Genomic DNA, 70,751 nt, shown 5'->3' on the forward strand with positions numbered 1-70,751 from the left:
CATAAAAATAATAGTTCCTGGATTTCATTTACTTAATCCTCCCACCTATCCTTTCGCCCCATAGAGTTAACATGGTTCCTCTTCATGCACTGAATCTGCTCCAGTACTTTCTCCTGTTGATTGTTTTCAGGGCTCTTCCTCACTGGTCTGAACAGTTCAACGGTAGAAACTTGGGTCCATCCTTTTATTTCCAGACTTTCATGGTGCCTAGCGTGTAGTAAGCAGTCAATAATTATTTGCTGTATGAATTGCAGCACTTGTAAGGGAATTCAAATAATTCAGCTCCAGAGGACACTGAGGCTGAAAGAACTCTCAGATCATGGTATCCGATTTCATTTCATAAGAGGGATACTGGCCCACAGCGCTGCCTTTGATTTACTCAAAGCCACCCAGGGGGTACGGTCAGATCTGTAGTGGCCCCCAGGATTCTCCACCCTCCACCGCAGCGTTTCTGTGCCACCGCTTTCTCCCTAGTGTGGATTCTTGCATCCTTTTCACTTCTTCCCTTCCCACCTTTTGGTTCTTCCACTGCTTAATTAGCAAGCTCTCTCCAAGGACGGGGATGAGAGTTAATAGGGAAATGGACAAAATCAAATCGTTTGCTGTGTTTCTCACAGGAAACACAGTATTTTGTGGGATTTTGTCCCTTTTTTGTTGCTGATGACAGTTTTTTTTAGCGTTGGTATTGTTGGTTTTTTAATTCAAGTGAAGAAGATGAGATAAAGCCAATGACCAATGGGTTTCTGTTAACATTCATTTTTCCTCCATTACCACAATTGGTTTGACTGGAGGTAGAAACAATGCTATCATGAACAACTCTGGGAAGGAGTAGAAATGGTCACACACAGACACACACAGATGCACACACTTGCCATTTTTATTGAGCTGGAAAGAAAGACAGCAAAGCTGTCCTGTAGCCCAGATAGTCAGTGACTTTTGGCTCCACGTGATGGCCCCTGGACTATGACTTCTGTAAATGCAGGTGCAAAGTGTGGTGGTTTGTTTGGCACAGGGCACACTTCTGTTTCCCATGCACCTACGTGGTAGCCATGTGCAGATCACAAACTGCAGCTGGGTGTAATGAAAACTGATGTAAGAATCCGAGTTAAAACTTCTCCTGCAAACGTTGTGAGGATTTAATAAGATGGTGTGCAAGAGAGGCCATGTTTCACCTATTGCTTTTCCCTTAGTCCGTTCAGAAATACAGTCCTACTCTCAGGGGCAAAGTCATTCTTTCAAGGTCAGGCCTTGGCTTACTCTTGCCTCAGGGGACCAGCTGGCCAAATGCCAGTCTTCCATGACTGGCTGAGTTCTGGCCCGCGGGGTCTCCCGCCGTCCACCCTCCACCAACAGGTTGCTCGGGGAGTGGCAGTGTTGCTGAAAGTAACTTAGCAATCCCCATGTCCTGCTGCCTGGCTCCAGGACGCTCCGGGGGAGGGGACAGAAAGACCCGCCCCTGACTGTCGCCCTCCCTGTAGCCTTCTGTGAAATATGAGCGCTCGTGTGTCAAACATGGGTGAATAGACACTGGAGCTGTGCCCAGGGTAGTCTGCTGTGGCCATTCCTGCAGACCACGCAGAAGACCAGCCTTGGAAACTGCAGCACTTTATAAAGTGACGCAAGGATTTCTTTGGTATATAAATCATTCTTCTGAAGTATTTTAGGTGGGAGTCAAACATGTACCAGGGATGTGGAGTCTCCCTAAAGACTGGGGATGGGCAAGTGTGTGCGTATGTGGAGAAAGAGAGAAGAGGGGCTGAAGACTCTTATCTTGCCCCAGCCATACTCTCCCCCCCCCGCCCCCGCCCCGCCGCCAAATCAGACTTTTTAACAAGTCTGATTTATCGAGGTGAAATTAACATACAGCAAATTCATCCTTGTTAGTGTGCAGTTGTATGAGTTTTAACAAACACACCAATGGTGCAACCACCACCACAATCAAGATATAGAATAGTTTCAACACTCCACAAAATTTCCTCCTCCCCCTTTGCAGTCGCCTGTTGCCCAACCCCTTGCACCAGCAACCTCTGATCTGTTTTCTGTCCCTACATGAGAATGTCATATATGTAAGTTCATTTAGAATTTGGAGTCTGGCCTCTTTCATGCAGTCCTAGTGCATTTGAGCTTCATTCATGTTGTTGGGTCTCTTTGTAGTTCTGTTGTTGTTGTTGTTGTTCCTGAGTCGTGTTTTGCTGTATAGATGCACCTCGTTTGTTTTTCCATTCTCCAGTTGAGGATCATTGGTGTGGTTCACAGTTTGGGACCATTATGAATAAAATGTCAGGGTTTGAAGGCACCAGCAATCCTCCCTTATAGATTAAAGCACAACTTATGTTTAGCCTTTCCTATCCTGAGGCATATTGCAAATAATAAATCTGCCAAGCAGCTATGTTCATAGAGTTTGGGGTGAGAATGTCACAGTCATTGACAAAAATGGCATATGGAGAAGAGAGAGAGTATATTTAGAGATGGGGGTAGAGAGGGAAACAGAATGAGAATCCAGGGCTTTTGAAGTGGAGTAGACAACTTTCTCACATAGTGACTAAAAAATGGATCGTTCTTCACTGATAAGGCTTTGTCTTATACACTCTGCTCTGAGCTCTCCACATCGTCCCCACCCCACCCTCAGGCTCAGTGGGGACTGCTGGAGCTGGGCATCTCCAGAGACTTCCAGGGGAGCGGGCAGGTCCCGCCCCTGTGATGCGGTGGGATGTGGTGTGGGTGGAAGGACAGGATAGGCTAGCAGCCTAGAGTCCTCGGGTAAGCTCTGCGCCTGCATAAGTGAAAGCCTGCCAGCTCCCCTTTATCTAGGTGCTGATTATTCCGCCTCGTTTAGGTCCTTTGCCTCTTCGTTATTCTTCCTGGGGTTCCTTGCCCTTAGACAATTTGCTGTTCGTTAGCACCTCCACTGAAAAGGAACTGTAAAGGGACTGTGGACGAAAGCATACTTTAAACGTAGCGCATCCTCATCTTTCAGCCAGACACATATGGTGACTATGGAGAAAAGTTGAAAAGAGCCAAAAAGAAGTGTAATGCCAGGGATCTTCCAGTCTTTTTATTCACTCAGGTCAGAATATAGTACATACCCCTTTGACAGAAGTAGGTAGGTCTAGTTATCAGAAGCACCATGTCTCTCCCCTCCTCCTTCTGGTGCAAGAAACCAACTATTTCCAAACAATTAATAAATATCTTCAAGGGCCGATGGGTGTTAGGGAAAAAGCAGCCCACTCTCTGGGGCACCTGTGCAGCTGTGCTGCAACTGTAGGGTGGTGGCAAGTCAGGTGTGTTGCCGTCGGTTACGGGGAACCCTGGGCCTGTCTGGAGTGGGCGCTCACCAGCACGAAGGGCCACCACGCCTCCAGCCTCCAGCATCCTCCTCCCCGCCTCTAGCTCCTGTCTTTCCTCAGTGCCCCAGAAACGCTGTTTTCGCACTTGGGCTTCGCGCTTCCTTGACACTTTCCTGTCTCTCGCTCGGCCGCGCCAAGTCTCGGCGCCTGCCTGGGCGTCTTCTCCATCTCCGGGTCACCTCGGCTCCGTGGCCAAGGGAAGGGTGCCGGGGACGGCGGGGAGGCGGCGGCTTGTGCGGAAACGGCCTGAGCTGACGTTGGGAACACCACGTCTCCGATGGCCCCACAAGTTCCCCGCGTCGCGCGTCGGGTCTGGCGGCTGGCAGCGCTCCAGCCGCTAGTGTCCCCACCGCCATCAATGCCCTCCCCGGGAGCTGGGCGGTGGAGGGAGGGCGCCCTCAACTCCGGATTGACCTCGTCCTTGTGTGGTGTCCTCTACTCCGATCCGGCCCTGGCCTTTTACTTCCCGTTTCTCTCGCTTGCTTTCTCCGCTCTTTAGGGATCCCTATTCTCTATTTCGTGCCAGGTCTCTTGAATCCTATCTTGCTTTCTCTGTCTGGGCCTGAAATCCTGCCGCCATCCCTCTCCGCTCGTTCTGCCTGTCCGTTCCTGATCTGCTCCGCTCCGCCGTAACACCCCACCGTTTAACACTCTATATTTGACTTATTTATTGTTCATCTTCCTCTTATAGACCATCAGCTCTCTGCAGCAGACTTTTTTCTCTATTTTCCTCCATGGTGAATCTCAGCCCCTTGAAAATTCCTGACACAGAGTAGGTGTTCAATAAATACAGAGTGAATGAATAAACGAATCCGTGAGTCCTGTCCCTCTCTGGTTTTCTCAGGCCTGTCTCACTCTCAGGTGCTCCCAAGTCTTTCCTCCACCCTCCTCTCTGCCTGTCCTCCTCTGTCCCCACTTTTCTCTCCTTTCTCTTCTTTCTGTCTCTCTCCATCTCCATCCCTCCTCAGTTTTAATTGTGGTCCCGGGAGACCACGCAGCTGGCGACCTCTGTCCCTCTTTGTGGGGGGAGCTCCGCAGCCTCCCTCACCGATTTTCACTGCCTGAGTGCCAAACCGGGTTCCCTAGCTGAGCGTGACTTCCAAATCCTGTGTGCTGGGAAAGCCCTTCTTCTTGCTGACCCCAAAGCCCAGGGCTCCGGGGTCCTGTTAGGGGCAGCCAAAATTTAGGCGGGAGATTTAAAGGCTGACCAGGTGGCTGAGCCAAGCAGATAAATGATCCCTAGTGACCCACACAAGGACACTTTCTTTCTGTCGAACCCAGACCTCAGTGACCTACTTTGAGAAATGGTGATGACTCTGGGCACCTACTGTGTGCCAGGGAACACTTTTCCTTTGGAGGGGAGTGTTCCATTTTCTAACTTCCACCAACCCTGAGAGATGCTATTAGCAATACCTTTGGTAGTTTTAATCATTCAACCTACATTTATTGAGCATCTACTATGTGCCAGCCACGGTCTCTGACCTCATAAAACTTACCTTCTGGGGTGTGTGGGGGGAGAGTGTGTATAACCAACCAGAAACATGAGACCTATGAATAAAGCAAATTAACATTTTATACATTCCAAGAACATTTATCATGCTTTTTCTCTGGAATTGGTATTTTAGCACTGCAACTTCAAAAGTCCCTTGTAGGGGAGGAGGGAAGGAGGACCCACAAGTGAAATAATTGGGGCCCACGTCACCAAGAGAAATCCTGGAGATGACAGCTTCTGTCCCCAAAGCGTGGGCCCCCGATGGACATCGATCTGGTCCTGGGTGCTGGAAGCTCCTGCTTCCTGCAGTTTGTTCCAGGCCGTTGGGTGAGGACAGGGCGAGGGAGCCAGGCTGGGAGGAGTTAGAGGGGCCTGGCCACAGGATGCAGGATGCTCTTAAATCCCCCACCCGCTGGCCACAGTGTCGAGACACGCGGGTGCCCGACTCGGTCTCAGTTCTGGCCCTGGACCCTGAAGAGCACGCCCTCTCCATGTGAAAGCCTCTGCCATCCTTCCTGAACTCCACAAATATGGGGAGACTCCTTTTCACTTTTCTTTCTCTTCCTATGAGTTCATAGTTTATGAGAAATGAACGGTTTTTATTTTAAATTGGTTTTAACGTTTAAATGTCAGACGTACTCAATAAATTGAGAAATATTTGAAAGACAAAACGAGGGTTAAAAAGTGTTTTATTATGGAAATTCAATATTAAATACAATGAAAAAATGAACTAAGACTCAGGAATCCAGGTTCGAGACCTGTTGTCAAGCGTGCCTGCTTTGCCACCCCTGCCACCTTGGACAAATGTATTAACCTCTCTGGGTCTCCGAGCTGCCGTTTGTACGAAGATAGTGACACCTCCTTCCTCCAGTGCGGGGGTGTCGTCGTTTCCGCGAGAAAATGGAATCTGAGAGTGTTCTGTAATTCTTAAAATAACTATAAAGTAGGAGGGGGTGTGCCCAAAACTCTAGTCCTTAGGGCCGGAAGCGCCAGGAAGCGTTTGTGGTCTGTAAGAGCATGGCTTCACTTTGCAACACCGATTAGTATTTTTAAAAGGAAGACAGTTAAAAAGCGGCGCTGCCTTCTTTCTTCGAGGCTGCAGGCAGGAGGCTGACGATCGCTTCCGGGGATGCAGAGCTCGGTTCCTGGCGTGAGGAAGCAAGAGTCTCCCTGTCTCTCCCGCCCCCACGCAGAATTCCTATTTTCCAAGGCTTGCAGCTCAAGGAGGGAAAGGTCTCTGTAGCCTTGCAGCTTAATTCGTTCTCCAATTATCCACCAGCGGGGAGCGGCCCCGCTCCGCACTTTGACTCCCGGGGCCCCGCCTGTGGGGAGTTGAGCCGGGGCAGGCCGGCCACGACAGTGAGCCATGAGAGTGAGCACCAAGTGTTGCAGAGGAAGGGGGAATTGAGCTGGTGGCTCCCAGGCAAGGCGCGGGGACTCCAAGTCCGTGGGGACCAGGTCAAGAGCCCACATACGTTCAGTGCGGGTCACTTTGCTTGCCTGTCCTTGAGTCCGAGCTCACAAGTCCACAGAGATGCATCTATGTCTCCAAAGGAATTCGTTTCACAGGATGAGGGTTGACTTCTGTGGTCCCCTGCTCTCTCTCGGGGAGCTTCTTGTACTCTATTATAGGACTTTTAGGACCCCGTGTTTTTAAGGCTTCGTCGGTTTTTGGGTAGGGTAGGAGCCGAGACTGACTTTTGCAGGCTGCCCAATGACCTCACCAGCTGGAATTGAGATGGTGGCGCCCGAGGTGGCATTTAAAGCAAGCCGCTCAGTCCCACCAGGACACCCGGGGAGCATGACATTGGAGACCCTCGCTGGTGTCACTGCAAATTCCATCGTCCACTGTTTATTATCTTCCCCCCCAAGGGTACTAGAGTTCAGATTCCTCTGTACTTCATGTCCAGCCTGCAACCACCTCTCTGCTAGGGTACGAGCAACTCACGTCCCAGGGGCCGTAATGGAGTAAGGAAACGCGACTTTTCTTATGCCCTAAAGAGAATGCTTTTAAGCTTACAGTACATCTAAGTAATTCTCATTTGTTAAAATCTTGCACCTTGACTCTTCACTAGACTCAGACCCTTAGTAAAAAGAGGTCAAAGACTTTCACAGTATTCAAATTTCCCTGTAGGGTATGGGAAAGGAAAGCAGAAAGAGGACGTGAGGGGGGTTGGGCCACATCCCAGACCAGCAGCCTAGGAAATCTCCTTAAAAATAGCCTCTTAAGATTTCGAACCTTAGAGCACTCCCTCCCCCTCCAACGGCCTCCTGAACAGGGAGAAGCCTGGGAACCTGCCGATAAACCTCCTCCAGGCTGGCGGGCCAGCGAGGCCTTGAAATGCTCCCCGCTCCTGGCAACGCGCGGCGGCGAGGCGGCTCCCGCCTCCCAAAGGGAGGGAGGAGGCCAAGGAAGAAAGGAGGGAGGGAGCGAGGGAAAACGAAACACCCCAAAAGAGCAGGCTGCTCGCCAAACACCCTCTTGACTGTCCTTGAGCTAAGCCCTTTGGGAAGAAAATTGGGGCGCTGGAATCAGAGGAAAAAACCCACAGGAAACAAACAAATTTCTCTGTCCCAGGGCGCCTTTTTAGAACCTATGAATCTTTTTTTGCTCCCCGGCTTCAGCCGACCAGGAGAGCGCCAGCGGGAGGTGTCGGTGAAGCTCTGCCAAGGGCCTGACCAAGAGCGGGAGTGGAGGGGTGGGAGGCTTGTGAATCCGGGGTTCCTCAAAAGCAATAGTTTAGAAAAAGCAGGCTCTTTTATCAGGGGTCTCATAACCAGGCCACATATAGAAAGACCTGGTATTGGCTCCCATCACTGGTGAGAGGAGGAGGCTGAAATTTTGAGAGGCTGGGGGCGGGGTGGGGGAAGAAGGGTCGCGGGAGGCTCGCCGCAGGTCGTCCAACTGATGCGAACCGCAGCACCCGCGCTATCGCGCCCTGGTCCACCCGCACTCCTGGAAAATCTCGTGGGAGCGGCCTTTGTCCTTGGCTTGTGTGAGGACGCTCAGAGGGCTGCTCCTCCAGATGCCCAGCCCCAAGCACCTGGCTTGTTGCTTAAAAAAAAAAAAAAAAAAAAAAAAAAAAAAAAAAAATCCCTGCCTAATTCCCACTGTCAGCGCCTTCTGCCCCCTGAGGGTCTCGCACGGGAGGCAGCTCTGAGACCTTGGGCATCGCTGGAGCCACAAATCCCCACGGAGAAGTGAACGAGGCCAGGGCAGCCACCTGCCCGTCCAAGCCCAGAATTTCAGCTTTCCAGAAAGCCCCCATGAGCCCCAAACGCAGGCCTTTGGCTTCGAGCCGCTCTCGCTCACCCAATGGGGATGAGGGCCTTTTTCAGACAACGTAGGAGGCGCATACCCTTGTGCTCCGCTGAGTCTGAAAGAGCGCAGGTCGGAGTGTCCTCTAGAAACTGCCTTTACCCAGGTCCAGCCTCAAGGATCTCCAGGATCTCCTCCCTCTTTAGTCTCAGGCCTGGGATCTGCAGAGTCAAATTTTGCAGAGGCGCTGGGAGAGCTGGGAAAGGGATACTCAGCTTCTGGGGCGCGAAGGTGCCCAGGCGGACAGTGGTCCTAGGGTGCGGCGTCGGTGCGTCTGCCGGGGCGCAGACCTTCCTCCGTTCCGTCCGGAGCCCGTTTTGTCTCCGGCTTTGGGCCCCCTCTGGACCTCAGCACCTTTAGCTCAGGGAACAGAAGTCCCTGCGCAGCCGCGCTCGGTCCTTCCTCTGGGATTTTCCTAAGAATCCCCACGAGTTGGCTACAGTGCTTTTGGGGGTTTCCTTTCAAGTAACCCTCGCGTCCTAGCCTCGTCCTCTGTGCCCGGGTTACTCTCGCGCAGGCCGGGGATCCACGACCGATCACCAACTGCGGAAGCGAGTGTCACTGCAATCCTTCCTTCGGAGACGTACAGGTTTCACGTAGGGTGGTATCCCGGCCCCCTCCCGACCCCTGTAATCTGGTATGGGAAGCCTGTGATAGGGAGAAAAACGCGGCTTTAGGGGGAATGAAAATTTAACAGAAAGCGTAAGAGCCACCGGTCGGCTGTTATCTGGGGCTGAAGGCTGCGGTAATCGATGGGTTATTTTTACGCTGTAATAGGGCCCTGTGATTGCTCTATTAACCTTTAGACCTGTCTGAGGGACTCTCCGGCGCACAGCCCCGCTGCTCTGGGGCCTCTAGGCACTGACGCCAACTCGAAACCCCGGCCCGCCACCTTCCCTGCCCCCGCTAGAGGGAGGAAGCTAAGGCTGCAGGCAGAGCCCTCTCGGCCGGCCGAGAAGTCCCGCCGGATTGCGGAGCTCCGCAAGGCCCCGCCTTGTCCCTGGGATTAGAGCTGCGGCGCCGCAGGCTTCACTGAAAACAGAAAGATCTGAAAGGAGAGGCCGCGGGAGGTGGGAAGCGTCGCCAGGCAGGGGTGCACATTTTGCATAAATACATAAAATTGAGGGCTGGAGCCAGCGCCTCACTGACAACCTGGGAAGCTGCTGGGAAAGCGAAAAGAAGGTTTACGTCTCCGAGCTCTGATATGAGGGGCCAGTCCCAGGTTTGCTGTTTCTTACACATAACTAGAGTCCCGGGCCAGGAGGATCCCTACTAACCACTACCCCTCAGAGACCTGTAGCTTACCGGGCACTCCTGGTGACCCAGTACCCTACATCTGATCGGGGGTCACCTCCCTATCAGTTTCGCTTCTTGCCCACCGCTTTTTGGGCCGCCCAGAGGCGGGAGTGGGGGAAGGTGGGCAAGGCAGGGAGGAGGTTGGAGAGAAGGCTCATTAATAAAGCTGACCCTGGGCAAAACTGCAAACCAAATCGACCTCCGCGAGGCGGTGGGTGAAGCCCCGCGCCCTGGAGGCAGCACTTTGGCTTTTTCCGAGGAGATCTCTGCGCCTGGACTTTGCCTGCTAGGGGAGTTTTTTAAACAGCTCTGCAGCTGGACGCCCAGCGGAGTTGCAGCAGCCTGGCCGCACCCCCGCCCCCAGCCCTTGCACGTGACTCTGATAGGCCAGTCAGCTGCGGCGAGCGGGAGCGCAGGGGCCAGGGGACCCGGGCGGCGAGCTGGGGGACTTGGAGGCGGCTGGCACAGTGGCTGCCAGAGGCTCTGCCGCCGCCAAAGCTCCCGAGTCCAGGAGATCACACGCCGGCCCTCCTGGAAGCTCCAGATCCCGCAGGTACAGCTGTTTTCTTCCCGGTCCTTGCCCTTTCCCGCCAACCGCGACACTCCGAACTCCTCCGCGCTGTTTGCCTGGGAATAGAGAGGTAACTAGTAGGTGGAAAGAAGACATGAATCACTCCTCTTTCCCCGAAGTGGCCAAAGCCTGCTCTGCCTTTGGCTTAGCAGCTTCTTCAAAACAAAGTAAGATTGGGGGTGGGGGGAGATCGGAGAGCGGAGAACCATCTTCGAGGTTGCTTTTGGATTCTTTTGGGGCGAACTTGAACTTTTTAAATTCCGCCCCTGCGTGCAGATTCTCCTGCCCTTGTTTGCACCTCGCAGGCCAGGGCCTGGGTAGTGGTAGTGGTCAGGCGAAATCACCCTGACCAACTGATCCGGGACAGGCCACACGGCGGCTTGAATACGGAGGGGCCAAGACGGAGGAGTGTCGCCCATTGGCGACTCTGGGGACGCAGAGTGGCTGTGGGAGACAGAGGCCCCGGGGAGGCGCTCCGAAGTCGAACACGGCTGCTGAGCCCCTGGACTTACTATGCCTTTCTGACCAGCCTCCTCGCCTTCCTGATTGAGGTGCCGCAAACTAAACGCCCCCCCACGAAGCAACCCTACCCACCCACAGCAGTTCTGGGTGCTTCTAGCTGAGGGCTGGAACCGGGCGGAAAGCAGTGACGTCCCTCTGCTGGCCGCGGTTTGCTGCCCGGATCAGCACTATTATGTCGCTTGGCTTTGGGCTTTGGTGGTGGTGGGGTCACCCAGGGGAGAGGAGGATGCCCGAGTGATGAACTGCCACCACACTGATGGGATGAGGTGACTTTCGGTTGGGGGGAGAGGGTAGTGAGGCACCCAAGGCCTGGGGGGAATCGGGCAGCAAGGCCCGCACCGCTGGGAAGGTTGGGAAAGCGCATCACGGAAGTCTTTCCTGTGTTTCTCAGAGACGGAATGGACAGCTGGGAGCAGGTTTCAGGCTCTTAAATACAGACTGGTTTTAATGGGAGTGACGGAGTGATGCCCCCACGCCCCCATTTCTGAGTGCCTCCGTGTGTGACGGTTTTCTGCGCAGCAGGCCCAGAGCGAAGGCGCGACCTGAGCGGAGAGAGCAGGAGTGACTTGTAAATGGACGCGAACATTTTGGCGCTCTCAGTTCCCCAGCTCTCAGAAATAGATCGGAAAAAGGCGGTGGGCTAAATCACGAAGATAGAAAGCATTTCCTGTCTGGCCTGTGAAGTTGGGGTGAACTAGGATGAGCGATCTAGGGCAGAGGGAACACTGGGGTGCGGGCCTGGGCCGCCACGGCGAGGCCAGACCTCTGCCCCTCCCAGGAGCTCGCTGGCTTCCCTCTCGGGGAGCCTGGGCCCGGGCTCACTTACGGAAACAAGCAAGAGTAGTTTTAAGAAAATAGTTCATTTCTTGTTGGGTTTTTTTTTTTTCCGGAAAGCCATGGAAGGCTTTTTCCACCTTCTCCACCTTCTGTTGTCCAGTAATCCAACTCTGAGACAATGTATCAGTCATTTAAAAGGGCAGAGAGTGTAAGGCAAATGTTAGATTTATGACATTTTTAGCGCTTACATTTTAAAGCTTGCAAGTGAGCATTTGTGTGTATATTGGAAGTTGGATCACAAAATTATAAATCTTCCTTTCCTGAATTTATGTGAGAAAAAAACTCTCATGTTTTAGAACTGCAGAAGCTGAATGTTACAGAAAAAAAATAAACAGGTCAACTATTTAATTTAAAAATTAAATAATGAATATTTCACTAAGGTAAACCTATGTATTTACTTAGTGAAACCCAGAAATTCCTATGAGGTATTAGTTTTTTGCCCTCATTTTCAAAGGGGAAAGTTGGTGATCTGAGGTCAGTTTTCTTATCCACTCTCTAACCAAACTTCTTACTGAAATAAATGTCCACCAAACCAATAATTTATAGTATAGTTTAGAAAGCAAATAACAAATATTTAAGACTCAGAATGTGACTATAAAATACAGTGCTATTAATTTCATTATTTTTATTAGCAATGTTGCAAAAATGGTTAAAAGTATTAAAAAGATTCCATTTCCAGATTATTTTTTACAATAACAAAGATAACCATTTATTACAGTACATATCACAGATGAGGCACTTTCTTATGGTACATTAGAAATCTGTAAATAATAGCCAACAATTATATAGAACTATTTTGTACCTATTATAATAGTTTTACATAGATCTTGTTATAAGTGACTTTACATATATTGATTTATAATTCTTACCATGACTCTGTGAGATAGATATCTTTAATATTTGCATTTTTGCAAATGAAGAAACTGAGGCACCGAGAGGTTAAGTAATGTGTTTAAAGTCATTCATTCCATAAGCAGCAGAACCTGGATTGGGTAGATAGTTCATGTAATATCTTTGTCAGTCTACTATTGCAATGAAAAAGAAACCACTGTTAGAAGCAGCTGCCTCTTCTTAAGGAGAAAAGTGGGAGCCTAGTGGACAGCCTCACACCCGTTGGGCCCTACCAATGCCATTCCCCCACCCCCTGTAATTGTACTTAGATCTTCGACAAGTTTCCAAACCAGTGCTTCAGTTCCCTCTTTTATAAAATGAGGAGAGGTGCTTTTACTTAGTGGAGTTGTGGAGGAAAGGACCTGGAACAGAGCAGGTGCTTCGGAAAGTAGAGCTCTTACTTTATCAGGAAGAAGTGGCTGGCAGGAACAAAGCACGGGATCCAAAAATACAGTCAAGTCCTATAAACTGCTCTTTGCTGGTCTCATTGGTCTGATTCCAGACATGGGTGGGCCAGTGATTCTATGGGAAAAACCCATTCAATGAATTGGAATGGTCCAGTGAGTAGTTCCGTAAAGTGGCCTTGTCCATTTCTCTCACTTTTCTGGTTTTAGTATCCAATCTGTAAAATCTCTGAAATACAACTACTTGCAAGAAACATGTATCTTGTCTGATTTGGTGTCCACATGGTATATATAGAGTATGGATAAGAGATTTCACAATCCTTTTCACTGAGGTGTACCAGACACTGCTTGTTTATGTTTATAGAATTTTGATTCTACCTCTAGTTTAAAAAGAAAGAATTACAAACAAAAATTTCTTAGGTTGCCAGTTTTTATAAGTTTGTAATTGTCTTCCATGGGCAATGTAAAGTTCTTTCATGGCCAGATACACTTAGGAACGGGTCGAGGAACAGAGAAGATAGGTGAGTTTCTTGGGTCCCAGGCACTCCAGGGAAACCCCACACCCTTGGGCTGATAATATACTGTGACAATAAATATACTTTTAAAAAATAGGATAGAATAAAGTCCTGACAAGCAACACAAAAAAGTTGACCTAGATCACAACCCGTAATTCCATGTCCAATAATCGGGAAGCTCCCGCACATCGAAGGGACCCCCCGCTAAGGGTTGAGCCAGACCCCACGGCCTCCAGAAAAACAAAGACCGCGGCTTCCCTCGGAACCGCCCAGCTTCCGAAGCTGTGCCTGAGAGTGGCGACTGCGTGCGCAGTGCGGGAGAAGCAACTAAGCATAGGGAAAGCGGGCTCTGAAAGCTCAGAATGAACTGAACTCCCCTTTTGTCGTTCTTTTAGGACGGCGGCTACGCTAGGAGGAAAGGAGCCAGCCCGGCCCCCGGGCTTCGGAGCCAGCCTGCCGCGCCCTGCGCCCGAGGCCGCGGTGTCCTGAAGACTGAGCAGCGGCGGCTCCCGGCGTGACCCGAAGGCCCGTTTCCCACACCTGCGCCCACGCCCTACCCTGCATCTTCAGCCACCCCTAGGCGCTCGGGAACTCCAGGCCCTGGAGTGGATTTGGCCCCTCCTCCACCATCTCCTGGAACAACCAAAAATTTAATTTGGGATTTCCCTGAGTAAACAAGTCTTTTGTTCAATGATGGATTTAATACGTATATATCTTTGAAGGATTTTTTAAAAACACATTTGAATTTTGATCTTCGTTTTGGTGACAGTCCCTCACCTGTACATTATTATTTGTTTTTGTGATTATTTCTCTCTCTGCGCATTGCTCCTTGACTCACGAGGGAGAGGACTGAGGCTGAGAGCTCGCAGGGGCGATGTACCAGAGCCTGGCCATGGCCGCCAACCACGGCCCCCCTCCGGGGGCCTACGAAGCGGGCGGCCCGGGCGCCTTCATGCACAGCGCGGGCGCTGCATCCTCGCCCGTCTACGTGCCCACGCCGCGGGTGCCTTCCTCGGTGCTGGGCCTGTCCTACCTCCAGGGCGGAGGCGGAGGCGCTGCGTCCGGGGCCACCTCGGGCAGCAGCTCGGGTGCGGCCCCGTCGGGTGCTGGACCCGGGACCCAGCAGAGCAGCCCGGGCTGGAGCCAGGCGGGAGCCGAGGGAGCCGCCTACACCCCGCCGCCTGTGTCGCCGCGCTTCTCCTTCCCGGGCACCACAGGGTCCCTGGCAGCTGCTGCCGCCGCCGCCGCGGCCCGGGAAGCCGCGGCCTACAGCAGTGGCGGCGGGGCGGCGGGCGCGGGCCTGACCGGCCGCGAGCAGTACGGGCGTGCGGGCTTCGCCGGCTCCTACTCCAGCCCCTACCCGGCCTACATGGCCGACGTGGGCGCGTCCTGGGCCGCGGCCGCCGCTGCCTCTGCCGGTCCCTTCGACAGTCCGGTCTTGCACAGCCTGCCCGGCCGCACCAACCCCGCCGCTCGACACCCCAATCTCGGTGAGTACTGAGCGCGAGTACCCGGGCCAGATGAGGACCTGAACAGAGGCTGTCCAGAGCTCTGTCTGGGGCATTTAATTTTCACAGGGTGTGGGGAGGTGGGGTGGGAGGGGCGGGGGGTCGGTGTGCGTGAGTTTCCGAGGAAGGCAAACTGGAAGGTAGAAGCTGGCGGCGCGGGGCTGGTGGCGGCGAAGGTCACAGCCCCAAGGAGCCCAGATTCTGTTGAGTAAGGGCGGGCCTGCCCTCTAGATCCTTTTCTGAAGGAGAGAAGACTGCAGGTGGCAGGTTCGAATGCGTCCTCCGAGCAGCCCAGACGTCCGGCCTGGCTGGTCGTGCCGTGCACCCGGGCAGCGCCCATCAATGGGTGGCTGCGGGAGGCCGACGGGCTCACCGGAAAGGAGCAGCCCGGGAGCCCGCGGTGGAGGCCTTGGCGATCGCTGGGTTTCGGCCCCCATTTCCTCCCGGCCCTCTCTCAGAGTCCTCCGCAGGGAACTGATTACGTTGGCTTGGCAACCAAGATCTTCTGGGCCATTTGGCAGCCCAGTTGGAGGATCCCTCGGGGTGGCAGATGATTTTCCTGTCGGGGATTTCACACCGGGAACAAAGGAAAGACGAGCGTTGAAGATGGGTTGAACTGGGGCAGGCACCATGTGGGTGCCTTGGGGCCAGAACGTACCGTCGTGAGGCGCGGCTCTGCCGGGGCAGAAGTGCCCGGGGGTGCTTTTAACGCGGGCCCGGTCCGTGTCCTGGAACAGGGGAAGCTCAGAGGGCCTTCTTTGTAATGCCCGACTTAACGAAGACTTGGCCGCTGCATCCACGTGCTGAGCCTTCTCTTGTACCAAGGGCTGAGGTTAGAAATAATAATGGGCACAGTTTAACATTTCGTTTGAATGTCACACCTGGGAAAGATGCAAGGCCTGTGCCCCCTGCCCCGATTTACAGATGAACAAAATGAAGTCTAAAAATGGACCGGGCGCTTTGGGCTGGCAGGGAAAGGAAACTCGCAATCTCCAGTTAAAAATGCAAACGACCTCTGGTCCGGTAGAATTTCAGGAAGGACGGGATCGGGTGTGGACTGCGCTGGCTTTTGTGGGGGAGGGGAGGCCTAACCTGGAGAAACAAAGTTAACATTTATTGACTACCTACTAAGTGCTAAATCCTTTCGCATTTGTTCTCACTTTGAAGAGTAAAGCATGTCCCTCCCAGGTTTCCAGTCTTGGGCTGGCTCAGAGACCGGTCCAGACTTTGAAGAGCTTTTAAATCACTCTCTGACCCTGGGTGGCCAGGGAAGGTCCCTAGGGGGGGTTCAGCCAAATACACATCCCAGGTAAACTGATTAACCGTGGAAGTGGCGCCGGGTCTGAGCCTGTGGCTCCTAGTCTCCCCCTTCCCCTCGCGGGGGAGCCAGACAGCACACCCCAGGGGAGGAGGGGACCTCCGGAGCCTTTGGGGAGGACCCGAAGGAGATAGCGTTTGGGACATTTCCATACAATGGCAGCTCCGAGTGGGTGTGCGGGTGGAGTGGGCGCTTTGGGCCTGCGTTCTTAGAACTCTTGGGTTCTCTCTAGAACTGCTTTAAAAGAGATCCCCATAGTCCCACTTCTTTTAACTTGGGGGTGGGAAGGTTGCTTCCTAACCTCTGTAATCCTGGAGCAAGAATTTGGTGTTTGATTAGGGGAATAAAAGAGAAGGTCAAAAGCCAAAGATGGAGGATACTTCCTGGTCATTAGAGTTACAACAACTTTTTTTTTTTTTTTTTTTTTTAAGATACTGTGTGAGTACTTAGATTCTAAAATATAATCCATACCATGCAGGAGGGCGTTGAATAAGTAATATTCCCAAATTCCAGTGTCAACAGATGACAAGCTGACCTCCAAGGAGTACTTTCTGGCCGAGGATTGTGGCCTGTCTTCCCAGCACTCCGCTGTGTCCCCCTAGCTCAGGAAGTTCCACCTGAACACAGCCCTTGGGGTCTGGCCTAACAGCTGGTTTTTCTCTTCTGTGCATAGCCAAGTGTTTTAAATGGGCCAGTCTTGAAAGTTTCCATGTTATCTTTGTGAGGTTGAATTTGTTGGCATTCACATCTTCAGGTGGCACAGGAGAGCAAGTTAAGTTAAAGACAGTGCATGTAAATGTGTTTTTATATGTTCCTCCTATCACATGGACCCTCCTGAAAATGCCCGGTAGCTTTCTCGAGGACCACCCCGGCATATTTGCTGACAGTGTGTGATAAAAAGATGATGACAAAGAATTACTGATTCTATGATATTTATTGAGAGCTTGCTGTGTAGAGCTGCCGTCAGGCCCTAACATGGGAATGCGGTGCGGTGGAATACTCAGGCAAACCTAGGTTCAATTGAAGAGGCCCCCATGGTCTTGGTTGGGCAAGTTACTTCCCTCTCTCGGTCTCTTCTCTTTTTTCTTTAGAAAAGGATAATTATAACTACTTTTAGTGTTGTCTCAAATTAGAAAAATAAGGTGATGAAGTATTTGGCTTTGCCGCCCCATACTATTTTATTAAATGGTCACCTGCTGTCATATAGAGTGACCAGTTTTCCTGATTTGCTCAGGACTGATGGGGTTTTCCAGGACTTGGGAATTTTAGTGCTAAACCCAGAACAGCCCCTAATAAAGCGGAATGATTTGTCATCCTAAACAGACCTGAATATGGTTAAATGACCAAGCAGCGTGCCACAGTACTGAGCTCAGAGTGAAGGAGAGGAGACTGGTTGTTCTTCCCTTTGTCTAGGAATATGGAAGTCTTCACCTAAGTGATGCCATCTGCATTTGGCCTTGAAGGATGAGTAGAAGTTTGTCAGGAAAAGCACATGCAATTTAAAAAGAAAAAAAGAAAAAGAACAGTTACTCCTTTGTTTACCATCACATTCTGTAGTACCATGAACTAATACAACGCAGCTTGACTTTTGCTTAAATAACATTTATCACTACAGGTAAAATCACACAGACTGACTCACCCTTCACTCAAAAACTGTTTGGCATTTCAATGAGAAGAAATAAGAGAACTTCATTTTTCTATGAAGTATTAATCACCTTAGTATTAACAATAGATAATATCTTGCCAGAGTTCTTATGTTGGTGTTTTTGAGTAAGACAAAAATCAAAGTAAGAAAAGCTACTCAAGGGTGCACTGAGGTTGGAAGGCATTATTCTACCGTGGCTACAGTGTATGTGAGCTTTAATGCATTCCGAGTTCAGCATGTGCCATGACCCTAAAACAGCAGTTGAAATCGTTAATTAGGCTGCATTGATGGAATTATGTGACCTTACTGAGGGCAGGTACAGAGTCTTGCTCATATTTACGTGCCTGGCACATGTTGGGCACTTAGCAAATATTTGAGTAGAGATCCAGGAGGCAATTGCCTCACTACTCTGCCCGGGTCAAACCACGCACAATGGCTGCTTAGAAGGCCCACTGGAGAGCCACAGGGAAGAGAGGACTGGGTGGGAGAGGGTTCTGGAAACTTTGGGAAACCACTGGAACTGTTTAGATTGGAGAAGTCACAAGGTGGATAAGAGGGTGAGAGTGACTGTGTACAGGTATCTAAAAGGCAACAGTCTTTGGCCTTCTAACTTTGTGTTGCTTCAGGGAGCAGGTATGAGGTTTGAGAAGAGTGCTTTCTCATACTTGATTGTAGTTATTGAAATGGAATATGGCTTGCCTTAGTAATAGACCCCTGGGCACTGGAAGTGCTTAAGGAGAGACTTCATTGCCATCTGCCAGTGGCGCTCTGCAAAGAATTCTTACATTTCAAGAGCTCAGGCCTATGTTTGTGTTCATGTGAAACAGACATAGCAGGATAATGTATGTCTCCTTTTAAAGAATCCAATCCCAGTGGTTATGCAGGTAGAGCAATTTGTCAAAACTGATAGAAATATATTGCTAAAGCAGGAGTATTTTACTGAATGTCCATTACACTACAATAAAGTTGATTTTTGTACCAATTAATGCTTGTAAATAAGGCTGAAAAGGAGACAATGGAAATTATATGTATGGGAGAGGGGGAATAAGGAGACTAAAAGGTAATGTAAAAATATACAATAAAGATTGAATTAAAAAAAAAGGAAGTATATGTAAATATGCCTTGAAGGAAATGGCATTGTGGTGTATGTTATTGGAAAAACTATGAAAATATATTTAATTATAAAATAAGTCCTTTTGTGTAATAGAGAAATAACCAGTTATATTATTTTCAAAGGACCTGAAAACTTTTGCATCATTTTAAGGATTGGTTAAAAAAAAAAATAACAGTGAAATTCATGTGTATCACTCAGTGTTACCCAGATGGTTTCTTTAAAAGCTTTGCCTCTTTTGCAGTATTCTAAGAGTTTGTTTATGGTATAGGTAGGGGAAAATTCTGACGTGTTTTCTGGATCTTTTGGGAACTACTTACCAATGAGGCCAGTTGCTTTGAGAGCTAGTTCATTTATACAGGGAACTTTGTGAGATCAACTTTTTTTTCCCTTAAGTTCAAGTCTTAAGTAGCGTGTTTGGCTAGAGAATGATTTGTCAGTCTTTGAGAAAACCAGCACTGTTTAACTTTCCGGTTACCACCCTGAGCAGGTCAGCCAGAGAGCTGGGCTGGTCCGTGGTGCTCAGCTGTGAACCAATTAAATGGAAAAGGTGTGTGGGGGTGGCCAGGGGTGTGTCACGGCTTCTAGTGAGACCTGTCACCTGCCCAATTGTGTCCCATCAAAAGGTCAGGCCTCATTTGCTAGTCACTTTCTAAGCACTCAGGTGGAATGATGCATGCACAGGAGACAGTTTTAGATAACACTTTCTTCTGAATTCCTCCCCATTTTTTTAAAAACTTAAATTAGCTAAGAAAACAAACATACTCTGAGAGGTGGGGAAACAGGAACTCTGATACCTGAGGGTGAGGGTGTAAATTGGTACAACCTGTATGGCGAGCCCTTGGTGACAGCCGACAAGTCACAAAATAGATACTCTTGATCCAGAAATGTAACTTCTAGGAATGTATTCTACAAATAAACTGGCACATATTAGTTGCAGCACTCTTTGTAACAGCAAAATTGGAAATAACCTAAATGTACAAGTGCATTATTAGGAGCTGTTGGTATACATATGGCACATGCAAACAATAGGATATCATGAAAACATAAAAAATTAGAAGTTTATAATGCAATGGTTTGGAGTCCTCTTCAAGACATTTTAAGTTCAAGATGTGTGTGTGGCATGATAGTTGTGTAAAGAAGAAGAAGAAGAGATTATTTGAAAATAGTTAATTTATCTCTGGAAACAGTATTCACAGGGAGCTAGTAACCTGGTAAACAGGGTGGGTGAGGGATAAAGATAGAAATGGGTTTTTACCATCTATGCCTTGGAAACTTTTGATAATTTTAAACATCTTAACCATTTTAATTTTTGTGCTTCTTTATTGATTCCTTTAATAACAAGAAAATACATTTAAAATACAGGGAAGTTAAAGTTAAGTGTTTTTTGTGTTTTTTTTTTTACCCCATAAGCATTTTAAAGTGTATATAGTTCAGTAGTGTTAAGTATATTCACATTGTTGTGAAAGAATGTTTCAGAATTTTTCCCTCTTGCAAAACTGAAACTCTGTGCCCACTAAATAACTACCCATTTCTCCCTCTCCCTGGGCCCTGGCCAGCACCATTCTACTTCATGAATTTGACTTCTAGGAACCTCATGCAATTGAAATCATGCAGTATGTGCCTTTTTGGGACTGGCTTATTTCACTGAACATAATATCCTCAAGGTATGTTGTAGCACGTGTCAGAACTTCCTTTTTAATGCTGAATAATAGTTCATTGTATGTATATATCACATTTTGTGTATCCATTCATCTATCCTGGACACTTGAATTATTTCCACCTCTTGACTTATTAATAATGGTGCTGTGAACAACCTTTTGAATTTTGACCCATGTGACTATATTACCAATTTAAAAATTAAACCAATTAAATTTTTAAAGATACATACCATATTCTCGAATTAATTTCCTGAAAGTCTCTTTTTTTAGAAAAACAGGATTCTATATTTAGTTTATGGATGCATGGCAAAAGTACTTTAAAACAAATGTTTATTGAATTTAGCTTTTGATTTTTGCTTATCCAACAGATTGCTTTACTGAGAGACAAAAACCCATACCCTACTCTCAATAATGTCTGTGGGTGGCAGATCTCAGCCAGCAGTTGTCAGGTCACCCCCAGCACCGACCATGGCTCCCCTCAGGGGCAGGTGCCCAGGTGTGAGCACTTCTCTCTGGGATTATATTGGAGTGACATCCTGAAAACCACCAACCTAGGGCAGTGGTGGGATTGTGTTAGAAAACAAATTACCTTCTCTCCAGGGCCAGGTAAGTATGTTAGCCGGTTCTTTTCAGCCTGTTCTTTTAAGAAATTGAGTTGTATGCAGTTTAGAGCTGAAGCCAGTTGCAAATGTTGCTGTTTCTGTCTGCATAGGAAAGAGGCAGGATCACTGGTTTTATCCTTGCCTTGCCCTAGAAGAGGGCAATTCTTGCAGACGCAGGCATTTGCTGCGGCTGCTTAAAGAACTGGAAGGGGACTTGTTCACATCTAAAAGTATTTGTCTGCTGGTGCCTGGCCTGCACATTTTGAATAAGGTGCAGAGGGTAAAGCTCTCTCTCTCATGGTTTATATGAGTGTCCCTGTTTCATTCACCTTGGTCTCACATAACACAGTCCATGAAGAATTATTTAAGTATGTTATCGGCTATCTAGAGAGCTACTTCTTTGTCTCCTTCTAAACAAGGTAGGAAAGAGAATCTAAGTGAGATTATATTAGGAATAACCTCTGATTTGTTTTAAGTTGTACAAAATAAATGTACAAGTTTGGGTACGTTAATATTTGGAAACTAGCTAACAACTTTGTAGAGATAGTAAGTAGCCTATATCCTGCGCTACGTAAATGCTTGTATCTTGCAGTTATGTGCAATTTATATATAGGAGGTTAGATCCTTTATTAAAGATCAGTGAGGAAGTTGTTAGGGACTTTTAAGTTCTTCCTGAGAGGGAGATATTATCTTGATTTTTCAGGAGAGGACAGTGATGCTCAGAAAGAGTAAGTGCCCTGGCTGGGGAGCTCCGTTGGTTAGAGGGTTGTTCCAATAAGCCAAGGTTGCGGTTCCATCCCCAGTCTGGGCACACACAAGAGTCAAGCGATAAACCTAAAAATAAGTGGAACAACAAATTAATGTTTCTTTCTGTTTCTCAAAAAAAAAAAAAAAAAAAAAAGGAAGGAAGGAAGGGAGAGAAAGATTAAGTAATCTGCCCCAGTTCTTACCGTGAGGGCACAGCAGCTCTGGCTTAGAACCAGGTTAAGTCCAACTTCCAGGACCATGGTTTCCCCCATTTACCACACTTCCCATTTGCATTTATCCCTGCAGAAACAGAAGGTGCATAGTGGTGGAAGGACTCAATTAAACTTCAGGGTTTTCTGTTCCTTGGCTCTCCACCTGTTCCCTCTCCCCAATCCAGTTTCTCCTCTGTGTTTTCCTTCTTCCCCCACAACGTCTCTCCAGGTGCAGTGTTTCCAGAGTGACCTTCCATCTCCCTCTGATACTGCAGAACTTGTAATGTTAGGAATCCTTGTTTTGCACGAACTTCCTCTTTGGCTTCCCGATTTCTGGTGTGCAGAGAATTAAAGAGAGAGATTTCCCAGAATTCAGACCCTCCACGCTAGAGGATCCTCACTAGGGAGGGGTGGGGGGTAACGTTTGGCTGCATAAGAGCAATACCATATGGCTCTCTCTCAAATCCCTTTCTTAAAAGAAAATGAAAATCATCTCTGTATTCTCCTTTCTCTGAAGATTCAAATGTATTTGTGGGAGCAGTAGAGAAAAGAAGAGCAAAAAGCATAGCTTTTTAAAAAATTTTTTTAGTTGATTTTTAAAGAGAGGTGAAAAGACAGATTGAAAGAGAGAGAAAGAAATATTGATTTGTTGTTCCGTCTATTGATGCATGCATTGGTTGATTTTTGTATGTGTCCTGACTGGGAATCGAACCCACAACCTTGGAGTACCAGGACGATGCGCTAACCATGTAAGCTACCTGGCCATGGCCCAGTAATTATGTTTTTAAAGAAGATGAGATTAGGGGCATGGATCAAGAAACTGAATAAAACCCCAAGCTAGAAGATCCGCCATGGCGCTGGCCTGAGCTGAACACAGAAGCCATCAGTGGAAGCTTTCTTGTTTCTGGCAGGGGGCCTGTGGTTTTATCTATTACTGCTCTGTAATCAGAATTGAACTAGGATATTCAAGCCTCTTATCTGAATGAAGGGAATTTGTTTTTCTGGCCTTCAGCTTTTTGCAGAATCCCAAAAATCGACTTAATGTCTAAATATCTTCTTTTTCCCCAAAAGGAAGAATATAATCCAGGCAGGTAAGCCATTCCATATGTTCGAAGTCATTGAGAAGCCTCTGCAAGTGTAGAATGTTAGGCTGTCTTTCACGCTGTGTTGAATAATCACAGATATACTTTATTTTGGAGAATGAGAAATCAAGGAGTCACTACCAGAATTTGGTGGGAAGCTTTTGGGGATTATTAAACCAATCACAGATCCAGCTTTGCTTTTTAAAATCGAATTCAGTCCTTAAATTATTGTTTTTAATCTTCCTTTTTTTCTTCCCACTTTAAATCTTCATTTTTACTTCTAGCAATCCAGTCAAACTTTATCACCTCAATTCAGAATTGATCGATAGCAACTGGTGAGCAGGTTAATTATAATCGCAGAATAAACGCTGAAGTCTCAAAGTTCACCACTTTTGCGACGTTTCCAAACCCCTCAGCGCCCATGCCAAGAGACTCTCATTGACCCATTCAAGCAGGTGTGGGAGCTTGAACCAGGGGCAGACAATCGGATCTGATTCAAGACAACTCAACTTGGTTTCTTATCTGCAGTTTTTCCTATCTTATGATGTCTGTCATTTCAGATAAAAAAGTTCAGTCAATTGAGCTGGGAAATGGCAAGTTACATTTTCTTCTGATAAAAGTTTTCTAGTTGTTGTTTTATCAGATTGTGTTGAAATTGTATGTGTTTCTGTCAAGGTCTGCAGTGACCTTTTCAGATATTTTATCAGGTATTAGGTGGGGAAACCTTTTTTTTTCTTTTTTCTTTTCTTCTTCGACCTAGCAAAGAATGACCTGACTTCCAAGATCATAAATCAAACCAGGTAAAGAGAGGCAATAATACAAGTTACCCCTCAAAATTGAGTAGGCGGGGAAAACAAACAACAAATAAAACCTTTCCCTCGCATATGGAGAGAACTTAACTTGACCCTAAAGAAAGAATGTGGTTCTCACGGAGTGCACACTTAATAGGAAAATACTGCATATTTAAAAAAGAAAATGTTTTGCAGGTCAAAGATGGCTTAAGAAAAACATTTTTCCCCAAATTATATCAGAAAAACTGAATTATTCTTTTATTAAATTCATTGTATGTTTAATATGGAAAAATGAAAACTTCATATAAGCCAATGCACAAATATTTGGTAATCTTACCATCCAAAGATAACCACTGTTAGGTATTAATCTTTGACTCTTTAGTTAGCATCCATATACAGGCTTGTATGTATATATATTTAAGCAACCATAAAAGTTACTGTTTAGTTATTTTATCATTGAAGAAAGTTTTAATAAGATTAGTGACTAAGTCTGTCCTGAAGATGATCCCTTAAATAGAGCAAAATTGATTGAAAGAACTGCCAATAATAAATAGCCATTCGATCAGGAGAGTCATCGTAAAAATGTCGTTTTTTTCAATCTTACCGTATATTATATAGAGACAATTTAAAGCTTGAGCCTATTGATAAGTTCTCAATGGCTGCCTTCTGAAGTGAGGTGAGTGACCAGTTGCAGGGTGTGTTGATTTGTGAAGTTCCAATTTGCTGGGAAATGTGAGCGGTAGCTTCCATCTCAAGTTTTAGGGGAGATCATTAAGGTGAAGCCACATCTTGGCACCAAGGGCCCTGAGGACCATGTCCTGTGCTCTCATTTTTGTACTGGATGACTTTGGACCACTTACTATGTCTCTCTTAGCTTGAGTATCTCCATTTATGAGGTGAAGAAATCAGGCCAGGAGCAGAAATGCTAAAAATCCAGGGTCTTATTGCATCCCGCAGGATAATAGTTGATGCTGGCTATCCTTCTTCACACCAAAGCTGCCATAGTAACACAACCTTTATGAGCTTGCATCAAACTCACATTCATGCACTCCATGTAATGTAGATTTCCAAGGAAATCTCCCTGGTTTGAAGCAAGTATCTTTGAAATTTTGGGTTTGATGGTCCAGTTTTATTTTTTCTTATACATAATAAAACACTTAGCTACCAAAATGTAAAAATAACTTTGGGAAACCATGGGTTAAGTGGCTTCAGAGTAGGTCACAGTTTACTGTTCCTCTGCTTTTCTATTATTACTAAACCCACTCAATGTCTGTGGTCCTAGGAGGCAGTAGATGCATAGGGGGCAGAGCTGTTACATACACCAGTCTCAGACATATTTGTTTCATCGGTCAACCAGCCAACAGACATTTTTGCCTCCTTCCTGTGGCCAGGGCACTTGTTAGACCCTGGAGATCAAAAATGAATAAGATGGTCTCCGCTTGCAGTCTGGTGGGGAAAGGAAAAGCGAGTGTGCAGTCTCAGTGTACAGAGAGCTATAGTGGGGTCAATCTGGGCTCTTCTGGAGCCCCCAGGATTCTTAAACTGGCCTTGTAGCCAGAAGCTCAGACCAGGCTTCCTGGACGAAGGGCCTCCTGCGTTGTTGAGTCTAAAGTGATGGGTAGGAGTTTGCTGCCTGGAGGGAAGCTTATTCCAAGGTGAGGATATCTCTTGAGTCTGGCTAGTCCAGTGTAGGCTGGGAAGACGTGAGGCTGGAAAGCAGGCAGAGAGGCATCTGGAGACTTGGACGGCCTCCGTGAGAGAAGACTTGAGAGGAGAACAGTGGAGTGGCAGGGTTGGAGGCGCATTGTGTGTGTAACTTTGATTATAGTGTAGACAGGCTACAAACAGTGGCTCCCAGTTTTATTTTGGTTGTTTTCTTCACTCTTGCAAGGTGATGACTGCTTTCCCTCTGCGTTTCTGCGCCCACCGCCAATTGGAGAAAGAACTCTGATGGAAAGGAAGTGGGGTGCTGTGGAGGCTGTTTCGGAGTTAATGTGTATGTGCTGTCGCAGTGCGACATAGTGCCGTCGTGTGGGTTGTGTCCATGCTGAGCTGGAAAGAAGGGGCAGAAATCTAGGCCTATTCTGATTCCCAAGCCAGATCCCACCTTCCAGGCCCTGGGAAGGGAGAAGGGTATGGCTAATCTGATATCAGAGAGGGGTCCCACGCTCTTGTAACCCCAGCTTCTTTTGCACAGTTCATAAAATGATGTGGGGATGGGAGTGGCCTTGAATAGGAACATAGATAATTATAGAGAAAATTATAGTGATGCTTACCTGTGTAAACAGGACTCCATAGGATGGATTAGCCAGAGCATCAGGAGGTTTAGAGGGGACGATGAAGATTTTAAGTTCAGTCCTTGCCTTTTGAACAATTTTTAAATATGTTAAATGTCAAACATATGCAGAAGTAGAGAGTGACTATTCATCCACCAGCTTTGACAAATATCAACTCATGACCAGCTGCGTTTCATGTACATCCTCCCTTCTCCCCATGCTCTGTTATTTTGAAGGACATCCCAGACAACTCCCCATTTTATCTATAAATACTTCTGTAAGTCTCTCTAAAAGATGTAAGGACACTTTTTAGAAATATAGTCCCAGTGCAAGTATCACTCTGCTACAGATCACACCTAAATATCATTAAATATACAATTAGTGTTCAAATTTTCTGTTTGTCTAACTTTCTTCAACAGTTTGTTCAAATCAGAATTGAAATAAGGTCCATATGTTGCCTTTGAAGTTTCTTTTAATCTCTAGATTCCCCTTGTCCCCTTTTCTCCTTTTTCTTTCCCTACATTTGCTGAAGATAGTAGGTTTATCCTGTAGAGTTTCCTACAGCCTGGATTTTGTTGATTGTGTTCCCTTCATGACATTTAATATATTTCTCTGTGCCCTAATTTCATGTAAATCTGTGATTGAAAAAATAGGCTTGACCACATGCGGCAGTCTTTAATAGTCATTGCCCAGGTCCGCTGTTTCATTAGAGGCTGCCAACGGTGCCGTTCTAATGCTCTCATCCCTTCATCATTTATTAGCTGGACTACAATTACAACAATAAAAAAAATTAGTTTATCAAATATTTGGTGACCCTGGGAAACAGTTTGTATGTGAAAAGCAAGGAAAATGCTTGCTTCTTTTGCTTTATTTTTCAGTGTTCAAAATAGTGAATTAGTTCCCTTAGCCCCCTTCAAAAATTACCAATGAAACGATTTTTTTTTAGAATCTTTAGGAATTCATGGATTTAAACATATATGACCTGTTTTAATCCATGGAGTTATTATCCTATTGGATGCTCAGATTTTTCCACCTTTGACAGTGGGAACTTTTTCAAATTGGTTCCTGATTGTTTTTTGTGGTTGTTTTTGACAAAACCTTAGTCTGGTCTTTTCTTGCTTTCCATGCTACAAAATGTTCCAGGCTCTCTTTAGGCCTTTTCTCCTCCCAGGCTTTTTCTCCAAGAAGCCCTGGCTCCTTTTCGTGAGGAATAGTATTGGGACACCAATCTTGATATTGGGTTAGTCATTCAACATAGTTAGGAAATACTTTCCCCACCCCACCCAAAGATAAGATAAAATATATCTTGTGTTGATACCAATACTTTCCATTCAAATTTAGGTTCAAAAGTCCTTTACTTACCATTAGGCATCTTTTTTAAAAAAAAACCTGGTAAAATATACACAATGTAAAATTGACCACTTTGGCCATTTGTAAGTGTCCAGTTCAGTGGTATTAGGTGCCTCTATGTTGTTGTGTAACCACCTCCCCACCCATCTCCAGAACCTTTTCATCTTCCCAAAGTAAAATCGTATCTATCTCCCCTCCCCCAGCCCCTGGAAGACACCATTTTCTTTTCTGCCTCTATGAATTCGACGACCCTAATTTCTCCCTGTAAGTGGAATTAAACAGGATTTGTCCTTTTGTGTCTGAATTATTTCACCTAGCATAACACCTTTATTTTTTATCCATGTTGTAGCAGGTGTGAGAATTTTCTTCCTTTTAAAGGCTGAATAATATTCCATTGCATGTACCTACCACATCTTGTTTGTTCTTTCACCTGGGTTGCTTCTGCTTTTTAGCTATTGTGAATAATGCTTATTGAGGAAAGAACATTCAAACCTGTGGAAAATTTCTATAAAAACTTATTCGAGTCAAATAGAGAATATGCCTGGAGGCAAGATTTTAACCGTCTGAGGAAAATGCTTCCCAAAATGACAGTTTGCAGCTTCTTTTATGCATTTAGAATTAGGGAAGGACCAGAAGGCAGATTACATGCACGTGGGGGAAAGCTAGGTGGGGATGGAATCACGGGATAATGAGATTATGTGCTTGCTCTCCTGAGGGTGGTTTCCCTTTTGAAGGTTCCCAAAAAAAGGTATTTCAAGAGTGTGTAACCTAAATGCATAGAAACAAGGGACAGGGCTTGCTTCAGGTAATGATAAACCTTTCACTACAGAAGTTATACGCCCAGAGAACGACTATCCGCCATGACCTACCCAGTTAGGAATTCATGATCAGATCACCCTGTGAGGTTACTTTCTGTAGAATCCCTTTTTCCATCCACATGCTATTGTTCGACACGAGTGTACACATATCTGTTTGTCTCTTCTTTCAGTTCTTTAAAAGATATATATATTTAAACTGTATATTTATTGATTTTTAGAAAGAGAGAAGAAGGGGGAGAGAGAAAGAAAAACATTGTCGTTGTTCCACCCATTTACACCTTCATTGGTTTATTTCTTCTATGTGCCCTGACCAGGGATCGAAACCACACTCTCAGCACATTGGATGATGCTCTAACCAACTGAGCTCCCCACCTGGGTGCTGCTTTCAGCTCTTTTGGGTATTTACCCAAAGGTAAAATTGCTGGATTGTTTGGTAAATCTGTGTGGTTTTGAGGAAGAAACCATACTGTTTTTCATGGCGGCTTCACCGTTGTACATCTTTCACGCGTTTTTATACCTGTAAATCTTGTCATCCCCACCAAAAATCCGATTTCCAACAGGACCAACATGATTCTTCATTTTCTTTATGCCATAGCATCCATAGAATCTCATAAAAACAATATCAACACTTTTACCAGCAGCTGATGATTGTTGGACACAATATTGTCAGTGATCCCTTGGGTTTACCTTCAGTATTTTAGCTCTTGGCTTTATGCTCCTCTTCAGCTACATGCGCTGGGTTGCTTGCCGTGGACTCCTGCTTCTAACCTCTCCATGCAGTGCTCCACCCCAGATGGCCACTGTGTCGCAGACCTTTTCCCAGCACTCCAGCAGCTTAGCTCCCCTTTAGGGACTGGCAAGGTTGACACAGTTGGGACCAGATATGAAGGGCCTTGAAGATTAGGCGGAGGAGTTTGGAGCCTTAAATGCAGAGAGGACAAACATGATTGAACCAGTAGATTGGGAATACATGCGCACAGGGATGGTGTCGGGGGCGAGGGTATGACTGGCATGGAGACAAAATGCAGGTGGTTTGGTGAGAGGCTGTCAGCGGCATTCTTTAGCCTAGATAATGAGTGAGTAATGACAGGGGACATGGAAGAAAAGTCAAGAGGAAATCACCAGGCCAAACTGGCCAAGGAAGGGCATGGGTGAAGACTGCTCATTATTTTTCTCGTGAGCCTCTGCAGCCATAGTTGGAGGAGAAAGAGCTGTGGGAGGTATGCGTAAGACAACTTCCATGCTCAGGCGGCCTGGGGAGCAGGTCGTCCTGGAGTTGTGTCCCCCCTCCACAGAGAAGGCCTTGAGTTTGCTTCATTTCTTTTGTATTCTAAGCTCTTCCATGGTGCCGTGGAGAATCCTTAGACCATGTGGCCCTCCTGCTTAGCTGATACTCTCCCTGTGGGGGTGGGGCTGAGGAAGAGGGGATACTTGGTGGCAAATGGGACGCGAGATCAAGGCAGCAATCCTGGATTTGAGGCCTCACACCACTGAGCAGTGCTGTGGCCAGGCCAATGTCATTTCTTTGCTTCTGTGGGATTCCACTTCCCCATCAGGAGCTCATCCTTTTTCTCCCAGTACCTTAATTTGCTGGACTGAAAAAGCCTGGAGGAACATTTGGCTAGAGAGTTGAGTCAGTTGTTGCGTAGAATTTCTCATACCACATTTCCTTTTAAGCCTCCTCCATTGCCCGAAGGCTGGGGAGTCTGATCAATCCCTTCCCGCTTCTGCCTGCCAACCACTGATTGCTGGGACAGCCTGGGAAATAAGTGGCACTTCCAGGGAGGGACCGTGCAGGAACTGGGAGGCTCTTATCTGACTTCTTTTCTATGGAGAAAAGAACACATGCTACTGAATTTCTGGATAGTCCCTTACATTTTACCCCTTAGGTTTGGTGAGTCTTGGTCTTTGAAAGGAAGGCCAGGAGACTTGGGGTTTCTGAGTCTAGCCGTGGATTGGAGAGGGAGATTTGCTGTTGTCGGTGATCATGGCATTGAACAACATGGACGCTGGAGCCCTGGCACACAGAAAATGCTGCACGATTTAACCGTCGTGACTCAGAACCTTGGCATCCGCCTGCTATCTTCATGGTCTCTTTTTTTCTTTCTACCTGATACTTCCATTATGCTTTATATACGGACAATTTTGTCTCTTGTTCTCATTCATCTGACTTTGGAAGAACTAGAAGCAAACAAGGAAGAACGAAAGAAAACAGATCACATTGCCTCTTGATAGCAGAGAGGGAGCAGAGTTGGGTGTTGTCCTGAATTACGTGAATGCTGGGGTGGGCATCTCCAGGTGAGCACCCGGCTGCCAAGGTCCAGGCAGAAGTCCTGCAGGTTGGACATGGTCAGTCTTCTTGCTGTACCTTATGGTGCTTTCCTTGTTTGGATTATAGTTCCCGTGGGCTGGAAGTGTTTCCAGGGCAAGAATTATACCACATTTATTCTGAGGTCTGTGATATAATTACACAGTAAGCACACAATAAACGTTTTCTGAAAACGGAAAGTCTGGAATTCATCATTAAATATTCTGGCCGTGTGGCTCCATGTTCATACTGCATTCTGGCCCAACTGAGACAATGACCACGGATGGGCATGTCCCCACCCATGATCAGTTTTACACGGAGAAGGACCTTGTAGGGCTCTGGTGCAGGGGTGGGTAGTGAGGGGATTGAGGAGCTGTAAGAATTATGCAAAGGCAGCCAAAGCATGGAAGGCCAGGGGCACAGAGAAGAGCACAGAAAATGCTGATGGCGTGAGGGGGTAACCCCCCCAAAACAGAATTTATATATTAAAAAATTGTATATTTATTCTTACACATTTAAATTTTAGTGACCTTCAAAGTATTCTCCATTTGATGTAATATACTTACTGAGATTTTTTTCCCCACTGCTCAAAATAGTTTTGAACTCATTGATTTTTGATCAGTGCTTCAGCCATTTTTTTGTTTCTCCTCATCAACAAAACATTTCCCTTTGAGAACTTTTTTCATCCAGAGGAACAAAAGGAGTCACTCGGGATGAGATCAGGAAAATAGGGAGGGTGGGGCACAGGTGTCATGCTGTTTTTGGCCAAAAACTGCTGAACACTCAGTGTGGTGTGGGCAGGTGCGCTTGTAAATCACTCACCATGAAATGGGCAAACACGTTGAAAGAGTCTTCAAAAAAACATCCACTGGAGCTGAACGCAGCCTCTCATGACAATGCCAGCTGGTGCACTGACGCAGATGGGCTCCTAGAACACTCACCTGGCAGGGGAAGCCTGTGCTACAAGGGGCCCATCCTCCAGAAGATAATTCCGGTTTTTTCAGGGGTCCCTTCTCATGTTCTCAAAGGTAACAACAAGGAAATAGGACACTTAGGGGTGGAACCAACATTTTGGATAGGGTGGGTCTGAGGCACAGGGAAGGGACATTCAGGTGTTCGATGTCCTGGAGGCTCGTCACTCTGTTTGAAGCCATCACTTGAGAACAGGAGAGAGCCCCTAGGGTGGAGACTGATGGGGGTGCGGGAGTTGCGGGGGGTGCGGAGGAGCTCTGCAGAGCAGGGCAGGGTAACAGAGATGATGGGCAAGAGGAGCCCAGCAAGGAAGCCGAGGAAAGGGATCAGTGGGTGCCCTCACGTTTCATTCGTAAGAGCCACCGGGGCTTATTCCTTGATGCTGCGGTGTTCTGCTGGGCCCTGACGGTGTGTGCCCTTGGGCTTCCTAAGGCTCCCCCAGAGGCTTTACCTTCTACCAGTGTCTGAACCTGGAGCCAGATCCATTATGATCTTTCCTGGCCAGTTTATAGACTTGCAGAATTTCACTCATCAGGCTTATCCTTTCCCACCTGTTGAGTGCCTAAATCCACTGTTTCCCCTCCTCCCCACTTTGCAGGGATTCTCTGAGATCCTTCTTAGAGAGCCTCTTGAGGCACCAGAGGGAGTTTTGGGTCTGCGCAACAGCCTCTCAACTCATCATAACAAACGGGCTCAGGAACTCAAAGATTCCCTGTAGAAACAAACTCTCCCATCAGACTCTGTTTAAAGGTCGTAAGTGCCTGTTGATTCGGGAGGCTGGTCTCTGCTGGCCTGAAGTGCTTCACAGAAGTGACAGGACACTCTTCTGCGGGGAATGTTGATATTAAGTTTCCTGCCCTATGTAAACACATCTCCAGGAATGGCATTAATAAAGGGGACCCTTTTCCCAGGACAAAGCAGAAGGGGCAGTGGCGGGAGGTGGGGGGAGAAGGAGGAAGAGGACAGATGCTGGGGAGGGGAGAGCTGGCCAAATGGGCCATCGAACCAGCTGACGTGGTGAAGGCAGAGCCCATTAGCTGGGCTTTTTTCCATCCTTTTCAGAACTTTTGCTTATATTCCTTGTTGGGACCTCCAACTTTTTACTATTTAGCAGCTGATAAAAGAGAAAGCAGAAGAGTCTTGTAATTAAGGGAGCGGGTCTGAAGTCAGACACCTGATTTCTAATTCCAACTCTTCTCCTTACCACGTTTCCCAGCTTTCACATTCATAAAATGAAATAGCAGCTACTTCATAGGGTTATTCTCAGTCATAGAAAGTGATGTTCATAAAGCATAGTTCTTGACATGCAGTAAATACCTTTAAATGTTAGCCATTAGATACCCATTAATAAATGTTCGCCTTCTCTATTATCATGAAAGAAGATGTTATTTCAAATAGAATCTTTTAGGTTCCACTAATAAAGGGTTAGGTTGCACAGGAGGCTGCCAAATTGAATTAAAGGAGAGTTTTGTATTAGAATTCATCTTCTTTCTCAGTATTAACGTACATTTAGAAACACAGACCTCATATCCAACTTAATGTTTATCCCTTTGCATATTGAGGCACATCAATGCAATCAGAGTCTTATTGGGGCTGCAGATACCTGAAGAGTAACATTTGCAGTACCTTTAGAATATTTTAAAATCCTTCTAAGGGAGTTGGGACCAGCTGTATGCCTCCAGCGAGAGCTGAACAAAAGCGGGGCGGGAATTGAGAAACCACTTGGATTGCATTCGGAAAGGAAGGATTGTGCGGGGCCGCTGCGGAGGAAGCCCTGGCAGGGTCTGTCTTTGGGACTCAGAACACATGACAGACACCCCTCACCCCTTTCCCCTTGAAATGCTTCTGTAGAGTCAAGACTTTCCTGGGTCTGAATCACACATCACTGTGGTTAGCATTTTCATGGTGCTAAACTGTGTTTGCTGAAAAGCAAGGGGCAAATCAGCTGCCTTGTGGATTTCTGCCAGGAAATGCATGTAGTCCATGGTGGCTGCTGGGTTCTCAGTGGATCTGGGGAAGGATATGAAGAAATGGAGTTGTTTATTAGTTAGTTTAAAAAAATAAAAATAAACCAAGGCACCTTCCTGGGCATCCCTGTCTCTGGCTGGCTTTGCAGGATGTAACCAGGATCCAGGTTTCTCTGTGCCCCACCTCTGCCGCAGGAATGATGGGGGCCAGGCGCCCATCTGAGAGGAGGTGAGCAGGCTGTCTTTGAAGGAGATTGATGGAAACTGCACAGTCCACGTGGGCTTTCCCAGGCTTCCGATTCTTTTGTAAAAATGAGTGAATCGGCACCAGATGCCTCTAGTATCTATGGGCCCTTCCAGCTTTGACCACCTGAAAAGTAGGAACGAGTGAAGGAGACGTATTTGTGCTGTTACCATCAGGAGCAGGGCCTTTGCCTGGCCCTTCCACTAGGTTCTGAGGACAGCAACTGGGCAGAGGTATAGGCAGCAAAGAGGATAAAGCCTGGGTCCCCTCCCCAGCCACATCCAGCCTGTCCAGTTGATAATCAGTTTTGAAGAAAGTTGCGACATTTGGTGGTGGCCCCGAGGCCCAGCAAACACTCTTGAGGGCTTACAGTGTTCTCTGCTCTCTGCTGACATTGTTTTATTTATTCCCAAGAACTGTCCTGTGGCCAGGAGTTGCAATATTCATTGGAAGATGAAGAAACTGAGGTTACAGGGTGCTCAAGGACACATGGGGCTGAGGCTGTGCGACTCAGGTCGGCCTAACCTCCTGGGCCGGTGCCCTTCCCGTTCCCTAGTGTCAGCTGCACGGACGGGGTGCACCCTCCTGTTTCAGGGAACTATACCGCCACACATGAGCATAAACAGCTCTGTCGGAGCTGGGCTACTGGGGCTTCTCCCCTCAGAGCCTTGCTGTCACGAGATTTCCCTTTTGTCCTGGCTTTTCTGTACCTTTGAGCTTCTTTCTGAAAGACCAAGGCTGTTGAAGGCCCTGTCACATGCAATCTCCCCAGCTGGATCAGCAAATTGGAGCCGTAGTGGTCAAGGTCTGATTGATTTTTTTTTTTTTTTTTTGCTGTTCAATGCACAGCCCTGCATTTATTCCTAATTTTTTATTTTTTGTAAAGATGTATACATTATTGATTAAAAAGATAGCACTGCATTAGCCAGAAGGCTTTTGTGTTAGTTGGAATTTCCCTTCTTTCTCAGTACTAATTTACATTTAGGGACATAGACCCTTAATGTTTATAATTCCTTCTATATGGGGGGCACATTTACATAAGCAACCCAAGTGTCCATAGACAGAGGAATGGATAAACAGAGTGTGGTTTAATATATACAATGGGCTATTTATTCAGCCTTAAAAAGGAGGGAGATTCTGACACACGTACAACATGGACGAACCCTGAGGACATCATGCTAAGTGAAATAAGCCAGACTCCAAAAGACAAAATCTGTATGATTCTGCTTCTATGAGGTACCTAGAATAGTCAATTTCATAGATGCAGGAAGTAGAATGGTGGTTGCCAGGGGCTGCGGCGGGGGGTGGGGAGGGGGTTGTTTAATGCGTACAGAGTTTCAGTTTAAGAAGATGAAAAGAATTCTCAGGGTGGATTGCACAACAGTGTGAATATACTTAACACTCCTGAACTGTACACTTAAAAATGGTTAAATGATAATTTAATGTTATGTGTATTTTACCACAATTAACAATAAAAAAAAATAGAGAAACAGTGCAAATGTTTAGGAAGTAGAGAGTAATCTGCAAAAGTCCTCCATCCTGACACCTCATTCTATTTTCCTCCCTAAACGTGTGAATCCTATTAACGTAAGAGTTGGTGGTATTGTTCCTCCTGAATTTCTTCTGTCAGATTGCTTTACTGTACCACTTTCAAACTTTTTCTAAGACTTGAACGGATGAATTGTATGTAAAAGAATGTATTGAACTACTACTAGACCTTTGCCATCAAACACGCTCCAGGGGCCCTAGGATTATGCTGTGGTGTTGTGGGTGGAAGGAAGAGAGGCTGAGAGCTGGGCTCTGTGCGGCCCCCAGCGCCCAGAAGCTCCAGTTCTTTATATACAGGGTCTGGCACCAATAACGCCCATTTTTATTAAAAGATCTTTTATTACAAAATCATAAGCATGTAATTCTGTAACATAACAATATCACACTCAAGCACAACCTATGACATTCTAGGTGAAATATTCAAATTAAAACTATAAATTATTACACCCATATTATACTCAACTATACTCAAGCAGGCATTACTTCTGCCAGACCCTGTATAAATCGTAAATGTCTGCTTGGCTACCGAGTTCTGAGGCTAGAATGAAAAAGGGAAAGAGAAAATAAAACTAACCCAATAAACAAGGTATAAAATACATGCTGATCTCGTATGTGCTTATAATTTGGCTTAGGAACAAAATACAATTTCAGAGAAAAGGAGGAAATGACACCCAAAGATCTAAATGAATTTGAAGACAAAGATAAAATAGGTAATTCAAGATCGATGTGATTAGTTGCCCAATAAACCCACGGAAACCTGGGGCTAGTCGGGGCAGGTTAGTGGTAGGAGGAGGAAGAACGGGAGATGGGTTTGGAGAAAGATGGGTGTGTTGTGAAGAAGGGGTGGAGACATGCTGCGAAAGATAGAGCAGAGCTACGCTTTCTCCCCTTCTTCCTAATACACCAACAAATCAGATGAAAGGAACCCCCCAAATAAAGTAGAGTTTTCATCTCCAGTGAAACTGGAAAACAACTCATACCCTCAACTACAGGAATGCTGTTAAGTAAAATGGAAATGCAGGCAACATTGAAAGGAAAACTTGGAGAACTGATATATACCTGTCCGATCTCCAGCCAGGCGTAAATTTCCCCGGTAATAAAATAAATGACATTGGAAAGAAAAAAAGGAAGAAGCAATTGTTCTTTCATTATTTGCAGATGAAAGAATGGTTAACTTTGGTAAACAAATATGTATGATCTCTATGGAGAAAGCTATAAAACTTTAATGAAGAACATAAAAGAAGACATAAATAAATGGCAAAAGATACTGTGTTCTTGGAATGGAAGATTTAATGGTATTTTTTCTTTCAAACACCCCCAAACAAATCTATAAATTTAGTGCAGTCCCAGCAAACATCCCAGCAGATTTTTTTTTAAATACAACTAGTCTTGCTGATTATAAAATTTATATGGAAGAGTTACTGTACAAGAATAGCCAAATAATTTTCAGAAAGAAGACTTAAGCATTGGATCCTTTCAAATATCAAAGTGCTGCTAAACAACTGCAGGAATCACGGAATAGAATGTAAATGTTATATACCTTTACAATGTAAAACTAATAAACTCTCTTAAAAGAGTGAGGCAGATCTGTATGGATATTGGAAAATGTCCAAATAAGTGTGCTTCCATGAAGAAACTAAGCTGTGAAGGGTTTGCATGGTCTGATCCCGTTTGTATTCACAGCAGATGTCACTGTTCTTCCCAGTTGCCCCTTCCTGGGGGAGGATTATATTCCCCACCTGATAACATAGGCTTGCCTGTAAGATTTGCTTTGATCAATGACATGTGAGTAGAAGTCACTTGTGCAACTGCCAAGCACAGGCTTTAAGAGCCATTATGTTGGTTCTGACATCACCGTTTGCCCTCTGCTACGAGGCTGGTATGACCCAGATAGATAGAGGTTGTGCCTTCAGCCTGGATCCCAGAGTGAAGCAGACACATGTAACAGAACTTCAACCAAATTGCAACTGACATGAATGTTGAAGAGCAGAATATACAAGGTAAATCTATAAATATAACAAGACACTGAGATTTTGGAATTGTTCATTATAGCATAGACTAGCAGAAAACTGACGGATACATTGCTAAACAGCACCAAGACCAAACATGTTTGTTTTATGAATATATTTTTGAACATGTCTATAACATATGTAATATGTATGAGAGAAACTTTTCTCATGCATGAAAACAGATATGTACAGGGATGCCTGTTGCAGCATTTATTACAACAAAAATTTAAAACAACCTAAATATATATCAATAGGGAAATGAACAAATTAAATATGTCACTATAATAGAAAACTATGAAGTATCTCAAACTAGTTTCATGTGTATCAACATAATTAAAACAAAAAATAACGATAGGCAAAAAATAGAACTCAAATAACACGTTATGTCTATGAAGTTTGAAACATGCAAATATATTATGTATTGTATTTTTAAAATATACACATATATTGTAAGGATAAAAAGATTTATATGACTCGAACGTCATATTCAGGATAGAGTTTATTTCTGCTGATGGAAGGAAGAGACTGGAATGACAGGATACACAGTGTAATCAACTGTTTCTGCAGTTTTTCAAGTCTTTAGAAATATTTGAAGCAAATATGGTAAAATGTTACGATCTGACAAAACTGGGTGTTGGGTGCAAGAGTGTTTGTATATTCCTTTTTTCCTCAGCTACTGAACTGCTTTATATTTAGAAGTAAATTTATCAATATGATGTACAATGTGACGACATTCAAGTAAAATTTAAAAGCACAAAGTCACACAATGTTCAGAGGTATGTAAAAGTATAAAAATGAATTGGAAAGACATACACTAAATTCAGAATAGTGATGGAATAAGAGATGATGACAGAGAATAAAAGAGATTGTTATATTATTCTTGGTACTTTTTTCTAATTTCTAAATTCCTAAAAATAAAAATTATAATTCATGAAATAGAACATTTCATTCACTTCATTGTTAGAGTCCTAAGTAACCCTCCTGCAGCTGTGCTTCTGCGCCCTCTAGTGGTTGGAGGACCTTCCTCAAGGCCAGCAGTGTGTGGATGTCCATTTGTTCAGGAGATTTGAAAAGGGTCTGGGTTATCCTTTCACCCATCAGCTGCATTTCTCTGTTTATTTTATGTTGTTCTTCCTCAAATAAGGTTTTCCTTGAAGAAAGGATTCTGAAGCTTAAATAAAAATAATGGAAAAACCACTGGTGCAGAGTAGTTTATACATTTGATATATTAGTCTGGATCGTTTTCAAACTAGGAAGAACTTAGATCATCTGGTCTGATACCTTTATTTAACAAAGATCCTAAGCATGGGCAGGTAAAATGTGTTCTACCCAGGTCCATTGCTAGGAGAGGCACAGCCTTCTGGACCTCCTGTGTGTGGTCTTCATCTTTATTTTTTGTTTTGTTTTGTGTTAACTGAACTCAAAGCTAAACAGAGCCCTCCCAGCTCTCCTTAGACTCCATATTTCATGCAAAAAGCTTGCAGGGTAACTAGGTGAATTAGCAGCAGAAGATGTAAAGTGCTGGCGATTGAGCTTAACCTTGGTTTGATTAAGTAATCCCCAAGAAACCCCAGAGGGGAAAACAGTCTCCTGCACAGTGCATACGTTTCTACACCCTTGCTCCCCTCCCCTTCTAAAAGGCGTAAATCTCCCCTGAAATGCCTCCTTAGCGTTCAGGGCAATAAAGAGGTCACATTATATCTCCATAAATCTCCCCTGCTGGCTGGCTGGCTGCTGCCATTCCAGGAGGTGAAAGGGAAGTTGTTTCCTCTTGACGGCTGCTGGACTGGAAGGAAAGGCCTTTTCCCTCCAGACCCATTGTCTTGGTCCCTGAGGGAGCAGGTCTGGCAATTTGTTCAGTATTTCCTTTCCATCCTGCCAGCTTGTAACAAGCTAGCAGGGGTCGGGGGTGGGGGATATGCAGAGTCAAAGGGACCCAGACTGGCCTGGTTTGTCTCCTCGACTGGCGCTGATAGAGGGCCTGCCCAAAGCTCCCTCTCAGTCTTCCTAATTAATAAAAGGAAAAAGGCCTAAATAGGCAGTGTGTGCCTGTGCATATCGGAGCATTAGAAGCCAAGCCAGATCCACCGGGGGCTGAGCCTGCCTGTGGAGGCTGGCCAGGGGGCCCTTGGGGACAGGACAGGAACTAGGGCGCTGTGAGAGATGACATGGGTGGTTGAGTTGGAGAACCTGCTCAGAAAATGTAGGGAGATAGGATGCTCTTATGGGCAATCAGAACACGGAACCTGTCCTAAATGGGGCTGCTGTAAATTAGAAAGAATACTATATGAAACAGCGGTGATGATGGTCAGTGCATATTTATTTGGTTTATTTAACCTATAAAAGATTATTTCTCAAAAATAGGCAATAAATAAACATAGTTGAGTATTCAGAAGGTTCCCAGGACCTTACAGTGAAAAGCATCCCTGAGCTACCAGGGAATCTTCCTGGAAGCAATCAATATTATCAGTTTCTTGTCTATTCTCCCAGAGATATTTACTGTGTATACAAACAAATCTGTGTATAGACTCTTCTCCCCTTCTTTTTGTCGGAGAGTATCAGATATACTGTTCTGTACCTTGTTCTTAATATTTCACAGCATATTTTGGAAAGAATTTCGTATCAGTATATAGGACATCTTCATTCCTTATGGCTACATAGTTTTCTCTAATTGACTTAACCAGTTCCATATTGACAAACATGGAAGTTGTTTTCCAGTCCTCTGCTATTGCCAAAACAACAAAAAAAACCCCAACACAGTGAATATCCTTGTATGAAACCAATCATTTTACACAAGCGCCAGTGCATTGTAGGATAAATTCCTGCAACTGGAATTTGAATTTCTAGATCAAAGGGCATGTGCATTTATACTTTGACTAAGATATTGCCTCATTGCACTCCAAGCTATACCATGCCACACTCTCCATTAATGCCCAGAACACGTGTTTCCCCACATCCCCCCCCCCCGCCCCCCTGCTACCCCCCTCCCCCCACAGGTAGATGACTGAGGCAGGCTGGCAGGGTGCCTGGAGAGGGATGTTGACTCATACTAGTGACTCAGAGGAGGCGGGGCCAGCACAAGTCTTTGTGATTGACAAGCAGCTTTTGACTGGCTCCTCCTGTGCATCCACATAGGCTGGTCCTGCACCTCTGGAGAGGGCCTTTCCCTTTCTTTCCTTGGGATGGGACGGACAGTCAATGCCATCGAGGAGAGTTGAGCCTGGAGAGGGCTTACCGCTGTGGGCGGGGAGGCACCTGGGCCCAAGGTGGAAAGGGCATTTTCTTTGTTTTAGAATGAGAGGTTCCCAGGAAGTTGAAGAAATAAAGTAGACATCTCTAGTCCTCCAACTCCTAGACAGAGATGCTTTTTAAAAATTTAATTTAATATTTTATTTGTTGTTTTGCAACACATCATTAATATGTAATTCACATTCTGCAAAGTTCATTATTTAAAGTATACAATTAGTGAATTTTAGTATATTCAGAGTAATGCACCCAACTCACAGTTTTGGAACACTTCTACCACTCCAGAAAGAACCTCATACCTATTTATGTTCACTGCTCTTTCCCTCTCCCCTGGCTCCTGGCAATCACACATTGACTTGCTCTGTATGGATTTATTTGCCCACTCTGGACAAGACGCCCAGTGGTCTTTTGTGCCTGGTGTCTTTCATGTTGCATGATGTTATTTTTAACTGTTTGGATTCCCTGAAGCTCAGAGTCTTTGCAGTGCTTTTCCCTCTGCTTTCGGTGCTCTTTCCTAGGTATAGAAATGCTTTAGTTAACTGCTTATTTAATGAATTTAAACCATGTTACACAAAGAGAAAAATATTACTGTAATCCATATAGTTGTCTTATAAAAATCAACTCAAGTTTTTCCTTCCTTCCTCCCTCCCTCCCTCCCTTCCTTCCTTCCTTCCTTCCTTCCTTCCTTCCTTCCTTCCTTCCTTCCTTTGTTTCTTTTTCTTTTTACTGCAACTTAGTTTTCTGACTCATTCCCTATCAGTGGATAGCTGGGTTGTTTCCAGTATTTTACCATGAGTATCTTAAAAATAAACATTTCTATCTTTCTCCTTTTGGGGGGCATCCCTTTGATGTATTCCAATGAATAATTAGGGAAGTTTTATCACTAGCAAGAGTGGGCTGGTTTTTAATGCACCATGGAGTACTTTTCTATATCCACCCACCCATCTGTTACATATAAGTATATATACATTATGTATATACGGAAACTGCTGGCCCTGCACAGATATCCTCTCAGAAGAATTATTGTGTGTGTCCAGGAACATGGCATCTCAGTGAACCGGCAGCCGAGTGGGCCGGGAGCCGAGCCCTCAGGTGCACATCATCCTATTGGCACAACTGATGCTTCACTAGGTGCTTCGAGTCTCTGGATTTTGCTGAAACCTGACTGGCAATGTGCATGGGTTTGTGTTGTGTGCTGAGTGCTGTAGACAGAGTGACCCTGAGAGCAGGTGGTGCTGGGGAGGATGAGGATCAGGATATGGAATGTGCTAGAACAGTGATTTTTCAACGGGCATGCTGCAAGAATTTTCAAAACATGCAATACTTGGCTATTTAGTCAGGGCCACTGACCTCTTTTTCCCTTTGATTGTCCAATTTTAAAAAATGACAACAGCCAACACAACAATAGCCATTGGTGTGAATGACTCAGAATTATACCTATTTATTTTGTCAGATCATCAGAACACATTTTTTGGTGTGTCACAGAATTTTAGTAACCAGTTCATGTGTGCCATGAGATGGAAAATGTTGAAAATTGCTGTTTTAGAAGTTTAGGTGAGTCATTGACTTTCTCTGGACCTTGGTTTCTCCCCCTGAATGAATGTTCATGGAATCACCCAAACATCACTTCCACTTTTGAAGACTGTGTGCCTCCTGCCCTTCAGGAACCTTAGAGCCTTCACTGAGACAAACAACACAGCGGAGCAGGGATGCGGGGATAACTGATGGTCATAGTCACTAGGCAAGGCAGGGTCCAATGAAGGGAGGGTGCAGTTCGGGCTCAGTACCCAGCGTTCAGGGAGTGCCAGGCCTTCTCAATTGCCGGTGCCCGGTCAGGGCTCCCCTGGCTCTAGCAGAGGCTCAGGCTGAACCCAGCCTGAACCCGGGGTCTGTGAGATGCCTATGGCCAACGGTGGCATTTAGAGGCATTTAGAGGCATTTTCTGCACTTCCTTCCTTGCATTCTGCATGTACCTTGCCTGGGAGGTGGTGCGTCTGCCCCCATCTAAGGCAGATGGTGACACTGGTGAGAAACCAGTGAGTAGGGAAATGGAGGAGGAGTAAGCACGCCGGAGATGCAGACCTCACACCCAGACTTCGGCTGAGAGTGGCCTCACGTCCTGATTTTAAGTCTGTTGTCCCAGAGCACTTAGAGATAAACCCCGTTTCCTCACAAGTGTCCCATCCTGGATGATGAGTTATGTGGTGTCTTACTCAACACCAAGGAGTATAGGAAAGAGGAGAGCTGGTGGGGCCAGGTTTGGGGGGATGTTGCTGCAGGACAGCGTCTTCTGGATGGGACAGACTGCTCAAGGAGGAGCTCTTGCCGGGGCCCTCTGGGAAGGCTCCAGACAGCTCATTCCCTGCCCGGTGTGGGGTGGGAGGCGGGGGAGGAAGCCCAGAGAGGACAAGGAGACAACTGGGCAAAACAGCGCTTGTCAAAACATTGAGAAAGACAAAATATCAACGTAAGGCAAAGTTTTCAGCATTGAGTAGTCCCTCTTTCCTTTGTTCATTTGCCTGCTTTAAAGACGGTGTCCCAGCCTGTGGATCACGGGTCGAAAGGGGTCATAGTGACCCTCTCCTGGGAGTCTGTGTGTGTTTAATTTCCAGATCTTGCAAACAAAGTTGTGTTCTCAGTACCTAACACTATAGAACTTCTGATAGCAATGCAGCGGTCTGTACCATTAATGGACTTAACTTTGCACAATCCAGAAGGCCCAGGACATAATCATCACTGAGGGTCAACTTTGTGTTGTAAAACACGAAGAAATTTCTCCCGGAGCTAGTGAATGACCCTACATTTTCATGGGGAAATCTACACTGTAATTATATCCCCGGATGTGGGAATTTTTGAAGGTCTCAAAATCTAGTCTTCACGAAGAAGACTAGGACGCATTTCATAAACTGGAGTGTGGAAGAACATTGAAACAGATATGGCTTGAGACCCCTCTGTGGTCAGACGAGCTGGGGAAAAAGCACCCCAAATCCTGGGCTTCTCATAGTCCTTGCTGCTCACATGTCTTATCATGTGTACTGATTTTTTTTTTAAGATTTTATTTATTTATTTTCAGACAGAGGGGAAGGGAGGGAGAAAGAGAGGGAGAGAAACATCAATGTGTGTGTGGTTGCCTCTCATGAGCCCCGCTCGGGGGACCTGGCCCACAACTCAGGCACGTGCCCAGGCTAGGAATCAAATAGTGACCCTTTGGTTCCTAGGCCAATGCTCAGTCCACTGAGCCACACCAGCTAGAGCTCTGTCCTGATCTTTGAACTGATTGTATTGAAACTGTCTGTGGCTGGAGAAAGGATTGGGTCCCCAACAGAATGGTCAAGTCATTTATTTTCAGGCAGGAGCTGGTGGGACACTGGTCCCAAATCTGTCTGGATTCAAATCCCAGCTCTGCTATTTACTGAGCAAGACTTAACTTTTCTGAACCATGTTAACACTCCCCTGTTGCCTCTCCTCCTGGGCTAACCTCTCACTCTGCCCCTGCTCTGGACACAGACCAGGTAGGAATGGTGGTAGGTGATGTGTTTGGGAGCTCGTAGATCTTATGGGAAGAGCAGCTGGTCCACAGAAAAGAAAGACAGATGTTTCACTCTTTCCACAGCTCTTTCAACGACAGGGCCCTGCTGGCCTAGTGCAATCTTCCATCTCATCTTTCTCTTCGTGATTTCTCTTAGCACATTAGTAGTTTTCAACTCCTGGCTACGTGCTATAAATATTTTCCTCTACTCTATCAACTTCTTTCTCTCTCTCTCCCTTCCTCCTTCCTTCCCTTCTCGTTTTTCTGGTGCTTTTTCCCTGCTTCCTTTCAGAATGTCCTTGTTTCTTGTGATTTTTTTTTTTTTAAACCTGTCACTTTCTTTAACTCTTACCTCAAGCCTGAAGTCAGGCTCCTAGATCAACACCAGTGTGCGTGCGTGTGTGTGTGTGTGTGTGTGTGTGTGTGTGTATGTGTATATGTGTGTGTGTGTGTGAGAGAGAGAGAGAGAGATGAAAATTTATTCCAATACAATTCCAACATTCACTTGGAGAAAAGTGTGAGGTCTGTCACATTCCGTGGCTATTCTGAAACATAGCATGATAAATATTTCATATACACTATCCTCAGTGTCCTTGATTATAAAATTCTTAGCAAGTTCTGTGTCTCATAAAACCACAGTCAGAATTGTACGGGGTAATCTATGTGAACCGCCAGCATTTTGCTCTTTAGCACTTAGAAGCAGAAGCCCCAAACTCCACAGGGCAGCTCCGGCCCAGCCTGGCAAGTACCACTTCTGTGTAGCGGCTGCGGGAGCTTCCAAAATAGGCGCTCTAATCCCGCCAGCCTGGACGCCGCTTGAGCACGTCTGCCCTCCCCTTGGCAGCCTCCTGTCACAGGCCAAGCCTGACAAAGCCCAGAAGACCAAAGGCTCGGGAGCTGCCAGAAAAACCTCAGGATTTGTTTGCTCCTCGTGCCCCAGACCCAGGCGCCAGCCTTGGGGACAGATCTGGGCCTGTCAGGAAATCCAGTCACAATCTCTGGTGAACTTTGGATGGGACTCGGGGCTGGAGTTCAGCAAGGGACGTATGGGTGGGGCTAGAGACTTTGTTCCTGAAGCCCCTTTGGCTCCTGGGGAGGTCTCTGGGCAGGGCCCTCCCCTCCCATTGCCCAGGCCTTGGATCCTCTGTGGCCTCTACTTTGTAGCACTGAATAGCAGCCCTGGGCATGGGTAGCTCCCATTGTGTTTGTGTGTCTTGCCTCCCCAAGTGGATGGCACAGTGACCTGGGACACCTGAGGATGTGCTGATGGGGTGGGGGCCAACGATCCAGCCTAGGCTCACTGCATATATTTTCACATTGAATATAATTATCTGTTTTGAGTCACGTATCCCCAGCTAGACCAAAACAACTCTGGGCAGGGATTTTGCCCCCGTTTTGTCTAATACATAACATGTCCGGCATTTTTACAGCGCCAAGTAGGGCAGACGCACAGCCAATGTTTGGGCTTCAGCGCCCCGCTCCCTTAAACAGTAGATGGCCAAAGACCAGGTACCCTCTGCCTGAAGGAGAGCAGGGGCTCTCTGCCATGGGCTCTGGCTCAAGACCCAGCTTCTCCTAGCAAGAGGCCTCTCAAAAGAGGGAAGGCCTGAGGGCGCCGCTGCAGCAGAGCAGACCCAGGCGCTGTGGCGGGGACCCAACAGACTAGCACAGGACGGAGTCTTCAGCCTACGCTTTCTCTCCGGCAGGCGGAAGATAAATGCAGCCTCTGGGCAGTGCCCAACGGGTGTTGCCAACCATGACCCTGGCCTCTGATTTCTTTCCCTTCTTCCCCTTACTTCCCCCCTCTTCCTCTTCACCCTTCTCCCAGCCCTGCCTGGCTTACCCCTGCCCGTGGGTGGTTCCGCAGATGGATGGAGCAGGTCAGGGGAGAGGTCGGAGTCCTTGCCTTTGATTGCGTCAGCTCTCTGTGGGGAAGTCAGGGGTGGGATCCTTCCACCTCCAGGCCCCCATTTTTCTTTCAGGCACTTGGGTGGGAGTAGTCTGCCTTCGTTCCTAGGAACATCCATTCTAAATTTGGATGCCTAAAAAATCGGGCTGAGTTGGTTTCCGTCTTTGGAAAAAAAAAATTATTCTCAGTGGGGCATGGATGGAAGTGAGGAGTCAGATTCCCATTCTTGGGGTAGGGCTCAATTCATTTTGTGCTTTTGATTGCTAAAATAATCATTAATTAACATTTCCCCAGGAGCAGCTGCTTTGAGACCTCCTCAGTGTACACTGTCGACCTCACTGCCAGTTCTCCCTGCCCACAGCCTCAGGCTTGGCCAAGTCTGAGCGGCATAGATATTTACGGTTCTGAGCGTGGCCCCAGTGGCTTGAGAAAAGATCAGATCCCCCAATCTCCTAGTTCTTTTATCTGTCCCCCCTCCCCCCCCAACCCAGTACACCAAAGTTTGTCTCTGGTCTTCCCCACCCCCTCCCAACCCCTCCAACCCTAACAATAATCCATCATTGTTATCTCATTTGGTGTTTGCAAAGCACTTTACAGCCATTGTTGTGAGTTTTTCCTCTTATTTGCAAAGTACTTCACAACTATTATTACAAGTCTTTCCTTTGGATGTGGGGTAATGCTGACCCACTTCCTAGAGCTGGCTTCCCACTGACTTCTAAATGGTTGGGTCAATTCCCATGGTGCCCAGCACCGGGTGGGTGGGGCTTTCAGAAGTCGAGGTTTTAGCTGTGCCCTTCTGCATCAGAATCAGGGTTGGAAACTGGCTTCAGACTGCTGCCCACTGCCCTCAGGAAATTCCACCCTACGCAGTTCTAACGAAGGAGTGAGAGGTAATTGTTACCAAGGCACACACCTCCAGATAGGAGTGCTGGTTTGGGACTCACAGCTTGTGGCCTCCCATGTTTTCCCAGAGTGGATGCTAAGCAGCAGAGTTTGAATTTCTCCTTCCTTCAGTCTGGGGAGGCGGTGGGGGAGGAGAGGGGAGGGGGTGAATATGTTTCAAATGTAAGAGAGTAAGATAATCCCTTCCTCCGTAGTGGACTAGGAGTCTGTTGACGTGACCAAAAATTTGTTTCATTTTTATTTTTTTAATCAGAATTTTAATACAAGCCATCATGGCATTACAGAATGGTGCTTTGTTTTTTGTTTTTTAAAGAAAAGTCCGTACACTCGAACTACCCTGACAAGGTTCCTTTCATGACATTGCATGTGCTGTAGTTTCAATATAACATGTTAGGTATGCATTTTCCTCTATCGTTACATCGTCTTTATAATAATCGTTTAAAATCGTGTAGCAGTTCATTGAGTAGGTTGGATGGCAATTTGTTGGTAGAAAATATGGAAACTTGTGTGGCTTTGAAGATGTAGTGGGTTGTGGGGAAGACATGGCGTATCTGATGGGCACTTGTAGGAAGCATGGCCTTGACCTTCCATTCAGTTCTTCTCTTTGGCCGCTGTTGTAACACCTGACCTTTCAATCTAGGTTGGACTTCTGCACTTTCTACCCTAGACAAGAAGTTTCTACCGCACAAACCCTCAACTTGGTTAAGGTGTGTTCTGAAAACGAACTGAGTAACACTATTACTCATTTTCCATATTCTGGCTCGATTTCCCCCAGTAGGCCATTCACATTTTGAGAGGAAGACTCTCTCAGCTCCTGTAACATCTGTCAGAGTGCTTAAATAGCAGATGCTCAGTAAATGTTTGTCAGTGATAAATATGTATTTGCCAACCTCCAGTGCTTTTCCCTGGCAAGTACTAAAGTTGCTTGACTGTGTAATCTGTTCTGTGAGGTGAGCATGAAGGAGTTTCTAAGGCAAACCTTTGTGTTGGCTTCTCAAAGCAGCACAAGGCTTTGGCCAGCAAAGACCTAGGATCGCTAGGGTGGCTTCTTCATTTAGATTCTGTCCCCACATATTAAACAATTAGTGTGAAGAGATAAAAAGGGGAACGGATTATGAGATTTTGTCTCTGGAAACTTCTTTAGATAAACTGGAATGTAGGGAAGAAGCCAGATAGCTTATCTTTAACAGGAGAAGATAATCATCTGTGAGAACTACACGCTGAAATATTTGTGAATGAAATAGTAGAATGTGGGAGTCAGGGGGAGCGTGGGCAGAGGTATAGACTGGGCACAAACTGTTGGAAAGCTGAATGGTGATGAAATAAGAGTTCATTTTTATATTCTGTCCACTTTTGAATATGTTTACATTTTTTCATAATAAAAAAATAGAATAAGAGGATTGCCTTAGGTCGGGACTGGTGAGATGATGTAAAAATATTCTCCATTCCCAGGCATGATTTTATACTGCCATGCCTTGTCTTGGTTCATTGTTGAGGTTGTAGTGCCATCTAGCGTTCATTGCAAACACTCCCAAAACAATGACCTTGCAAGTGCCCCTCCTGCGGCTGAGGTCCTTCTGTGAACTCTCCCGGCCTGCTCAGTTCCCTCAGGGAAGGCCTGGGCTGAGGGAGCAGGGCTAACCAGCCCCAGCAGGGGCAGTCTGTGCTGGCCTGGAGGTGAAGGTGAAGGTGGCCATGTTGGCGCTGAGCGTGGCGGCAGGTTGTTGCTCAGTCCACACCTCTCCCAGGCTTGGGGAATCAAGCTGTGCCCAGGAGTCGCCTCTTCCTGGGCTGCTGTGCAGGCAGGTGACCTTGCTGGAGGGTTCTCAGTGTGACCCAGGTGCAAAAATAGCCTCCTTGTGACCAGTGTGTGCTCAGCTCCCTAGCCTGAGCAAACAGCCCCTCACACCTGCACATTGTTGACTCGGGTGTAGACACACGGCTACTTGTTTGCAGGTGCAAATGACTGTTTGTGTACCCAGAGTTGAGGGGAGGGCCCCCCACCATCCTCTGCTTCAGCCCGCTGTTTCCTTAGAGCAGGTATCTGGGTCACAGAAGTAGCAGAAAGCGCAACCTTAAACCCCAGGGCTGGGCCCTGGTGGAGGGAGAGCTCTTAAAAATCCTCCCCTCCAAATATCTCCCCTCTTTACTAGAGAAGAATTTTTTTTTTTTTTTTTTTTTGCCTCTGGTGGTAGGGCAGGAACAATCTGGACACCAGGGTAGCTATATTTAGGGTCAGAAAAGTTGGAAAAGATATAAACATTTTTCAAAACAAGGAGCAGTGTACAAGGAGTCAGAGAGACTTCTGGAAGTCCTGAGCCAGGCTTCCCATAGATGGTAGGGGAGAGCAGAAGTGGCACAGCCAATTTCACCAGGCCAAATAAAGTTGACAGGAGTGGAATTTATCAACTGTACAATTCTACAGACGTGGAAGGTAAAGGTAAAGGTAACGGGCGGGGGAAGGGCAGTGAGCGAGTGACAAATGATGGCGACTTGGCTGTGGAATGTGATCAACTCTGTCACTGCTGCTGTAATAGTGTCTTTCATGTACCAGTAAGCAAGAACAGACATCAAATTGTGATACAGGATATCACACAGGTATACTGAAATGAGAAAAATGAATTACAGCCTTCTTTTTGTTTTTGCATGGCAGTTTGAAAATTTCAAGAACTTTAAAAAACATGTAGTCCCTTTTGGTTCATTAATTCTACTTCTAGGGGAGTATCCTAAGAAATGACCAGAGAGGCTAAGATTTGTGTACAAAATGAGCAGTGTTTACAAAGCGGAAATCAGAACCTGGGTAACGATGAAAGAAAAGGTCAATAACAATAGTTAAAGGTGCTGCATTTCTGTGATAGGATATTGTACTGCACTTAAAATGAGCTCATGAAGAATTTCTAGGGTAGGGAAGGGCTTTGGTGTTAAATGAAAAAACAGGCTCAAAATTATATATTGACCTCAATGAAAAATATATGTCAATATATATAAAGTATTGCAAAGATATGAGAACGAAATGTTAATATCACTGGTGATCTTCAAATTACAGGATTATGTATGATTTATATTTTTTTACACATTTCAGTGTTTCCTGATTTTCCTGAAGTAAATATTTATTATTTTTATTCAGAGGGAAAAAGGAATCTTAATTTTGAAAGGGAAAAAAGGGAGCGGAGCTCAGTGTTAGGTGAGAACCTTGAGGTTCCAGGGCCTGAAGGACAGATGAGGGCCTAAAATCAGGCTGCCGGGGGTCGCTGCCAGACTCCCCACCTTTCCGCTGGCGAGGGAGAGCCCTGCCTGCTGTGTCTGGGATGTCCAAGAGTGACAAGGCCCGCTTCCCACGACGGTGCTCTGAGCAGAGCGACCCCGCTGGGGTGGGGTCGGAGCGAGGAAGCCTGCGGCCCCCAGGCGGTCCATCCTTCACTCTGTGCCAGGAAGGGGCCTTATTTCTTTGGTCTCTAGATTTTTCTGACGTTAGGTTAATGAGAATAGACGAAGAATTAATCCTCTGTATTATTTCCCACCCAGTAGATATGTTTGATGACTTCTCGGAAGGCAGAGAGTGTGTCAACTGTGGGGCCATGTCCACCCCACTCTGGAGGCGGGACGGGACAGGGCACTACCTGTGCAACGCCTGTGGCCTTTACCACAAGATGAACGGGATCAACCGGCCCCTCATCAAGCCCCAGCGCCGTCTGGTAAGCAAGTGCCCAGACCACAGAAGTCCAGCAGCCTTGGCTGAGGGCGGGGAGGGCGCCTTTTTCTCCTCTCAGCACCTGGCTTCAATGCTCCTACCTTGGTGGGAAATGTCCTGGTTCAAGTCATCTTTAAAAGAAGGTGCAGTGTGAGGGGTTGGGTGGGCGGGTATGGGCTACATAGTAATTTCTTACACCTTTAGAGTTAGCTTGAGCTACAAGTTTGTTCTAGGTGTTGACCTTGAATCCCCAGATAGTCCTCCAGCAAAATGGGTTTATTCTGGAACAATAAAGATTTGTAATTCAGAACCTGGGGTCTCGTGGTGAACCATAACAAGCCCAGATGACAGAGGAGAGGAACAACCTTTTTCAGAGGAAAGCAGGAGTTCAGAGGGGCTACTGTAAACAAAGAGTCCATTGGGAGTTCAAAGTGTAGTGGTTTTTCATGGGCTGAGCTGTAACAGTCTTTCGGGGAGAGAAGACCCTCCTTCTATCGGCTGGAGTGGCAGAGCAGAAACACACCTTCCTGTTGGAGATGGAACTTGTGTCTCTCCTTGGAGTAGCTGATGAGCGGTCAGGCAGGAGAGCGCCCCCTACAGGCATTCCCAACCTCAATTGAAATGAGGTTTCTCTTTATTAATCTTCACAAGAACATCTCATTCAAGCCTTAGTTATGCGGAAGTGACAAGTGAGGTTCAGAAAAGCTGCCTTGCCTGCGGTCCCACGCGAGTGAGTCCAGACGTCCTAGTGTCTAGTCCAGCCTTGTCTCGTATGGCTCTCCTGGCTTCTCGTCAACCCGAAGAGGGAGGTCGACTCTTCCTTTATATATTGTACTTGCCTTGTTTTCAGGGAGGTCGAGTCTTCCTTTATATATTGTACTTGACTTGTTTTCAGTTAATCAACCCCAAACCCAGGGACGTTAAGCAGTGTGCATTGAGCCCATGGCTGAGAAAGCGTTTGGAACTGAGTTTTTGATTCTTGGGTCGTGGTCTTTTCTTACTACAAATTGATTTTGACCAATATGACTGCCTTTCGTGTGTATTAGGGAGGGAAGAACAGAGGCGATAAATGCGGGTGTTTTCCTTTCTTGAGGTCCCGCAGCCCATCCAGTCTCTGACGACACTTGGATACAATGAATTCTCACCCACCACCCGTGCCCGGCACCTGGAAACCACATTAATTCTACTTTTGGGAGAAATCTTTCTGCCTACAGTGCTCCGTGCTCCCTGGGGTTCCCATCTGGCGTGGAATGACGAATAATACCATTAAAACTAGTTAGGCCCCATTCACTCTCCTACAGCAGAAGTTTCCCACCCCAGGGGCGGCTCGGGTACGGGGGGCCCTGGCGCTCCGGGCGGGCGGTCCGAGATGCTCCCGCAGGACTACGACGGCCGGCTCCCACCACCCATGCAGGGAGGGCCCGGCGCCGCAGCACTCCCCGCGAGGTCGGAGCGGCCTTTGCCTCGGGCCTCAAGGGTTTGTCTCCTCTGCCGCAGTCCGCTTCTCGCCGGGTGGGCCTCTCCTGCGCCAACTGCCAGACCACCACCACCACGCTGTGGCGACGCAACGCGGAGGGCGAACCCGTGTGCAACGCCTGCGGCTTGTACATGAAGCTCCACGGTGTAAGTAGTCCCTGCCCCGAGGCTGGACGGCCGCCTGGACCAGCATCGTGGTCTTCCAAAGCCCATCACTCAGTTCTCGCTTGTCTTCCTCCCTTCAGACTGTAACTTAGTTTTTTCCTCCTTAAAGATGCTTAGATGGGGAGGGGACCGTACAGACTGTATTAGCCCGCTCAGGCTGCTCCAGCAGAACGCCAGAGACGGGGCAACTCCTAAATAGAAACTTCTTTCTTTCTTACAACCTGGAGGCTGGAAGTTGGAGATCGGTGCACCAGCACACGCGGGTGAGGGTCCTCTTCCAGGTCACACGGTGCAGGGATGAGGGAAATCTCTGGGCCCTCTTTTATGTGGGTACTAATCCTATTCATGAGGGCTGAGCCTCATCACCTCCAAAAGGCCCCCTCTCCTAATACCATCACCTTGGGGGAGAAGTTTATAACATAATTTTGGGTGGGGGGCACACACACGGGCTTTCATACTATAGCAGAAACATTGCCCGTCGCTTCATCTTTAACATTGTATATGTCTAATTCCCATTTTATAAATGAGGAGACTCAGAAGTAATCTCTCTATATGGTAGTATGATATAGGACAAAGGCAACAATTCAATGGAGAAGCGACGGCTTAAGAATAACTGTATTGACAAAACCTGGAAAACAAAAGCAAAGCTTGACCTCCCCCTCCTACCAAAAATAAACTTGGGTGAATTATAGCTATGAAATGTAAAACATCTTTAAATAGAGACAATAAAAAGAACAGAAGAAAACGTAGGGGAATAATATTTATATAACCTTGTGGGTGAGAGGAGAACTCGTTAGGCAAGTTTTCAAAACCCTTAAGCCGTAAGATAAAAGTCAAATATATTTGATTGCAGAACATTTCATATTGGTGTATGGAAAGGTACCTGAGGAAGGTAAGGGCCAATACATTTATCAGAAGAAGGGTTAATATTTCCAGAATACAGGGAGCTTCTACAAAGCTCTTTATGTTCTCATTTGCAACAATCTCCATTATATAGTGCTTCGAAAAAATCAGTGTAGAATATGCAATATTGTACCGTTTTTATGAAGAGAGGGGAAGAGCGTAATTTATATGTCGTTACTTACCTATACATAGAACCCCTCTGAAGGATACATGAGAAACTGGTAGCACATTGCATGCATTGCCTCAGGGAAAAGCAACAAGAGAGTTGGAGGGACACTTTTTGCTGTTTACCCTCTTGGTTCCTTTTAGATGGTGTATGTGCACATCTTATTTGTTCAAATATAAGTTAAACTAAAACAACACGAGCAAACAAACAAACAAAAAAGAGATCCTATAGACACATGAGAAAATGACAATCAATCTTCCTTCATTTCCCAAAATGGGCAAAAGATAGAAACAGACGGCTCACAGAAGCAGCTCAGCTCGCCACTGAACGTGTGCAGACAGGGTGGGCCTCACTGAAAACCAGGGAATGTCAATTAAAACCACGCTGAGATTCCGTCTTGCCCACATATTTGGCAAAAATTAAAATCCGTGATAATATGTAGCTGCGGTATGGATTTGGGAAAAGAGATACTTTCATACTGTATATTGTTGATTTGTGTGTGAATTACTGTAAATTTTCTTTCAGGAAATTAGCAGTGCTTACTAAGGTCCAGAACACACATACCTTTTGGTGTAGCAGCTCTACTTTTGGGAAATTAGCATATAAAACAATGAAAGAATCAGTACATAATAACGTTTGAACTATGTATTGCTGCAGTGTTTGTACTGGCAAAAACTGGAAAAAATCTTCAAGCCTCATAAAGGAATGGTTGAATAAATTATGGCACATTCTATAGCATAGAATGTTGTACAGGAATTAAAAAAGAATAAGTTTGGGCTATGTATCTTGGCCTGGAGCAATAAAAAAAAAAACCACATTGCAAAGAAATATATACATAGTATGACTGCATACTATGGAGGTGAGGGCACATTACACACACACAGATACAGATGGAAGGATGGACAGATGGATGAGTACATACATGTATAAATATGTACATGTGCACACCTGGTTGAGAATTTTGTAAATGTAGGCTATTACTCCAATTGCCTCATGGGGCCAGGATTGATGGTAGTGGGGTGGGAGGGGTTGTTACTAATTTCATGCGTGGCTAAAAGATGTCACTGGCCAGGCCTCAAAGAAACCAGAAGTATGGAAGGCACAGTATTTTAAAATATTAGAAAGATGCAGACTTGCTCCCAGACACTTGTTTGGGCCTCTGTGAATGGCTCAAGGGCAGGACGCCAGACAGTCACTGCTCGTTTATGAGACATGAGATGGGATAAAGGTATTGTCCACAGACAGTTTCGGCATGGGCCATAGCTCGGTCACTCCAGCAGAATCTCTCGCTGCTGCCATGGAAACACCACTGCTGGCTCGCCTTGGATTCAAGGCAGTGAAAGCTGCTCTAAGTAGAGAGACCTTACACCCTGATTCACGGGGACTGTCCTTGTTTACGCCTGCTTTTTTGGCATAATTATTAAAAAGTGCACCACCCTTTCACTCTCATAATGTCCTCATGTGGCTGATAAACGAAAGGTTTTGGCACATGCTGTTCCTGATGCCCGAAACCCCTGCCCCCGTCTGCTCCCCAGCGTCCTATAACTCAGATGGCGCCTCTTCGGCGAAGCCTTCCTCGACGTGCTCATGTGCCCACTTCCCCTCCTTCCTACCCCAGGACAGAGTGCTCCCACATCACCTATGAGTCGGGTTATTTTCTATTTGTTTGTCATTCCCACTAAACTGTCAGCCTCTGGAGGGAGGGATCTGCATGTTTCAGTCTCTTTCTTCAGGGTCTAGTATAATGCCCAGCATGTAGTAAAGGTGTCCAATACAGTAAAAAATAAAATAAAATAAAATAGAATTTATTTCTTTCTTGGGAGGAGCTCCAGAGGCTGATTTAGTTTTAGCTCCAAGGATTATAGAGGAATTACTTAAATGTTGCCTTCCCATTGTGTGTGTGTGTGTGTGTGTTTAAATACTGTAGCTAATCTTGTGCATGTTGACTTGTAATCCCCTAGGTTCCCAGGCCTCTTGCAATGCGGAAAGAGGGAATTCAAACCAGAAAACGGAAGCCCAAGAACCTTAATAAATCTAAGACACCAGCAGGTGAGAAGAGCTGTGCGTAGTTATACAAATAAGCCTGTAGCCCTTGGAGTGTGAGAATGTGTTCTTAGGTGAGCGAGCTGCCAAGGTGTAACATTGGCGCCCTCCCTCCCAGCTTTTCAGAACAAAATGAATAACCTAAATAACAGTAACATCACTGTGGAACATCCTGGGAGCCTTTCAGGCAGGCTCAAGTCAAGCCTCATCATTGCCTGTCGCAAAGGCTGCAGCGGGCCAGCTGGACTAGTCAAGGGCCTGGAAGAAAAGGGAATGTTACTCGGTCCCTCCATCTTTGGGATCTAGGGAGACAGGGTGCCCTTAGTCCTGTACACAACAGACTGATTGGTAAGTCAGTGGATGATTCACATCATGTGGTACTTTGTGCTTTAGGAAGGATTTTCACAAATACCTCATTGAACCTTAAAGACAACCATAAGACCCCGTTTATTATCCCCGTTTTCCAGATGAGCAAACTGAGGCTCAGAGAGGGCAGGGCCTTAACCAGAATCATACAGCTGTGGATCGGTAGGTAGATCAAGAATGAAACCCCAGGTTTTTACCCTGCAGGGTCCAAATGCTATGAAAGTTACCGCCCTGCCTTCTAAGTTTCTAGGTTAAGACTGAGGTTGACTTATGTTCCTTCTCAAGAGTACTTTCTCCTCAGTACTGCTACCAAATTAAAGATTGCACTGCGAAGTGCCGTAGTCACAGAAAAAAAATAAATGGCTGATTTATCGTCTAATCTAAGGCATGACAGTCAGACAGATTTTCCCTTTCCACTGCCGAGAACAGGACCGAAGTCGTCCTTTTCCAAGTTCAACAACGGCTAACCCCCGGCCAACCCCCTCTGGCAGCCGTCTTACTAGACCTTTCCCTGCCTCACACCAGTGGTCCTCTTCCTTTCTCCGGTTGCCACACTGTTTATAAGTGCCCCGGCCCCTCGCCCCCCATAACTGCATCTCCTTACATGTTGCTGTCTGAGGGAGAACAGGCATTGGTTCAGGCGTATAGAATCCCTATCTGAAATTCAAAGTCCGGGGAGCTAGATTTAGCAGCAACACCTAATCTGAATATACATGAACTATTTATAGTCTTTATCTGCCCTGCATATGAATATTCATGTGACTTGCTGTAGAACTATTAATATATTTAAATATGGTGCTGTCTACAACCCCATTGGAGGTGTTCTGTGGCGTACAGTATATACCCTTTTTAAAATCAAAAAAAGTTTGGAATCCTGGAACACATGTGGCCTCAGGGGGGTTGGGATAAGGGGTGATGAGCCTGTTTCAGAAAAGCTCCCTTAACCACTGCCCTCCAACGATGAAGGACCCCTGCTTCTCTCCCCAGCTAATGTAAATAAGCCATTAGCACAGACCTGCCTGGGGCTGCCTCAAAGGACGGCCATGTGTTTGTCCCTGACCCTGGTCTGGGTGTCCTGACTCTGCTCCCTTCCAGGTCCCTCGGGCAGCGAGAGCCTCCCTCCCACCAGCAGCGTCTCCAGCGCCTCCAGCACCGCGACCACCAGCAGCAGGGAGGAGATGCGCCCCATCAAAACAGAGCCCGGGCTGGCGCCCCACTACGGCCACAGCAGCGCCATGTCCCAGGTGCGCCCCTGCGCAGGGAGACAGGACTGTCCCGGGGAAATGGGCTCCCGGGTACCAGGTGGCCGGCCCACACTGGCCCCTGGATCGCATGGCTGAGGGCGCTCCTCGCTGCCCTGGGGACCCCGCCAAGGCTGGGGCCGCCTGAGGGTCTACGTCAGCACTTCCTGTCCAGGACAATGATTTGGACACCCAACTGTGAGATACGGAAGTTTGGCAGCTCCTCTGTCTCCTGAGTGAGGGGTAGTTTGACCTTGGCCTTGAAGGATGGGTAGATTCTAATAGGAAGAAGGGGAGGAGGGGGACCCTCCTGGCGTGGGCAAAGGCGTGGACACTGTAGAGGGCAAGGTGGGTGGGGTGGGGCTGGTGAGGAGTCACAGGCAGGGTGTCATTTTAATGAGGGCCAGCTGCAGGTCCAACTTCCTTGTGTGCCCAGAAGATGGACCGGCAGTCCCCTCAGTCTCTTCTTTTGCATATAATGACATCCCTGCTCCTCCACCCCCTTCCCTCTGTGGCTCCCCGCATTTGAGATCAGTATGTTCCTGGTCACAGTCTCCCATAACTCTCAACTCTTCCTCACCCATCCCTGTGGGAGGCTGGGTCCTAACCAGCCTTTTACTGCCAGGGTGAAGCTGGTTCTGCAGCCAGAAGAGCCCCGGGCTGCTTCTGGGTGGGGAGGGGTTACTGATTGAAAGTGGAGATCTGGTGGCGGTGAGATTGCAGCAAAGGTCTCACGTAACTATCAGAGCCTTCAGAGAAACCCGAACGGTTGCCAGCCTACAGGGTCTTGTCACTCAGAAGCAGCCGACCACTCACACAGACCCTTTGCCTCCCATAGCACAGGGGTACAGAAAACAGAAGTGGCGCTGGGTCCCTTGTCCTGCCCTTGTCCTTTGGCCCTCTCCTCTGATCCCTCTCCTAGGGGTGGGAGCCACCCTGGGAACATCTACGTGATGGGGCTCCCCCTCTTCAGCCCAGGCGCCCCCCGCACCGGCCCTCGAGCCCTCAGGAAGGATTCCATTGACCTCATCTTGCACTTTTTTGCTTTCAGACGTTCTCGGTCAGTGCGATGTCTGGCCACGGGCCCTCCATCCACCCAGTCCTCTCGGCCCTGAAGCTCTCCCCGCAAGGCTACGCGTCTTCTGTCAGCCAGTCACCGCAGGCCAGCTCCAAGCAGGACCCTTGGAACAGCCTGGCCTTGGCTGACAGTCACGGGGACATAATCACTGCATAATGCCACCTCCCTCCCTCCTCAGATTCCTGCAGACTTGGGCCTGGGAGAAGGCAGAGATGCGGCGCTGGGCTCCCCGCGGCCAGCCTGCTCTGTCTGGGAATGACTCCGGAAGAACAACTGGGAAGACACTTGAAGTCGATGATTTGGTTAGGGGAAGTGGATGCTGCATTTTTATCAGATGCCTTCTCAACACCGGGGACTGGGAGGAGCCCGGACTCTGATCTGGATGCATGCACCCTTCACTAGGAGCACACTTAAGTCCCTTTCATGGAGTTAGAGACATCCTTCTCATTTTCTGCCCCGCTCCACCCCTGACAAGAGATGAGATCCTTCTCTACCTTTCCATCACTGACCTATGATGGTGGTTTTTCCACGGTGTCTCGGCACTGGGGATATGAGGGTGGGCAGAGGGGCAGGGTGCTGGGACGCCTGCTCCAGCCTGGGCCGGGGCATCTGATGTGCCTTTGGATGTGACAGGCCCCTCCGGGCAGCTCCTGCCCTTGCCCTACACTCCCCTTCAGGCTCAGCACACCCCTGCCTCCCTCAATACTGAATCTTGACTCCAGAAACACTGGGCGTGGCGCCCGTGTCACTGGGTGCTCCCTGGGGAGATGGTGGAGAGGCTGCTTCGCCCACTACACAGCACGACTTTGGCACCGTCGCAGCTTGGCAACTGGGCCTCCCCCGCGTTTCTTTCCCTGGCTCACGGCCTCATTCCTTCCCACCTTCTCTTCACCCCAAGGTCTCTGAAAATAAAAATCCCTTCCACTGCTCCACATGATTCAGCTCTGCCTTCAACTTGAATGTGTTTCTCCCTCAGCAAAACAAGAGCCTGGCAGTTTAGCCAAACAGCAGCACCCCCTCACCTGTCCCCCAAAATTCTTCCTGCACCCCATCCCACACAGGGGGTTCTGAGAGAGAACAAAGAAGGTTCTGCTGCTAAAGCAAGTTCGACTTAACGCTCATCTAAGACTTGCGATCCTCCTGGAGAGGCCATCAGGTGGACGCTGGCGGGGGGGGCGGCGGGAGGGCAGGGTTTTCCAGGGATGCTGAGTCACCTGCGCCCGGATCTTGCTGATGCCACTTCCATCCTGCAAGGCTGCGCCGCTGGGCCAGACAGCAGGCCGAGTCCGCAAGGCGTGCGCAGTGCCCGTACCCGCGTCCTTTCTCCAGCACAAATCTCTGGTCCAGGAGGAGAAAAGCTCCCAGGGATTTTGCAACATAAATTCAAAGCAAATAAACACAACAAAACTCACAGAAAGAAAGATGACGACCGAGAAGACACTGAGGTGGCCTCGGGGGCTCTCCAGCGCTGCTCTGGAATCGGCCTTTCTCTGGTCTCCATGTTGCTGTGACCTTGGGGCTCACAGACTCCTCCTCCTGTGTCCTCCTTGTTAACAGAGCTGTCGCAGACTGTGGCCTTACTACATCCTGCCCCAAAATGCCCAGCTCCCCACCCAAAAATCCTACAGGCTGTAGCAGAGAGTATCTCTAAACCAAGATTCTGTTTTCGTGATCATTTACATTGCTTTCTTTCATGAAGGCCACCCTCATGTACCTTCCCTAACCCACAAACCTGTTAACATTGTCTTAAGGTGAAATGGCTGTAAAATCAGTATTTAACTAATAAATTTATCTGTACTCCTCTTCCCTTTCTCCCGCAAATGTCTTTCCTGGGAAGTTCTCTGCTGCCCTTTGAAGGCTGTCCTGGGCCACAGAGGCCCCTTCGTCAATCTGCTCACAGAAAATCATTTTCTCCATTTTTGGCAGTGGGCCAGGCCTTCCTCTGTAAGTGTCGGTGGCTGGCGAGAGGAAACTCATCCCGGCCCTGCCTCTGAGGCTCTGGTTTCCGAAAAGAGGGCTGGATCACCCATTAAATAAAGTTCCTGGGGGCCATTTCTAAAACTCTCAGGGACAGGAGACAAAGCTTAGGGGCAGTGATCTCTCCAGATCTCTCCAGCCCGCCTGAGTTAAGATGTGCACTGGAGGGTCCCCCTGGGGTGCTCTTCTGTCTTCTCCTTTATGGTTTAATTCAAACAAGCCCCTGGAGGGGCTGGTCAGGCTCCACACCAGTGGGAGAGGACAGGAACTTCCCTACCCACTTGTCTTTACATTCTTAGGCTATAGAATTGCTTAGTTGCATTGTCTTAAAAGTGGGGTGAGGGCTAGAGGCAACAATGGCCCTAAGGCCACCCTCTGACTTTGGAAAGGGACAAATAAGGAAATCCACTCCTTCTCAGAACTGTTTATGGTGGCTTCCTGCCACTTCCAATCAGCCCCTGTCAAACCCAGTGGGCAACTGGTGGCCCTTGACTTTTTGACAGTACCCCTCTTATTTTTGAGTCAGAAAGAAAAAACTAACATAGAAGAACCATGCTTCTATGTCAAGTCAGGAAAGCTTTTAAGTTTGCCAGGGAATAGCCAGCCCTATTCAATCTAGCGATCGTCCAGAAGGATAACTAGCCACTAGGAGTAACACAGAGCTTCAAAACCAAAAATAAAACCTACCAGGATTTATGTTGGCCGTGGGAAGCACGTGTTTTCTGATGCTAAAGTCCTTGTGGAAAACATTTGCTCACTTCCCTTTAGGAATGGCTTCCAGGACAAAATTACATACGATACCAGAAGACCTTATATAGTCATGCATCCCTTGTGCTTCAGCCCAGGTGGTATAATCCGGCTGGCGTCAGCCTCTGCGCTCACCAGACTTGGTTGCTTTCCCAGATTAAATGTATCCTCAGAGGAGGTCGATTTTGATATTCTAAAGGATGAAGTTCCCAGAGGGTTGGGAAGTGGTTGGCTGGGGGAAGGCTGTGGGGGGCGGTGAGGGCTCGCAACCCTGGCATCATTAGAATAAATGACTGTCCTACTATGACGAGTGAAGCAGCCAGGGACATGTGTCCAGGTTGAGAAATCCTTCACCTTCCCTTACAGTCTCTTGCTGTGACAGAACATTTGGAAGCACAGCAAGAGGTGCTTCCTCTTGGAAGGCCAAATTATTTTAACAGTTGGACAGTGTTACTCCTTAATATTTGACTTTTGAATGCCAACAGGGGGTGAGTAGTAGCAGATTTAGCTGTGATCAGGATTGACTTGTATTGACAGCAGTGAGAATTAAGTTTATGTTGACTGAACATTCACGAAATGGAGCTAGGCGGGGGTTATTTCGATGACCCAACCCCCACCCCCAGTCTCCAGAACTTGACATACTGACTAGGATACTGAGAACATGAGAAACAGCCATTTGGAAGCTGCTTTTGGAGTGGAGGTGGTTGGATTTGGGTTTTTCAATCATTCTCGGATATTAGACTTTTCAGATAGCAACCTTGCCCTGCTTGAAGCTAGAACACAAAAATGCCATCATCCCATGACCCCTTAAGGACCAGACTTAAAGCTTCAAGGTTTAGCCTGGGCGGTAGAACCTCCAGGTCTCTCTATCCCTGGGGTCTTGCTTCTCTTTCGAACCCACGGCCTTCTGAGAGTGCTGCTGTTCTATACCACTCTGGCCCTACTGCAACTTTGATCTCAGCTCCAGTAGCTGCAAAAAAGACTGACTGTTCAATAACAAGGAGAACTAAGTAATCCAAGTGAAGAGGACATTAAAACAGACCTATTTTTTGCAAAATCCAGTTTCCTTTGGGTTTGTGCATTGCTAGCTCAGTCTTCTGGCTGAAGCCTGGGACTCTGTGAGTTTAGTTTTATATGGAGATGGCCACACAGCTATGCTCTGGGTTCAGAAGAACAGATGAATCAGAAAAAGCCTGCAAGTGCTCTTGCACCCAGGCTGTGGGGACCGTGCTTCACCTGAGAAATAAACAGGAAACGTATGATATGACCTCCTCCCTGGAACTGTGTTTATTATTATAGTAGACTCTCATAATGATTGTTGTCACTTGAAAATGGATTTGCTTAAACAAAATGAATTGCAATTAGAGATACAAGAAATTTAGATTTATCATTCCCCCTCATTAGAGTCACACTGAATTAGGTCTTGCATCTTGAACCTGGGACCAGCAGCTCTGAATTCATGGGTTGGAAGAAAGTGGTTCATGTTTCACTGGGTCTTACACACTCTTTTTGGTAAAAATGAAACCCTAGGGCCCCATGATTTGAAAATGCTCCTCCTGGAGACTCCAGATTGATGTCCCCCAAAAGGAAAACAGTACCTTTATTGTGACCCAAGTAATGAAGTTCAGAAATATTTCAGAAGCTATACATCCAAATGAGCATTGCCTCAAAATAGCCACCTAGGAAACAACACGTTCCACTATTGCGGTCATCGCAAAGACAGGAGGGCCCCCTGTAGACCCTCTCCAGAACCACCTCACAGCCGCCTAAGAGAACCGGGTTGGTTGGTTGTTTCTTAGACACATTTAATTTGGGACCCCAAACAGAATTATATCACGTGCCCAATTTTTGTCACCAGTCTTAATTCTAAATGCCCCTTCAAAGTATATAAATGTGCCAAAGTATAGAAATAGATCTTAGTGAAGATCTATTGAAGAATGATCTCTAGTCTCTGAAAGCTAATCCCAGAGAAGGAAGCAGAAGCGATAGAAAACACTTGCTGGTCTTCTGACTGCCACGCTGAAGAGGAGAGCATGTTGTGCTTTAGTTCTCGTGTTTTCTTAAATCCATCCAGCGCTCTTGGTGTCTTCCCTCACTATCCAGCTGTGTTGAGGTGTGAGAGGGACTGCAGGTTATGGGACTGGAACACACTTCCAGAGCTTCCAGAGGGATCGTGTGTACAGAATGCTTGGAGTAGGTCATTTCTACAATTTTGGGCCGTGGTTATTTTTTTAACTTTTGGGGTCACAGACCTCTAAAAACAGAACAAAAGTTGTGCCCACTTTTCCAGAAAGGTTCACATAGCCTGAGATCTTGCACACCACCATTGGAACTCTGGAAAGTTCTCCATGCGCCCTGGGATTAAGAACTCCTACTCAGCTTCTGGTTTAGCGCTGCAAAGCTGTGTTGGCCTGACTAACGAGGTCAGCTCTGCCTACAGTGTCCTGGTGTTTAATGGGAAAAAGGAGACTCAGAGTAGATCTTCCTGTTTAGCTGGGAAGTCAATCAACCAAAGTCCCAGGACAGCTGTCAAGACCCCTAGAGCTGTTCTGGGCCCTGGGGGTCGGGGGAGCGGGCGGGTTCTGCAACCTAAAATCTAGCTGTTTATACAGAGAGAGGGCTGAGGAATTCCTGGTGGCCCCTTCTTTACAGGAATCTAAGGCTTTGGGGAAGGTAGTCTTGCTAAGGTTTACAGTAACTGGTCTGGGAGAGTCGAATGGAAAGGAAGGAAAACAAAACCACCCCCACTAGGAAAAAGGATGCCTGGATTGGGTGCTTGACACGTTTACAGATCATGAGGGGTCCCAGAGATTATCTAGTCCAAATCCTCCTGTTCCCTCCTCCTCGAGAGAACTTGCCCAAGGCCACAGAGAGGCGTGAGGAAGAGCTGCGCTTAACTGAGCATCTACCCTCACTAGGGAGGCTCTGAGATTGGAATCAAGGTACTGTCCTTGCAGTTAACACACTCACCACGTGGGGGCGCCCGCGTCTGCCTGCTCTCCCTTGTGTCCTTCAGACTCTAACCAGCCACATTTTTAAGCTGAGATCAGTCCAGAAATTTTGCTAACAACATACTTACTACTTATTGAGCACTACTTCATATCAACACTGCTAGTAGCTTTATATATGCACATAAAACATGTATCACTATCACGTTTTGCACACGAAGAAGATACTAGCCCACAGCTCTTAAGTCACCTGCTCAAGGTCACAGAACTAGTTTGTGCAGAATCAGGCTTCAAGCCACGTTTATTTGACTCCAGAATTGGGGCCTTTACACCACACCCTTACCTTCCCTAAAGAGTGGACACCTCAAAGCTGGAAACCTCGCACAGCCTGGGTCTAGGTCCTACTCGAAGACAAAGTCAACATCTTTCTAGAAGTTGGGAGGATCTTTGGTTCCAAATTCTCCAATTCCCCCAATTAAGGCACAGTGAAAAAAAGACCTAGAACCACTGGGGAATGGCGCTTACTGTCCACAGTCATGTGCCTGTAAGAGGGCCAACTGGGATCCAACCAGGAGCCTCGCTCTCAGCCCTTGGTGCTCCCCAGGTGCCTCTGGAGACATTTGAACTCTTCTTAATGTGGTTCAGAATCCCCAACTCTTTCATTGGCAATTTGATTCCTCACCGGATTCTACTACTTTTCTCCTTCACTTCCTTTCTTGATGTCTTGGAGGTAGCTGTATTTTAACTGATTTTCACGTGCATTATAACTTTAACCCTGTTGGAGAAATCAGGGGCACTAAAGGAGAGGAACTGGCTCCATGGCCCTTTGACAGCAGGCCGCTGACCTCCACAGCCCTGAGGCCCAGGCTCCCATGGGTTGGGGACTGTCCCAAATCCAGGAGGCAAATAATAATGATAACAACTCTGTTCACTCTGCCCAACGAGTGGCGGGATTTGGACCCATGTAGTCCGAGGCAGAAAGAGCATTCTAAAGTGCTGTTCCAATTACTCTCCTAGGAGTTTGCCCTTTTCCAGGCAGATTTCCCTGCCTTATTGTCCCAAAATGATAACATACATTCGCACCGCACTTTACAGTTTATGAATTTTTTGCATCTAATACTCTCACTTAATCGTTCATTTAAAGAATATTTATTGAGTACCTACCAACTGCCAAGTACTGTGCCCTAAGTCCTGCTCCAAGTGAGGTCCCTGGGCCAGCAGGGGCAGCAGCAGCAGCAGCAGCAGCACCTGGCAGCTTGTTAGAAAGGGAAAATCGTGGGCCTTGCAACAAACCTGAGTCAAAGTCTGCATTTAAACAAGATTCCCAGCTAGCTCACATGCACATTAAAGTTTGAGAAGCCCTGCTTTCTAATGTTTCCATAAAAACACCATGAAATAGATATTCCACTTTAACGCATGTATAGATTGAGATACTGTGACTTGTCTTCCCACAATCATGAAGGAATCTATGTTAGGAGCTTAGAAGAGTGTCTTGCTCATAATATGTGCTCAACAAACAACATGTACTATTATAAATGACATAGTCAAGCTGTGAACCATTGCTTTTCTCAACTCTATAGCCCTTTGGCCTCAGCAGAGGCCTCGTAGGCACCATTCCAAGAGGTGAGGCAGGGCTCGTGGCTCTGGCTTCCTTCCCAGCTCAGAGACTACAAAATGGGGAATTAGGGGCTCCAGAAGCTACTGTTGGGGTGTGCCTGATCCTACAGTAGGGACCATCCTGGGGTGGGGATGTTGGTCTCCAGAAGAGGCGAGAGAGAGAGAGAGAGAGAGAGAGAGAGAGAGAGAGAGAGAGAGAGAAAACGCGGAAGGCTCTAAGGGGATCTTCCCAGCCTTCCTCTCCTCACTTCCTGCCCAAGCCCCTTCAGTGGAAGCCTCGCTGTACTGCTCCCTCTCAATCAGCAGCACACCACCTAAGGAGGGACTGCGCCCCTGTTCCTGTGCTGGCCAAGCGCTCCCCAGGCCCTCTCAGCCCCCCGGACAGTGGTGCCTGCTTTCCTGTGCAGGCTCCCCATCCTCTTTGGAGAGCTAACAACGCTGGAACATATTTATTTTTAAATAGTCTACTGTTTGATCTTTTTATTCTTTAAAACACAAATTTAACCTTTAAGGAAAAATTTGTTTATGGTAAAAATTCAAATAATAATATTCAAGTTATATAAAGATCCCACCCTTTAAAAGTTTCATGAGAATTTCTTGACGATCTGTCATCTTTTCACAATGACCTCACTAGGCTTGGATGCTGAGCAAATTCAACTTAGAGGCTTGCCTTTGCCAAAGCTCTCCTGTTAAGATAATCAATTTTTCTGTCTTCGTTAGACAGTAAACGTTCCCAAAGCAGTTCACGTTTTCACCGTCCACTCAATCTCAGTCTCCGACTGCCCTCCTCCCACGCCACCCTTCATCCCCATTTTGGTCGCGGTGGGGCCTCCCAGGACTCACAGCGTAGGAGACCCACACCGTCCCCACGAAAAGCGGGCCCCACCCCGCGCCTCGCCGGCTCGGAGTCCTGCGCCCACCCACTGATGACAAAGCTCCGCCCACCCCAAGGAGGGCGAGCCCCGCCTTCTGCGCACACCCCGGGAGCGGAGGCCCGGTCTACAGCATCCCCCGCAAACACTGTCACGTGCACACACAGGAGTGGGTACCCTCACGCTACACACCTTTTATCCCAGCTCCCCGATCCGAGAAGAGCGTTCCGCGCCTAGCCCGGGGGCAGGTCCCCGCGCAGACGCCAGACGCCTCCACAGACGCCCGACGCCCAGTCCTCCTAGCTCCGGAGGCGGCGAGAGGGCCTCGCCTCGGGGCTGCGGGTGAGTGCAGCCGGCCGCCCCTCCGGAAGGTCCGCGCGGGCGGGGAGAGGACGGCGTGGCTCCCTCCCCGGAGGTGCGCAGAGTGCCCTGCCCCCATCTTAACGCAGAGCTACGCTTTACCACCGCCTGCGCTTGTTGTTGTCACCTTGTTGCAGGCGGGAAAACTCAATTACCGAAAATTTTAGAGGCGACCTTTATAGAACCTGCACCCCCTAGATGGCTTTTCTTTTCTTTTCTTTTTTTTTTTTTTTTTTTTTTTTTGCGAGGTTGGGGAAGCGGGGGGATGCTTACCACTATGTCTCCGTGTGTTTTCTCCTGGGAGGCTCCACCTCCCATCCCACCCCCACCTTCACCCTGAGATTCTAATCTTTTAAGTTTATGGTAGAGACAGTTTGTTGTTCAGTCTTCCATCTCCGTAAATATACCTAAAAGAAACATGCCCTGTGTCTAGATACTTTAAGGATTAGGTGGATTTCAGAGGGAGGCTTTTCCCGAAGCTTCCTCTTTGGAGAGGACCTGGGCATTGAGGTTAAAGTCGGCTGCTGGTGTCCTTGCAGCCCAGCAGTTTTGTCTATATAGACTATTTAGTTTAGTGTCTTGAAAGTCCGACTAGGGGAATTTTACTATATGTTAGTGACTCTAAAACACTCAATTTAAAATACACATTATTGAATGTGCTGCTTTTTAAACTGTGAGCGTGGATTGTAAGAGACATCTCCATTTCAGAGATTTAAAAATTATTTTTGAATTGCGACATACAATAGCTAACACCGTGCCAGGTACGTACTTAGTTCCTTGGGTTTTCACCAGTACCAATAGAGATTTGTGCAGATAAGGAAACAGGTAGTTAAGTTGTTAGTGTGCCCTGGGCCAGGGTATGCGGACTTCCTGTGTCTGAGAAGTTGGGAGGCAGACCACTCAGACTCAAACACCTGAATGCCTCACAGACTCTCGGTGAACTTGGGTGATTTGGAGCAGGGAGAGATGGAGAGGTAACCCTACATCAGGGTTAAAATGGAACTCCTGCTGTTTCTCAGTTACCAGGGTTAAAGATTTGTAGTTAAGCTGGATGTGACGGCTTCTGGCTCTGAACCAACATGGCCCTGTGTCTGCACTTGTGATTCTGAGCTCTGTGCTGCTGTTGTCACGTGCAGTGTCCTTACTAGTGAGGAGATCCTGGGAGGGCTGGACCTACATATGTGTCTGTGTCCCTTACAGCCTTCTCTACCCAGACCATCTCTTTCCTAAAAAGTGGGGGGGGGGGGGGCGACGGTGGCGGGGGAGATAGCAGCAGCAGTAGGTGGGATTGCTTTTGAGGGTCAGGGGCCAGAGAAAGTGTGGAGATGAGTTAGGGGTTACAGTCCAGACAAGAAGTTCAAGGGTCCGCTCCTGTGCAAAGCTGCCACGGGCTCCTAGTAGAGGGTGTCCTGCGATGATGGGTAGCACACTGCAGGTGCTTAATAATTGTTTGCTACATGAAGAAAGGTGAGAGGAGCTGGAAAGGGGACCAATTCCTGGGAAGCTGGCTCAGCTGGTCGGTCTCTTGGATCTGACCCTCCTCCCAAACCACCCTCCCTTTTCAGCTGTGTATACTGTTAAAGTTGGTGGCAAAAAATAGCCGCTTGAAAGCTTGGAGCTTGACACCTATCAGAGATGCTGAGAGAGAAACTAGCTAGTCTTTTCTGCCAGCAGGGATGCCAGAAGGGCCATCCGTGAGGAAGTTTCACCATTTGGTGTGCCCGTTTGTGGGGCAGCAGGTGGTCAAGACGGGGGGCAGCAGTAAGAAGCTAAACCCTGCCAGTTTCCAGTCCCTGTGGCTCCAGGACACCCAGGTGAGTTCATCATCTTCTGGTGGGCTTGTTCATACCTCACACAGGTGGGCCAGCGCCATCAGCACGCCCTGGGCCCGCCCTGGCATTTACCTCAGCACTTTCCATGCCATCTCTTCCGTGAGCCCAAGACAACGAGGCTAAGACTCCGTGCGGCTCCTCCTCTCTCAGTCTGGTGTTTCTCAGCCGGAAGTGGGCCTCACAGTGGCCTGTGGGATTACGAAAAACAAACCGGCATACAAACGCTGGGGATTCTAATCTGGGGGTCTGGCCTGATTATCATCACCCCAGTCAACTCCGATGTGCACCTTTGGTTAGGAACCATGTTTAATCCCATGGGTCCGGCAAGGACGCAAGGAAGGAGCATAGCCTTCTGAGAGTTTCTGGCTCACCTTTGCTCTGAGCGTAAGCCAGAATCCCTCAGAGGCTCCTGTGTTTTGACTTGGGCTTCCCATTCTTACAACACTTCTTGTCCTGCTCCAAATCTCTTGCCCAGCTTTGACAGTAAATGTTCTGGCGCTCCTCCAGCAAGTCCTGTTTGCTCATGGCTTTGACTTGCCGGTCCCCTGCTTGTACAAATCTTCCTTTGTTTTGCAGCTCTGCCCCTAGTCCCATCTCCTCATGTTACCTTGGTAATTCTAGTCTTCCGGATTTACCTGTGCCCTCACACCTCCTGAGAGGCCTGCCTCGCCTGCTCTGTGCTGGGGCGACCCTTCTCCTCTGTGCTTCCATGGCACCTTCTGCTTCCTCCTCTTGGACCCTCAGAGCTGAATTTTCCTGCCTGCTTAGTGGAGGAGACAGATAACTAGGGCAGGGGTATGTCCTCATCAATATTGTGTCCCTGGCACTTAGCTCAGTGCCTGGCACTTAGGAGGCCTGTTGTAATTGGCTGTAGAAAAAAAGTAGATGAACTCTGTTGCTCCTAAGAAGATTACTTAATCTTAGCTCTGGTTTCCGCAGCTGTAAATGGGGATAAACTACTGAATCACAGTAAAAATGGTTGAATGAAACAGGCTTTATGCTTGGCACACAATAGGAGCTCAGTGAATCCTAGTTTGCTTTATTGAGATATAATTCACATAGCATGTAGTTCACCCACTTAAAGTGTGCAGTTCAGTGGCTTTTAGTGTCCTCACACAGTGTTGTGCGACCATCACCGCAGTCAATTTTAGAACATTTTCATTGCCCCAAAAAGAAACTTGGTGTCCATTAGCAGTCTCTCTGCCTTTCAGCCTAACCCTAAGCAACCACTAATCTCTTTTCTGTCTTTATAGATTTGCCTTTGTTGGACATTTTACATACGTGGAATCAAGCACATTGTATATGTGTCTTTCTGTGACTGGCTTCTTTCACTGAGCATAATGCTTTCAGTGTTTATCCGTGTTGTAGCACGTGTCAGAATTTTCTCCCTTTTAAATACTGAATTCCTAAAGCAAAGGAGCAGAGATTGACCCATCAGAGTGCTCCTCAGAGCCTGCCACACTGTTTGGGACATTGTATAAACTCAACTAAGGATCGGTTATTTGAAGTACTCTAGTGTCACAGGAATTTAAAAGAGGGACAGTAGAAATTGCCATTGTTGGAAAGGGTGCAAGAATATCCTGACAGGAGCTTTTTTGACCTAGTAAATGTTTTGACCCTGAGGGGCATATGACAAATATTTCAACAGCGTTATACCAACATCGGTGGATTTGTATTGAGGAAGCATTTTCTGGAGCATATTCTGTTACACCCACTTAATTCCTTGCTCTGCTTTTTTTATGTTTTAAGATTTTATTTATTTTTAGAGACGGGGAGGGAAGGCGGAAAAGGGAGAGAAACATGGATGCGCGAGAGAAACATCGATCGGCTGCAGGACCCAACCAAAACCCCTTTGCTTTGCTGGACAATGGCCAGTCCACTGAGCCAAGCTGGTCAGGGCATCTTGCTGTCTTTCCTAGATAGCTCAGTTGAACCATTCCTCATACGTGGAAATGAATAGCTGCGCTCAGATTTGCAGACAGTGCCCTCTTTTAGGCACTGCAAAAGACTGCTGCAGTTGGAATCTTTATACTCACTGGTAAAGTTGGAGATCATATCAGAACCGTGATCTTCAAGTACGTGCCTTCGCTGGTGCCTAATTTTACAATGTGTCGGCTTTAGCCGCTGTCAGTATTTATGTAGAGCATGTGTGTGCTGATATTTTCTTAAAAAAAAAAAAAAAAAAACCCTGAATACAGGGATGACAGTTTCTATTCATTTCTTAACTAATCCATGAAAAAATTGGGAGCATTTCCGCTCAGGTGTTCGAGGGTGGCCTTGCTGTCTAGAATGGATCCATTTCACTGCTCATCCAATTCC

The 70,751-nt window shown here is 47.0% G+C and overlaps 2 protein-coding genes across 3 annotated transcripts in view; both read left to right on the forward strand.

Moving 5' to 3' along the window:
• The first annotated feature begins 13,685 nt into the window (after nucleotides 1–13,685).
• On the forward strand, nucleotides 13,686–59,225 carry GATA4 (GATA binding protein 4). Of its 2 annotated transcripts, none has more exons than XM_054575929.1 (6): nucleotides 13,686–14,684; nucleotides 50,476–50,645; nucleotides 52,139–52,264; nucleotides 55,313–55,400; nucleotides 56,856–57,004; nucleotides 58,053–59,225. In XM_054575929.1, the coding sequence occupies exons 1-6, from the start codon at nucleotides 14,069–14,071 to the stop codon at nucleotides 58,233–58,235; spliced, it is 1,332 nt and encodes a 443-aa protein (XP_054431904.1). In that variant the 5' UTR covers nucleotides 13,686–14,068; the 3' UTR covers nucleotides 58,236–59,225. The 2 variants fall into 2 exon arrangements, with proteins under 2 accessions (XP_054431904.1, XP_054431905.1); XM_054575930.1 differs by having other exon boundaries at nucleotides 50,479–50,645.
• Nucleotides 59,226–68,043: 8,818 nt separating this feature from the next.
• NEIL2 (nei like DNA glycosylase 2) overlaps nucleotides 68,044–70,751 on the forward strand; it is a 12,810-nt gene continuing 10,102 nt past the window's right edge. The window contains exons 1-2 of the mRNA XM_054575931.1: nucleotides 68,044–68,067; nucleotides 68,275–68,414. Of these exons, the coding sequence (XP_054431906.1) occupies nucleotides 68,058–68,067; nucleotides 68,275–68,414 (150 nt within the window). The 5' untranslated portion in view covers nucleotides 68,044–68,057. The remainder of the gene's footprint in view (nucleotides 68,068–68,274; nucleotides 68,415–70,751) is intronic.

The sequence above is a fragment of the Pteronotus mesoamericanus genome, unplaced genomic scaffold, assembly GCF_021234165.1.
Source record: "Pteronotus mesoamericanus isolate MK-2021 breed Mesoamerican mustached bat unplaced genomic scaffold, CSHL_Meso_final contig_32, whole genome shotgun sequence".
Taxonomy (NCBI): Eukaryota; Metazoa; Chordata; class Mammalia; order Chiroptera; family Mormoopidae; genus Pteronotus; species Pteronotus mesoamericanus.

Bases quoted from the DNA above. Each gene is read 5' to 3' on its own strand.
- GATA4 (XM_054575929.1), top strand. From the start codon at position 14,069: ATGTACCAGAGCCTGGCCATGGCCGCCAACCACGGCCCCCCTCCGGGG. The intron at 50,646-52,138 runs GTAAGCAAGTGC...CCTCTGCCGCAG, and splicing joins TCAAGCCCCAGCGCCGTCTG to TCCGCTTCTCGCCGGGTGGG. The intron at 52,265-55,312 runs GTAAGTAGTCCC...GTAATCCCCTAG, and splicing joins TGTACATGAAGCTCCACGGT to GTTCCCAGGCCTCTTGCAAT.